At 43.4% G+C, this 72,089-nt stretch overlaps 3 protein-coding genes across 8 annotated transcripts in view; 2 read left to right on the top strand and 1 right to left on the bottom strand.

Annotated features, from left to right (window-relative positions):
* The window catches only part of LOC140716807 (class I histocompatibility antigen, F10 alpha chain-like), a 24,680-nt gene extending 13,185 nt beyond the window's left edge, over window positions 1-11,495 (bottom strand). Inside the window, exons 1-2 of the mRNA XM_073029721.1 lie at window positions 11,312-11,495; window positions 54-317 (exon numbers count right to left, since the gene is read on the bottom strand). Of these exons, the coding sequence (XP_072885822.1) occupies window positions 54-317; window positions 11,312-11,363 (316 nt within the window). The 5' untranslated portion in view covers window positions 11,364-11,495. The remainder of the gene's footprint in view (window positions 1-53; window positions 318-11,311) is intronic.
* Window positions 11,496-13,489: 1,994 nt separating this feature from the next.
* Window positions 13,490-35,271, top strand: LOC140716813 (uncharacterized). Of its 6 annotated transcripts, XM_073029743.1 has the most exons (4): window positions 13,490-14,282; window positions 14,564-15,213; window positions 15,305-15,463; window positions 32,750-35,271. In XM_073029743.1, the coding sequence occupies exon 4, from the start codon at window positions 32,859-32,861 to the stop codon at window positions 33,933-33,935; it is 1,077 nt and encodes a 358-aa protein (XP_072885844.1). In that variant the 5' UTR covers window positions 13,490-14,282; window positions 14,564-15,213; window positions 15,305-15,463; window positions 32,750-32,858; the 3' UTR covers window positions 33,936-35,271. The 6 variants fall into 6 exon arrangements, with proteins under 6 accessions (XP_072885844.1, XP_072885837.1, XP_072885860.1 ...); XM_073029754.1 differs by having other exon boundaries at window positions 13,527-13,560; window positions 14,564-15,463; XM_073029736.1 differs by having other exon boundaries at window positions 13,490-15,463.
* A 25,613-nt stretch (window positions 35,272-60,884) lies between these two features.
* Window positions 60,885-72,089, top strand: part of LOC140716833 (beta-2-microglobulin-like) — an 11,313-nt gene continuing 108 nt past the window's right edge. The window contains exons 1-4 of the mRNA XM_073029791.1: window positions 60,885-61,043; window positions 68,612-68,890; window positions 71,263-71,285; window positions 71,372-72,089. The exon at window positions 71,372-72,089 is cut by the window's right edge and continues 108 nt beyond it. Coding sequence (XP_072885892.1) covers window positions 60,992-61,043; window positions 68,612-68,890; window positions 71,263-71,270 — 339 coding nt within the window. The 5' untranslated portion in view covers window positions 60,885-60,991 and the 3' untranslated portion in view covers window positions 71,271-71,285; window positions 71,372-72,089. The remainder of the gene's footprint in view (window positions 61,044-68,611; window positions 68,891-71,262; window positions 71,286-71,371) is intronic.

The following is a 72,089-nucleotide window of genomic DNA, read 5'->3' on the forward strand; positions in this document are numbered from 1 at the left end:
GTCTGTATACATTGTGAAGCCCGTTCACTTTACAAGCATAATGATGCACATACCTGTCATGTTTCCGTTGGTTCGTTGAATTGCTATCTGGAGGTTGGCCATTGACAGCTTGTGCCGATTGATTAGCCTCTGGGTCTCCTTCTTCCAGTAGTCATCACCTAGTTCTCCGTTCATCCACGGCTGTCTTGAAATGTCCTTCATAATTCTGTTGTCAAAGTAGGTTATCTGGACATCATCCAAAAGTCCAACGTGTACAAACTCAGGAAAATCCACATCTCCGGTCATCGAGGTATAAAAATATTGCAGTGTGTGTGTCTCTGCCAAATACAACACAACCACAACTTCATAATGAGATCACATATCATGGTGACACTCCTTCCCATCTCTCTCCTTCCTCACCTTCTGCCCTGCTAGTCATCAGTGATGTGCAGACAAAGCTCAAAAATGAACATATTCAACTTAGTGTTTGAAGTAAATCACTAAAACAGATAGATGGAAGGGAAACAAGTACAGTTCTAGTTGTCACACTACAGTATACATGTGACCACACTGGAGGGGTGCAAAGAAGAATGGCGTATTCTGTTTATAAGGAAAGACTGGAGAGACTGTGTTTGTTTTCCTTGAGGCAGAGTAGGTTGAGGAGGGACCCAAAAGAGGTGGGTCAAATTATGAGAGGCATACAGTAGATAATGAGAACCTTTTCCCCATAACAAAGTAGACAATGTAGGTTTAAGGAGAGAGGAATTTGAGAGGGTATCGACGAAAATGTTTTCACCCAGAAGGTGAGGTTCAGGAAGGTATTACCCTTCAACCATCAGGCTCCTACCTCAACACTGAACAGGTTCCATAACCTATGGACTAACTGTCAAAGACTCTATATCTAATTTTCTCAGTATTATTTAATTATTATTATTATTTGGTTTTTTTCTTTTGTATTTGTACATTTTGTCTCTTTTACACATTGGTTGTTTATAATTGTATATGTGTAGTTTTCCATTAATTATTGTGTTTCTTTTACTGTGAATACCCTCAAGGAAATGAATCTCAGGATAGTATATGGAGACATAGTCATGCTTTGATAATAATTTTACTTTGAATTTTGAACTTTGATTGCAATTTGTAAAACACACTTTTAGGTGTGGATAGGTAATCTTAAAGACATAAAAGTGTCTAAGTTCAGTAGGCAACATGTTCTCATGGGTGGGTTAGAGTAGAGAGTCATCAGCTTCAAATTCCTGGCTGTCAATATCTTAGAGATGTTTCATGAGCATGGCACATAAATTAAATCATTAAAAAGGTTTTGTTGTCCATGGGAATGGTACCGGAGATTTGGAGGGAGGCGAATGTCGTCCCCTTGTTCAAAAAAGGTAGTAGGGGTAGTCCGGGTAATTATAGACCAGTGAGCCTTACGTCTGTGGTGGGAAAAGATTCTTAGAGATAAGATCTATGGGCATTTAGAGAATCATGGTCCCATCAGGGACAGTCAACATGGCTTTGTGAAGGGGAGATCGTGTCTAACAAGCCTGATAGAGTTCTTTGAGGAGGTGACCTGGCAATTAGATGAGGGCAGTGCAGTGGATGTGATCTACATGGATTTTAGTAAGGCATTTGACAAGGTTCCACATGGTAGACTTATTCAGAAAGTCTGAAGGCATGGGATCCAGGGAAGTTTGGCCAGGTTGATTCAGAATTGGCTTGCCTGCAGAAAGCAGAGGGTCGTGGTGGAGGAAGTACATTCAGATTGGAGGGTTGTGACTAGTGGTGTCCCACAAGGATCTGTTCTGGAACCTCTACTTCTCGTGACTTTTATTAGCGACCTGGATGTGGGGGTAGAAGGGTGGGTTGGCAAGTTTGCAGATGACACAAAGGTTGGAGGTGTTGTAGATAGTGAGGATTGTCAAAGATTGCAGAGAGACATTGATGGGATGCAGAAGTGGGCTGAGAAGTGGCAGATGGAGTTCAACCCAGAGAAGTGTGAGGTGGTACACTCTGGAAGGACAAACTCCAAAGCAGAGTACAAAGTAAATCGCAGGATACTTGGTAGTGTGGAGGAGCAGAGGGATCCCTGAAAGTTGCCTCACAGGTAGATAGATAGGATAGTTAAGAGAGCTTATGGGACGTTAGCTTCCATAAATCGAGGGATAGAGTTTAAGAGTCGCGATGTAATGATACTATAAAACTCTGGTTAGACCAAACTTGGAGGACTGTGTCCAGTTCTGGTCGCCTCACTTTAGGAAGGATGTGGAAGCATTGGAAAGGGTACAGGAGAGATTTACCAGGATGCTGCCTGGTTTAGAGAGTATGGATTATAATCAGAGATTAAGGGAGCTAGGGCTTTACTCTTTGGAGAGAAGGAGGATGAGAGGAGTCATGATAGAGGTGTACAAGATATTAAGAGGAATAGATAGAGTGGATAGCCAGCGCCTCTTCCCCAGGGCACCACTGCTCAGTACAAGAGGACATGGCTTTAAGGTAAGAGGAGGGAAATTCAAGGGGGATATTAGAGGAAGGTTTTTTACTCAGAGAGTGGTTGGTGCGTGGAATGCACTGCCTGAGTCAGTGGTGGAGGCAGATACACTAGCGAAGTTTAAGAGACTACTAGACAGGTATATGGAGGAATTTAAGGTGGGGGGTTATATAGGAGGCAGGGTCTGAGGGTCGGCACAACATTGTGGGCCGAAGGGCCTGTAATGTGCTGTACTATTCTATGTTCTATGTACATCAACATCTCTGCTTTCTGAGAAACTTAACATTTGCCAAAGCACCAAAAATGAAAACAGACTTCTACAGAAATACTATAAAGTATCCTGACTGGAGGCCTCATGATTGGTATGGCAATTCCAATGCAAAAGAACACAAGATATGGCAGGGAGTAGTGAACATAGCTTTGCCAAAAATAGACACAGTCCTCCCCTCCACTGACAGCATCTACAGGAGGTGCTACCCCAAGAAGATAGCATCTATCAGCAGCATCTTTTCAATCTTGGTCATGCCCTCCTCTGGGTGCTGCCATTGGGCAGGAGGTATAGAAAACTGAAGTCCCACATCATCAGGTTCAGGATCAGATACTTTGCTACAACCAAGTGGTTCTTGAACTGACCTGCACGACACCAATCTACCTCAGCAATGGTGGTAGACCACCACTAGGACTACCATGCTTTTATTGTTGATTGTGTTTTTTTTTTGAATAATGTCTCCTTTTTGCACATTTTTTTCATTTCTATCCACTGTCATATAGCTTACATATAAATGATCTGTATGGCTAAGGACTAAATGCCGGCAAATAGAACTACTATAAATGAGGACACAATGGTTAGCATGTTCGTGATGGTCAGAAGGGACTGTTACTATGCTCTGTGAATGTATGACCCTCTCATTTCAAAATTTGCCTACTTTCTTTTTTTTTAATATCCCAGATGAATCAGCTTCCTCTGGGATAGGGAATTCCAGAGATTATCCATTCTCTCTGAGAGTGTCAATTGTGTCAAAATGCTGTTGATTGATGTCAGAACTGTTTTCAATACAAGTATTCCCCAGATATTGGTTGGAAAATTGTCCATGTTCATTCCCAATACTTGCCTCTGTAACTGGACCTTGAACTTCCTGATGAAGCGGCCACACATTGCCCCTATTGGCAGCAACATCTCTGATACCATCACACCAAGCACTAGAACTCCCCAGGGCTGTACTTTCAACCTACTGTTGCTCTTAACACTAACACACAACTGCATTGCCAAATCCATTCTAACTACATCATTAGGTTCACTGACAATGCAACAGTGGTTGTCCTCATAAACAACAATGATGGGACAGCAGGGAGGAGGTAGGGTAGCTTGTCGACAGGTGTAAATACAGCAACATAAATCTCAATGTTGACAATGATGATGTTGGACTTCAAGAAGATGCAGGCTGACAACTTCATACTGCACATAAGGGCTTCTTTGCGGAGAGAGTCAGAAGCACCAAGTTTCTTGGAGTGCACATGACTGGAGTTCTCCTACCTCCCCACCATCCCTACATTGACCCCCACCACCCCCCCCCCCCCAATTTCACCACGTTCTACCGAAACACCAAGAAGAGTGTCCTAATCAGCTGCATTACCATCTGGTATAGTAACATTATAATGTCTTACATAAACATGCACATCAATCTTCACACCATGCCACTCAGGGATTGTGCTAACATTATTTTGCGACTTTATGTGCTGGATCAGATGATCCAGGGACAGCATAGTGGTTAGCACAATGTTTTACAGTACCTGCAACCCAAATTCAATCTCCACTGCTGCCTGTAAGGAATTTGTACGTTCTCCCCCTGACACCTCCAGTGGGGGCGGGGGTGTGTGTGTGTGTATAGAGTTTGCACATTCTTCCTGTAATTGCATGGACAGGAGTGTGGGAAAATGTGGGCTGACCATCAGACACATATCTAGCCTAGTATTGGATCTTGGACTAGTGTAGATGAATGCTTGATGGCCAGCCTGTTTCTGTAATGTGTCTCAATGTGAATAAAGTGGGGTATAGGGAAAGTGGAAAGCACGTTAATGCCTCTGCGTCCACCTTGGCCCTGAGAACATTTTCTTTTACTCATCTACAGGAGAGACATTATTTATTGGCCCTTCATTACTGCCCTGTTGAAGGTGACGATGAACCATCTTCTTCGATCTGCTGGAGTCCTTCTGGTGACGGTTCTACAATAATAAGCCATTGGAGTGGGGTACTGTATGCCAGGACTTACATCCAATGAACATGCAGGAGTGGCAATATATTTCCAACTCTGGATGGTGCGAGGAACCTGCAGGTAGTAGTGTTCCCATGCAAATTAAGCTTTTGACCCTCCTGGTGGTGGTCATAAGTTTTTGGTGAGGGACTGTGATGGATTTCATAGATGGTACAAACTGCAGCTACCATCCACTCATGAATAAGGAGTGAATGTTCAGGGTGGTGGATAGCAGGCTGCTTTGACATCCAGCAAAGAGAAGAGTACACGTTAGCACCCATGGCATGTGTAATCTGACTGGATTCATTGTCCTAGCAGCAGCGAGGCCCAGGGGAGACCTGATACAAAACTGGTACACAAATAATACAGATCGTAGGAAACCAAAGGGCTGAGGTATAAGGAAAAGGTAAGACTGGATTTGGGGAACACAATTTTTATCCAGAGGGTGGTTGGATTCTGGAACAAACAGCCTGAGAGGGTGGTGGACCAGAGACTCTCACAACACTGGAGCATCTGGGTGAGCACTTAAATCACTAATGCACAGAAGCTGTAGATGAAACGCTAGTAAATGGAGTTACAATGGAAAGGTATTCAATAGTCAACATGTATATGGTGAACTGAAGGCAATTTCTGTGCTATGTAATTCTGGAAGCTCTTAAGGGAGATGGTTTAGAGTCATAGAGCACTACAGCACAGAAACAGGCCATTTGGCCCATCCAGTATATGCCAGCCTGGTCTTTTGCCTAGGACCATCTAACAGCATCCTGACCATAACCACCTGTACCTCTCATCGATATACAGTACCAATCCAAACTTCTCTTTAATGTTACAATAAAAATTGCATATACCACTTCTGCCATCAGCTTGTTCCACACCCACAGCACTCTCTAAGTGAAGAAGTTCCTCCACAGATTATTGTCATAGATGATTCTTTCTTGATACAATCAGCCATTTCCCACAGCTTCATACCATGAACACTAGAGCAGCACAATGATTCAGTGCTTGATACTTGCACTGCTCTTCTTGCTGAATCATTGTGCCATTATAAAGTTGCACCATAGCAGGCATCGTATTCAGACACAAACAAGGGAAAATCTGCAGATGCTGTTGGAACTCAGCAGGCCAGGCCGCAGCTACGGAAAAGAGTGCAGTCAAAGTTTCGAGCAGAGATCCTTCAGCAGGACTGGCAAGAAAAAGCTGAGGAGTGTATTTAAAAGGTGGGGGGAGGACAGAGAGAAACACAAGGTGATGGGTGAAACCTGAAAAGGGAGGGATGAAGTTAGGAGCTGGGAAGTTAATTGGTAAAAGAGATAGAAGGCCACAGAGAAACAAAAAAGGGGAGGAGCTCCCGAGTGAGGCAATGGGTGGGCAAGGAGGTAAGGTGAGGGAGGGAAAAGGGGGTGGGGACTGGTGAAGGAGGGGGCAGGCATTACTGGAAGGTCGAGAAATCCTGTATATTGTAACCTGATGTAGATTGGGAGACCACTTCACTGAGCACCTGTGCTCTGTCCTCCACAAAAGCAAGATCTCCCAGGGGCCACCCATTTTAATTCCACTTCCCATTCCCATAATTCATGATAAGGCCACACTTAGGTTGGAAGAACAGCACCTTAAGTTCCATCTGCACGGCCTCCAACCTGATGGCATGAACATCGATTTCTCGAACTTCCATAAAAAAAGATTGAAAATGAAATACTTTCTCGAACTTCCAGTACTGCCCTGCCTTCAATATTCCCCATCCCCTTTCCCTTTTCTGCCTCTCACCTTATCTCCTTGCCCACCCATCACCTCCCTCTGGTGCTCCCCCCCCCCCCACCTTTTCTTTCTTCCGTGGCCTTCTGTCCTTTTTTATCCTACTTCCACCTCCTCCAACCCTTTATCTCTTTTACCTATCACCTTGTGTTTCTCTCTCCTCTCACCCCACCTTTTAAATCTTATCCTCAGCATTTTCACTCCAGTCCTGCTGAAGTGCCTCGGCCCAAAACATTGACTGTATTCTTTTCCGTAGATGCTGCCTGGCCTGCTGAGTTCCTCCAGCATTTTGTGTGTGATCACAGATTGCAACCACTCTGCCAAAGACCACAAGAGTCATTACACTATTAATGGCAAGACTCCTAGCAATGTTGATGTACAGAGGGAGCTTGGGATCCATGGGGGTAACACAGGTTGATATGTTGGTAAAGAAAACGTATTCATGCTTGCCTTCATTAGTGGAATTTCTGAGGTCAAGTGTCAGGAAGTTATGTTGCAGCTTTATAAAACTCTGGTTATTTGGAATATTTCATTCAGTTCTGGCTGCCCCATTACAAGAAGGATGAGAAAGCTTTGGAGCGAGTGCAGTAGAGGTTCACCAAGATGCTGACTGTATCCGCGGGCATCTGTTGTATGGAGAGTTTGGTCAAACTTGTGCTGTTTTATTCTCTGCAGTTGCAGAGGCTGTGGTGTGTCCATAACTATAAAAAAATGTCCAGGTATGACTTATGGAAGACTATTAGAAGGGCAAAAAAAACCCAACTTTCATTGAAGTTAGAGATGGAATTGGATGCACTTCAGCCTGATAGGGCTTGCAGGCCATTACTTGCTAAAAAGTGAAACCTAATATCATGTATGGCTGTGCATTCCACTCCCAGATCAGCTCAATGCCTTTATTCATGCTTTCAATGGGAGAATAAAACTACACCTGTGTGGATCCCTGCAGCATCTGATGACCCTGTCATCTCTGTCTTGGAAACCTTTCAAGAGGGTGAACTCTCACAAGGCATCAGACCCCGGTGGTGTACCTGGTAGAGCTCTGAAAACTTGTGCCAACTAGCTGGTGGGAGTATTCAAAGACATTTTCAATCTCTCATTACTGCAGGCAGAGGTTCACACCGGCTTCAAAAGGGTGACAATCACACCAGTGCTCAAGAACAGCAGGGTAAGCTGCCTCAAAAGCTATCATCCAGTGGCACTCACATCTACTGTGATAAAGTGCTTTGAGGGTTTGGTCATGGCTAGAATCAACTGCTGCCTTTGCAAGTACCTGGACCTGCTGCAATTGGTCTACAGTGATGCAATCTCACCGGCTCTCTGCTCGGACTTGACTACAGTTTAGTATTCAACACAATCATACCCTCAGTTCTAACCAACAAGTTCCAAAACCTGGGCCTCTGTACCTCCTTCTGCATCTGTATCCTTGAGTTCCTATGAGGATCAGAAGTAGCATCTCACCCATGATTGTGTGCTGAGGCACAGCTCAAACCCATCTATAAATCTGCTGACAACACAAATATTGTTGGAAGGGTTTCAGCTGGTGACAAGGAGTGAGACAGATCAGTTGATAGAGTGGAGTCACAGTAACAAACTTGCACTCAAGGTTAATAAGACCAAGGAACTAAATGTGAACTTCCGGAGGGGTAATTGAGGGAACAAACACCAGTCCTCTGTGAGGGATCAGAAGTGGAAAGGGCGAGCAGTGTCAAGTTCCTGTGTGACAACATCTTTGAGGATCTATCCTATGCCTAAAATATTGATGCAATTACAAAGGCACGACAGTGGCTATATTTCATTATTAGTTTGAGGAGAATCAGAATCAGAATCGGTTTAATATCGCTGGCATATGTCATGAAATTGGTTAACTTTGCCACAGAGTACAATACATATTTATATATATATATATATATATATATATATATAAATTACATAAGTAGTGCAAAAAGAAAAGTGGTGAGATAGTGTTCATGGATTCAATATCCATTCAGAAATTGGATGGGAAGAAGCTGTTCCTGAATCACTGAGTGTGTGCCCTCAGGCTTCTGTACAATGAGAAGAGGACATGTCCTGCGTGATGGGGGTCCTGAATGATAGCATTGGTATGTCACCAAAGACACTCACAAATTTCTACAGGTGTATCGCGGAGAACATTCTAACCTGTTGCCTCATCATCTGGTATGGTGGCTCTACTGCGCAGGATCGATAAAAGCTGCAGAAAGTTGCAAACTCAGCCTGCTCCATTGTGGTCAGTAGACTCCCCTACATCCAGAATACCTTCAAAAAGTGATGACTCAAGAAGGCTACATCCATCATTATCCCATCACATGCCTTCTCTCATGGCTGAGGTACAGCAGCCTGAAGGCACACACTGAATGTTTCCAGAACAGCTTCTCCTCTGCCATCAGATTTCTGAATGGACAATGAGTCCACAAACACTACCACAGTCATTTTTCCCTAACTTTTTCCACTACTAATTTTATATTTATACACTTATTATTGTGATTTATAGTTTTATTATTATGTATTGCTGCTGCAAAACTACAAATTTCATGACATATGCCAGTGATATTAAACTTGTTTCTGATAAAATTATGAGGGGCATAGATACAGGAAGCACCCAGTATCTTTATTGTTAAAATGTCTAATACTAGAGGGCATACATTTAAGCTGGGAGTGAGGGTAAATTCAAAGGAGATGTGCAAGGCAAGTTTATTCAGACAGTAGGGATGAATTTAGTAAAGCTCTTAATTGCCAATTTAATTACTTCACACAACATTGTAGGCCAAAGGATCTATTCCCGTAATTTTCTATGTTCTAAATTGCAGGGAGCTGAGGACACAGCACAGTCCATCACTCTGTTTAAATTTCCCCCTACCTCAGGAAAGCAGACAACATACCCCTTGCACCCAGGTCATTTTTGGTTCTCCCCACTCCTACCGGGAGAAGATTCAAAACTTGAAAACAGGAACCAGCTGCTTTAAGGACTGCTTTGGTCCAGCTGTCAGAAAGCTCTCGAATAGACCTGTAGTATAATACATTTGAACCATCGACCTTACAGCCTACATTGTTATGGCACTTGCGCCTTATTCTCTGAAAATATTATACTATAATCTGCATTATTTTATTCCTCTTCTTTTTGTTCTACTTTGATGTACTTATGTTTTGAAATTATCTACAATAACAACACACACACAACAAAGTTTCCCACCGCATCTTCGTACAGCTCCAATATCATATACAAGTTCGCTAAGGATACCACTGTTGTGGGCAGTATCAAAGCTGGTGATGAACCTGCATACAGTGGGGAGATTGAAAATTTGGCTGAGTGGTGTAATAACTGAACCTCTCACTCAATGTCAATAATTCCAAGGCACTGATTGTGGACTTCAGGAGAGGGAAACCAGAGGTCCATGAGCCAGCAATCATGGAGGATAGGAGGTGAAGACGGTCAGTAACTTTAAATTCCTGTGAATCACTATATCAGGGGACCTGTCCTGGACCCATCATTTAAATATTATTGCAAAGAAAGCACTTCCTCATGAATCTGCGGAGATTCAGCATGTCATCAAAAACCTTGGCAAACTTCTATAGATGAGTGGTGGAAAGTGTGCTGACTGGCTGCATTATGATCTGGTGTGGGAACACCAATGCCTTTCAGCTGAAGATCTACAAAAGGTGGATTCAGCATGTAAAACCCACCCAACCATTAAGCACATCTACATGAAACATTGCCATACAAAAGCTGCATCTATCAACATCATCCTCACCACCCAGGCCATGCTCTTTTCTCGCTGCTGCCATCAGGTAGAAGGTATAAGTGCCTGAGGACTCTCACCACCCAGTTCAAGAACAGTTACCACCATTACCTCAATCATCAGGCTCTTGAAAAGGTGATAACTACACCCATTCTATCTCTGGTGTTCCACAACAGACTATCTCACTTTAAAGACTCTTAAACTTGTTATTTCATGCTTGTTATTCATTGCTATCTATTTATGTTTGTACTTGCACAGTTTGTTGTTCATTGATCCCTGTTACAGTTACAGTTTTATAGATTTGCTCAGTATGCCCGCAGGAAAGTAATCTCCCGGTTGTATGTGGTGCTATGTATGTACTCTGATAATAAATTTTACTTTGAACTTTGAACATCTGACAATCATTTTTGGAGGCCTGCAGACGAGAAGGACTTAGAAGGAAGCAGAAAAATTATCAGGGGGTTGAGACATTAGATCTGGGACAGAATCAAGGATTTAAAGTGGATTCGGCTGAACAAACACCGAAGGTCAGCGTTGAACCTGGGCCGATAGCGCAGTGAAACAGCAATGTCACCATTTGCAACACCCCCACGTCCTTCAAGCCACCGCTTTTTTAAAATAATTGTGCCCTGAGGCAAATCGACTGGAGTGATCCAAACACGGAGTTCCATAAAGTTGTGGAGTTGGAGGGGGGATAGCGGGGTTGATTCCACCCTTCCGGGAAAGAGCAGAGACACGGACAATCCTCGACAACAGGGGGCATAAAGCGCACACTGTGTGCTGCATGTTTGATGGGCCATGACACAACGACAATGGAACTCAGCCTTACTGGCGGAGTGCAGATCACACCTATTCCTGTAGTTCCATAATCACTGTAATGTTGTCTGCTCCCCGTTTACGACCTCCCCGGTTCTGTAATTATGCGCCCTATTGTTAGGAAAGTTAAAGAGGAATCCTTCACTGGAGTCTTTTTTCGGGCAAGAATTAAATATCACCCTTTTCAAACCCTAATCATAGTCTAAGATTATCAACGAAGTGTTTCCTGGGACAGCAATGGAGGCAAAGATGATAAAACCGCCACTTACCTGGGCAAACCGAACGAATAGAAAGACACAGGGCGCACAGTATCAGCAACATCCCCCAAACTTAATGCTCGGGCGGGACACAGAATAAAATTGTATACAAAATAAAATGAAAACCGACAAATTTATCCACACAACCCTACTGCTTCATTTCCGGGTTCTCGGTGCAAAGCTTGTTTTAAAAAAACTAAGCGTTTCCTATACAGACAGCCAATTAGAGGCTTAAGGAGATCTGATCACCAGTTACCAGGCAGTCTTGCAGCACACAGTTTGAGAAACAGAAACTAGCAGAGAGGCGCGGCAACATATTGCTGGATTAGAGGGTACTGGCTATAAGAAATTAGAATCCAGTTTTTTTTTTGTCTGGGGCCTCGGATGTTGAGGGGCAGCCTGATAGAAGTGTATGAAATTATGCGAGGGATTATACGATAGACATAGACCTTTTGCCAAGACCTATGATTATTTTTGAACTTTATTAACGTTCAGTAATATGCTGACAACGCTTGGAAGATGGTTCAGGATTAAAGTACAACTGCCCTGGGTTATAATGAGTCTACAATTTTCCTCGATGTTCTGTACTGAACTAATTAGCTGCACCACTAATAAAGGGGCGAGGCTGTTCCGAAAGAAGGGTTTGTGATTAATTTTTTTTACTCGGTTCTCTTCCCCGCTGATATATCACAAATAAATTCAGGGAATCCCAGCTATTTTCTCAACTCATTTTTGTCCTTTAAGACACAAAATGCTGGCAGAACTCAGCAGGCCAGACAGCATATGTGGGAGGAGGTAGTGACGACGTTTCGGGCCGAAACCCTTCATCAGGAGTGAAGTAACATGGGATGGTCGCAGGGGGATAAGAAGTGGGGGAGGGATGAAGTAGAGAGCTGGGAAATGGGCTGGGGGGAAGGTGGAGAATTATGGAAAATAAAAGAGAAAGAAAGGTAGGGCTGGGGGAGATTATAGTGGGGGGGGGAAGAGAGAGAAAGAAAACCAGACTAAAATTATAGATAGGGATGGGTAAGGGGGGCAGGAGTATCAACGGAGGTCTGTGAGGTAGGCTATTTAGAACCAAATTCATGGAGTGGTGAACGTATGGAATTATCTGTCACAGTTGGCAATGATAAGTAATGCTGAATATACTTCAGTCATAGAGAATTAGATTGATCTTTTTCACACTGACTTTCAACCGATTAAGTTTGCGGATGATATCAAATGTAGTGTACAGTGAAGAGGATTATCTAAGATCACAATAGATCCAGATCAATTCACACAGAGAGTGATGGGAGCGTGGAATGCACAGCCAGTGAAGGTGACGATAAAGTAAGGCAGGACTTACACATTAAATGCTGATGCCTGGAGAATGAAGAAGGAAAAGTCCAGGGGTACAGGTATGTTGTTACCTAAAAGTGCAGACATGGGTAGTCAGGTGTTGTAGTTTGCTTTATCAGTCAGGGCACTGAGTACAGGAGCTCGGGTGCCATGTTACAACTGTATAAGTTATCGGTGAGACCTCACTTGGAGTACAGTGTGCATTTCTGGTTGCCTAGCTGGAAACGGTACAGTAAAGATTCACAAGGATGTTGCCAGGAATGGAGGGCTTGCGTTATAAGGAGATGCAGGATAGGCTAAGACGTTTTCCACTGGAGCGTAGGAGGCTGAGGGATGAGCTTATATAAAATCACCAAGTCGGACAAATGCAGCATAACGTCCTATACCCAGTGTGCGGACTGATGAAGACCAATATGTCAAAACGTTATTCGACACTTTTATCTACCAGTGTCGGCACATTCAGAGAAGTATGTACCCGCTCACCTCAGTCCCTTTGTTCTACAAAGCTACGATTCGCTATAAAATTTCTAACTTTGTTTAACTTCACTAGTGCAACATTTCGCACTCGTGTAACTCAAAGTGCTTGGCAACACATTGAAACTCACAGCTGCAATGGAAATGAATAAACAGTCCTAATGAAAGTTTTCGGCTCGAACGGCAACTGCTCATTCAATTCCATTGATGCTGCCTGAACCGCCAAGATTCTCCAGCGTTTCGTGTGTGTTGCTGCTAAATTGAACAAAAGCTGGTCATATCAGCGTTTGATTAGTTGGTTGTTGCGATTACATAATAACCAGTGCCGCTGATTGGTTAAGATATCTGCCAATCAGGTGACCCCCTTCCTGTAGCAAGGTCTCAGCCTGAAACGTCCACTGTTTATTTCCATGGACGCTACTTGACCTGTTGAGTTCCTCCAGCATTTTGTGTGTATTGCTTTCGATTTCCAGCATCTGCTGCAGAATTTATCGTGTTTAAGATTCAGTTCTTTCCTGTGTCTGGAAACAAAGTGAGCGGAAATTTTCTGCTGCTTTTTTTAAAACAGTAAAATACCCAGCAATGTCCATAGGAGAATAGGGAGGCACTGGAAACGCGCTTCGGGTTCTGTGAAAACATCCAGACTGCCTACTTTGAGATTTGTGCTAAGCTCTCAAGCTGATACTGTAAGTTTATTGAAGCTGGGCTGAGTTTTGCGGGCTAACTTGTAAAATTAAGATGCCACGTGATGACCCAAGAAATGCAGATTCCCAGATGATTCTTCTCAGTTTCTTCGCTGTGGTGAAAACTAATTTCTCGTGGGAAATATTTTTCTCTAGGAAGCCTCTCCCTCTGGAAAGGATGCATACAAGTCCCTGGGGGTTTACCCTGCGATTCCTTATGGTGAAACGTTGAAGACAGCTCCACATTCTCAGGCAAAAAAAAACACTACTGGAGGAACGCAGCAGGGTTGAGCAGAGTCCGTGGGGGGAAAGACCCCTTGCGTCAGGATGAAGAGGGGATAAGGATGATAGCGGGCACAAAGGGGAGAAGGGTAAGGGAGAGAAAGAGACCAGGGAGGTATATCGAGGAGGATTGAAGAATCAGAATCAAGTTGAATTATCACCTACGTGTCGTGGATTTTTTTCCCGGCAGCAGAACATTGCAAAACGTAACTATAATTTACAATAAGTATATATAAAATAAAGTAAATAAGTTGGGGATATTAGAGGGGACGACACTAAGCAAATGCCCATGGGTTCATTATCCTTTCAGAAATCTGATGGCGAAGGGCAAAAAGCCATCCTGAAGCTTTGAGTGTCTCTTCAGGCTCTTGTACCTCCTCCCTGATGGTAGCAATGAGAAGAGGGCATGGTCTAGTTGATGGGCGTCCTTAATAATCGATGCCGCCTTTTTGAGACGTCGCCTTTTGCATTTATTAATATTTTTCAGGAATTTGTTACCCGGGCTTTTGTGTTTGGCGCCAGGACGTGTTGTAGCTGAAATATCCCACAATGAACTTTTCGGGATACATTCACCATGGTGATCGAGTGGGACGCAAGTTTTCCTGAACGCAACGCGACAATCCTGTGTGGACAGTGATGCGAGGTAATATGCAGGGTAAGACCTTGTCGCTGTTGAGTACAGGACGTCAGTCTCACGACACACGGGAAAGCTGTTTGAACGAGGCTGGTTTGGTCGCTGTATAACATAAGACAGCGCTGGATTGTGTAGAGTCTGAATTTCTAGCAGGTGCCGCCGGAAGGCAAAATTAATTGTGCAAGGCATTCACCGAAACCACGGATTTGATGGGGAAAGTTTCATGCACCGTTTGAAATCGGGCCGAAGGGCCTGCATTGCGCTGTAGATTTTCTATGTTTCTGTTTGCAGGGTTCATGAATCCGCCTATCGGCTCTCTGGGTGGTGAGGTGTGCTTGTGTTGGTCGAATCGTCCGGAGTTGGTGATCTTTGGAGAAGGCAAAAGCTGTTGCTATAGCAACGTGTCCACCGTTGCTGTAGAAAGAAAATCTACATCCTGACATGCAATAACCCCAGTCTGCAAGACACAGTGAGAGAGAAAACATCTGAAGCTCGCGATTATGGTAATTAAGTTGCAGTTGGACTTGCAAAGTCAGATGTCCATGCCGAGCAAGTTCCCGCCTATAATGAAAAACAAATCGTTCACTTCCCCAGGCAGATTCTGATTGACCTGCTGAGTTGTTGGTAGAAATTCAAGTGGTGACGAGAGGGCGTACAGGAGTGAGATATGCCAACTACTGAAATGGTACCGCAGCAACAACCTGGCACTCAACATCTTTAAGACGAAAGAGCTGATTGTGGACTTCAGGAAGGGTAAGACGAAGGAACACATGCCAATCCTCATAGAGGGATCAGAAGTAGAGAGAGTGAGCAGCTTCAGGTTCCTGGGTGTCAAGATCTCTGAGATCTAACCTGGTCCCAACTTATAGATGTAGTCATAAAGAAGGCAAGACAGCGGCTATACTTCATTAGGAGTTTGAAGAGATTTGGCGTGTCAACAAATATGATGAAAATCTTCTGTAGTTGTACGTGGAGAACATTCTGACAGGCTGCATCACTGTCTGGTATGGAAGGTCTACTGCATCTTGGGTCTACACAGTACCCAGGACATCTTCAGAAAGCAGTGTCTCAGAAAGGCAGCGTCCATTATTAAGGACCTCCAGCACCCAGGCCTGCCCTTTTCTCACTGTTACCATCAGGTAGGAGGTACAGAAGCCTGAAGGCACACACTCAGTGATTCAGGAACAGCTTCTTCCCCTCTGCCATCTGATTCCTAAATGGACTTTGAAGCTTTGGACACTAGCTCACTTTTTTAATATACAGTATTTCTGTTTTTGCACACTTTTAATATCTATTCAATATACATAATTGATTTTCTTGTTTATTTTTATATTTTATTTTATTATTAATTTTTTTCTCTCTGCTAGATTATGTATTGCATCGAACTGCTGTTGCTAAGTTAACACATTTCAAGTCACGTGCCGGTGATAATAAACCAGATTCTTATATTGATTCATTTATCCAGCAGTTTGCTTTTCTCTCCAGATTTCAATCCTCATGTGACAGAGGGATTGAAGGGATGAAACCCTGGTGTGTGTTAAAAGGAGTGCACAAGATATGCCAGCTAGTGGAGTGGTGTCACAGCAACAGCCTAGCACTCAACGTGTCATGGTCCGGTCTGTGAAAAATGCATTCCGATTCACGGTCCGATCCATGTTCCTTATTCCAGGTTTTCCGTTCCCCCCCCCCCCCCCCCCCAGTTTCTGTTGAGGCAGCTGATTCTCGTTTGGGCTGGCTTCATAAATAGCTTCAGGATTCAGCCTCTGGCTGTTGGATTGTTCCTGTCCATACCCCCTGTCTGTATCTCTTCCCTTCACCTTCCTCCTGGAGCCTCACCTTGCCTGGAGCCTTCCCTCCCATTGCCTTTGCCTGGAGCCTTGCCTTCACTGCTGTCAAGTTCTACCACCCGTGCAAGAGAAAGAACTGTCTTTTGTTGTTTTGAACTGTCTCTGTATCCACGCCTTCGCTAGGTAGGTCCGGCTGTTTGCCGTTACCTAGTGCTGGGAACTGTCTCTGTATCCACGCCTTCGCTAGGTAGGTCCGGCTGTTTGCTGTTACCTAGTGCTGGGAACCGTCTCTGTATCCACGCCTTCGCTAGGTAGGTCCGGCTGTTTGCCACTACCTTGTGTTGGGAACTGTCTCGTCGTATTCTGCATGTTGTGTAATGAGTCCCGGTCCTATGTCCTGTTTCCAAGGAGGGGTCCCAGCTCTGTGTTCCATGTTTCTGTCTCACCCTCAACCTAGGCTCTGTGTTCCTGTCTCTTCCTCAACAAAGTCAAGGCTTCAGAGTCTCGTCCAGTCCTAGCCATGTCCAAGAACCTTGTCCTGTCCAAGCCATGGCTTTGTGTTCTCATCTTGTCTGTGTGCCTCGCCCAGCCCAGGAGTACCTTGTCCAGCCCAGTGCTGGGGTTCCCTCGTCCTGTGATGGGGTCTCACGTCCAGCCCTGTTGCCTCTCCTCATCCTGTAGCCTTGTCATGTCCTCGCCTAGTTCTGGAGTCCAAGCCCGAGTCAAGCCCCAGGTTCTGGGTCCTTGTCCAGTCTCTGGCTCAAGAGTCCAAGCCCAGGCTCCTGGTTCCCAGTTCCATGTCCTGCTTCCGCTATCCTCATCAAATCCTAGCCCAAGCCTGGAATCCTTGTCTCGTCCAGGGCCTGTGTCATGTCCAGCGTCCTTTCTTCTCCACTTTCCTTGCTTCCTTCTCATGCCTAGACCTGTTCCTGGTAGTTCAGTGCCTGTGTCTTGCATTTGGGTCCGTTCCCAATGCCCCCATTATGATACAACGTCAGTAAGACAAAAGAGCTGATTGTAGACTTCAAGAAGAGTAAGAAGAAGGAACGCATACCAATCCTCATAGAAGGATTGGAAGTGGAGAGAGTGAGCAATTTCAAGTTCTTGGGTGTCAAGATCTCTGAGGATCTAACCTGGTCCCGACATATCGATGCAGCAACAGAGGAAAAGACAGCAACTATACTTCATTAGGAGTTTAAAGAGATTCGGTATGTCAATAAAAACACTGAAAAACACTGATGTACAGTGGAGAGCATTCTGACAGGCCTCATCATTGTCTGGTATGGGGTGGAGAAGATACTGCACAGGACTGAAAGAAGCTGCAGAGGGTATTAAATTTAGTTGGCTCCATCTTGGGTACTAGCCTACAAAGTACAAAGTGCCCAGGACATATTCAGGGAGCGGTTTCTCAGAAAGGCAGCGTTCATTATTAAGAACCTGCAGCACCCAGGGCATACCCTTTTCTCACTGTTACCTTCAGGTAGGAGCTACAGAAGCCTGAAGGCACAGACTCAGCGATTCAGGAACAGCTTCTTCCCCTCTGCCATCTGATTTCTAAAAGGTCATTGACCCCATGAACGCTACCTCACTTTTTTAATATACAGTATGTTATTTCTGTTTTTGAATCATTTTTAATCTATTAATTTACTATAATTTATTATTATTTTTTCTCTCTCTGCTAGATTATGTATTTCATTGAACTGCTGCTGCTAAGTTACCAAATTTCACGACACATGCCGGTGATAATAAACCCGATTCTGAAACCAGGATTGCGGTGTGATAGAGAGAGGGTGGGGAAACTGGGCTCCAGTATGTTGGAGAGAAGGCGTGATCTGTGGTCCCCAGTATGTGAGAGGGAGTGTGGGAACTGGGAATGAATAGCCAATTCCTGCTTTTTTTCATAACCTTGTAGAATTATACAACACAGAACCAACTCTTCAATGCCCAGCGTAAATCCTATCTAATTAATCTTATTTGGCTGCATTTGGCCGTAAATCTTTCTTATCCATGCTCCTATCTTTTTGAAGTTGCACCTGTACCCAACTCTAGCAGTTTCACTGACAACTCGTTCTGTATCCCCATCACTCTGTGGGGAAAAATGCTCCTAAAGTCCTCTTAAGATTTGTCCTCTTTCTTCTTAAACCCATGTCTTCTAGTTTTAGACTTCCCTATCCCTGGGGTAAAAAAACTGTAACTATTCCCTCTATCTATGTCCTTCATCATTTTATACATCCCTGTAAGGCCACCTCTCAGCCTTCAGTTCCAGGGAAACCGTCTCCGCTTATCTGGTATCTATAATTCAAGTCCTCCAGTACTTCTAACGTTCTTGTTTATGCATGCTCTTTAACTTGATGCAGTACTGCGCACAACACTCTGTGGTCTAGCCAACATTTTGTACAATTCTAATCTGACTTCCCAATTCTTGCACTCAGTGCAGCAGCCAATGAAGTCCAGCGCGCCATCCACCTTTCTCACTGCCTGTGTCAGTGCTTCCTTACTTCACCATGCCAGAACTCGTTGACTATCTGCTACTTGTGGTGGAGAGGAGCAAATGCTCAGTGCAACACATGACCATGTCACTTAGGTTAAAGGGAAAAATATACATTCATTGAATGACTTACTTATCAAAGGATCAAATACAATGACACGCTTTTCAAAATTTGGGAAGCCTTACAGAGCAGATTCACCTGAGATGGAGCATTTCAGTTATGAGGGGAGGCTGGGATTGCTTTTCTTGGGGTGGGGGAAGCTAAGGTACGAACTAATAGACAAAATTATGAGGATTAAATACTGGGAAACTTTGTTCCATGGCAGATGTACCTATGATGGGTTTAGGGTGAGGCTGGAGGTTTAGAGGGAAGCTGAAGACTTTTTTCCTTCAAAGGGTGGTTGGACTCTGGAATGCACTGACTGAGAGGCTGGTGAAAGTTAAAGGTAAATTTATTATCAAAGTATATCTATAGCTATATCTATCCATAGAAAACACAGAACACCCAAGAACCATAATAGAATCAATGAAAGACTGCACCCAACAGGGCGGACAATCAACCAATATGCAAAAGACAATTAACTGCAAATAATATAGATATAGTATAATAAATAAACAATAATTATCAAGAACATGAGATGAAGAGTCCTAGAAAGTGAATCCATAGGGTGCGGAAACTGTTCAGTGATGGAGCAAGTGAAGTTGTACCCTTTGGTTGAGGTACCTGATGATTGAGGGGTAGTAACTGTTCCTAAACCTAGTACTGTGAGTCCTGAGACTCATGTATCTTCTTCCTGATGGCAGCAGTAAGAAGAGAACATGATCGAGATGGTGGGAGTTCCAGATGATGGATGCTGCTTTCCTAAGTCAGTGCTCTGTATAGGTGTGCTCAATGATGGGAAGGGCTTTACCTGTGATGGACTTGGCTGTATCCACTACTTTTTGTAGGACCTTCTGTTCAAGGGCATTGATGTTTCCATAACGGGCTGTGATGCAACCAGTCTATACACTCTCCACCACACATCAATAGACATTTGTCAAAGTATTAAATGTCATGCTGAATCTTTGCAAACTTTCTTCATAATTGCACTTGCATGCTGGGCCCAGGAGAGGTCCTCTAAAGAAGGAAGTTAAAGTTGCTGACCATCTCCATCATTGATTCCCCAATCAGACTGGTTCATTGACCTCCAGTTTCCTCCTCCTGAAGTGAATAATCAGCTTCATAGTCTTGCTGGCATTGAGTGAAAGGTGGTTATTGTGGAACCATTCAGCCAGATTTTCCATCTCCCTCCTATATACTGATTCGTCACCACCTTTGATTTGGCCAGTGACAGTGGTGTCATCAACAAACTTGAATATGGCATTGGAGCTGTGCTTAGCCTCACCATCATTTATATAAAACAAGTAGGGTAGGGGGCTAAGCACACAGCCTTGTGCTGATGGAGACTATGGAGGAGATGTTGTTGCCAATATGAACTGAATGGCATCTGCAACTGAACAAATCGAGGAAACAATTGCACAAGGAGGACTTGATGTCAAGGTTTTGAAGCTTAGAGATTTTTTGTTGGGATGATAGTATTAAATACTGAACTGTAGTTGATAAAGAGCATCTGTGGTGTATGAGTCTTTGCTGTCCAGATGTCCTGGTGTTGAGAGAAGAGCCAATGAAATGGTATATGTTGTGGTCCTGTTGTGCCAGTAGGCAAATTGGAGCAGATCAAAGTCCCTTTTCAGGCAGGAGTTTATGTTTCATCACCAACTTCTTCATAGTAGATGTAAGTGCTACTGGACAATGATCATTGAGGCTGGTTACCATGTCCCTCTTAGGTACTGGTATGATTGAGGCCTGTTTGAAGCAGATGGGTACCTCATTGTCGAAGCAAGAGTTTAAAGATTTTGGTGAACACTCCAGCCAATTGATCAGCGCAAATCTTTACTACTGACTAGGCACTAGGCTGTGGAGGGCCACAGCCCCGTGTGTTCGAGGGGGAGTGGGGGGTCCAGAACCCCGTGTGCTGAAGGGGATGTCATTGGGAGGCAGTGGTAGGTAAATGATAAATAGTGGTAGACAGAAAAAAGTGGCAAATGGAGTGAGGTCAGGGGAGTGGAAGTTGGAGAAAACTGCTGGAGCGAGATAAGTAAAGATGCCACTCAACCTGCAGAGTTCCTCCAACAGATTGTTTGTTGCCCCAGATTCTTGCATCTGTAGCTTCTTGTGTCTCTACCATCAGCACTGATCTTATCCAGGTCTCATCTCTGCTTCTGTGCCATTCCTCAATTCACTATGTCTGTATTCACTAGAGGACTGTGTTTGTTATGGGTTTGTACTCATTAGAAGTCTGAATTTACTACATATCTGTACTGTCATGAAGACTGCCTTCACTAGAGGTCTGTGGCATCAATTTCCCTCTCTTTCAAAACTCTACCGATGTCAATGTTGTAATGTTTGTAATATCCTGTATCCTGTTTGTCTTGTTTGCAGTACGCTGCTAAAGTAAGTAATTTTCATGGCATTTATACCCTGGTATACAGGCATATGGCAATAAACCAACCTCCCCTTTGTTACCCCCTCCTTTCATGATCCAGCCTCTATAAATCCCCGGGATGGAGAATTCACCACCCACTGTGAAAGAGTTAATTACTTTCCCACCTTTCAGACTCCCACTAGGGGAACCATCTCAATATCTACCCTCTCATGCACTCATCATCATACATGTCTCAAAAATACAACCCCTCATCCTTCATTTGGAATGTAATGATTCCAAAATGTGTGCAATTTTCTGGTCTTTGTTTGGAGACTCTATTTGTTTTAGAGGGCACTTCTTAAGTCATAGCTTGGAAACCGGATCCTTCCCGAGCACCAAGCACCCATGAAAATTTAGCTGCAGATCCACCACTGCTGCCCTAAAACCACCAATGCTCCGGTTCCCTGCAGCTGGGACATTCGCCCAGCAATGCAGCAAGCCTCAGTTCAGACTGCAGGCGCCACCGAGATCTGCTGGGTGATTGACAGCTCGGGCGCAGACTGAACAGGATTGGCTGTTTGATCTGCCAATCAGTTAAGAACCGCCCATTTGCAGCGGCAGCGGCCTCTTTTCGTTCCAGAGCCAGCAGCCGAAATGTGCAGAGCGGAGACGGTGAGGCTGAGGCTGAGTTGGGGGAGGGAAGGAATGGTCGGATGCATGGACCGGAGCGGTGTGGGGATATGGTTGGGGCCGCTATTGTTGCTCTTACGCGAAAGGGTCGGAACTGTGAGATATACCGGGCAGAATGAATGTGATATCTGGAAGTCGATGCATTTTCTTTATTTGCAAACTGGTAGATTGATGGAGGTTGTTGATTAGGCAGGAGCAGGTGTGATGTGTTATCTGTTGACAGTGCAGAGCACCTTAGGTAAATACACCTCGATCAAGCCATCTCTCATCCTCCTCTCCAAAGAGAAAATCAATCTAGCTTGCTCAACCTTTCCTCATAAGGCATGTTCTCTAATCCAGGCAGCATCCTGGAAAATCTCCTCTGCACCCTTAAAAGCTTCACATCCTTCCGATAATGAGGGGACCAGAATTGAACACAATATTCCAAATGACGTCATACCAGAGTTTTATAGAGCTGCAACATTCCCTCATGACTTTTCGACTCAATCCCCTGACTACACATGCTTAACTACCCTAGCAACTTGCACAGCAACTTTGAGGGATTTATAGATGTTGTCCCAAGATTTTTTAAAATCAAAATATACTTTATTCAAAAATAAAATTATGTACAATAAACCATTCAATGACTGTCAGTACTTTACAAATGTTTCCATTACAGTCTTTACATTCCCACACATTTGCCACCCAGGTGGCACTCCGTTACTTCATATTTACATACACTTGTTCAGGGGTATACAGTGGGATCTTGGGATGTTGTCCCAAGATCCCACTGTTACTTCACACTGCTGAGAATACTGGCATTAATCTTGTACTCTTTCTTCACTTGGATCTTCCAAAGTGTATCACTTCACACTTGCCCAGATTGAACTCCATCTGCCACTTATCAGCCCAGATCTGTATCTTTTGAGTGTCCCACTGTATCCTATGACAAGCTTCTACACTATCCACAACGCCATCAAACTTCAGTTGGAGAATGAGATACGAGTAATGTAAATGGGTGGCTAATAGTTGTCATGGAATTTAGGGGCTGAAGGGCCTGTTTCATTGCTGTTTTCCGCCCAGTATAAGTGCAATGTTTTCAGTGATTTTCTGATATATTTGTGAAATATTTTGAAGCTAATGTGGGCTGACCTGTGTGTGTGGTTTTTAACTTTACAAGGTTGCAAAGTTAACACATTGTGTTAATCATAGCCCAGAGACAGTGAATGGCATGTGCCAAAGATCAGTAACAGCAAACTAATTCCCAGTTCCCACTAACTTGGAGGGGTTGTCAATTAGACATTACTGCCTTCCCCAACCTAGGGCTGAGCTTTAACTCCTGGTCAGAAGCATGCAGACAAAGGGTGGACATACCTGGGGCCTGAAACTCCCATATGAGATAGGCAGCTATAGGAAGAGTGTCAGGAATCTAAAAAAAAGGTATAGGAGAAATGGGTATGGATCTTACTGGGAGTGGAGGGCTTGAGTTATAAGGAAAGGCTGGGATTGCTTTCCCAGGAGTGTACAGGGCTGAGGGTGAGCTTCTAGAGGTCCATAAAATAATGAACATAGATAAAGTGAATGGCCACAGTCTGTTTTCCTATCGTGAGGGAATCTGAGATGAGAGGTCATGGTGTGGAGAAAGATTTTGAAAGGGTCTGAGGGGACAGCTTTTCACACAGATTGATGAGGATATATGGAACAAACTGCCAGAGGAAGCTGTAGAGGTAGGAACAGTTACTATGTTCAATAGATAGGCACATGGATGGAAAAGATGTGGAAGGACATGGGACTAGCATCTTGGTTAGAATGGATGAGTTGGGCTAAAAGGGCCAATTTCCATGCTGTATAGCTCTGAGGCACTAGAATTATTAGCTGTCTGTGTACAAGCACTGGGTGTTGAATGGAAGATTTTCAAACTGCTGTTAATTAGATTTTTCTTATGGAGGTGGAGTGTGCTTTATGTGTAGGTGATGGACACAGGTCATGGGAGCATCGAAGGACGCCATGTACAGGCCCCAGTAAGCTATGGAAAATTTCAACTCCACAAGCAAACAGATCCTTTGCCTTTCTTTGTGAGGTTCAGTTTCATCCAGAATGGAAACTCGAACCACTTCCTCACAGCATCAGAGAACCAAGTTCAATTCTAACCTCAGGTGTTGTCTATGTGGAGGTTGCACATTTTCTGTATGACTGTGTGAGCTAGTAGGTTATAATTGCCCTGTGACTAGGTGTTAATATGGGGAGAATAAAATTAATTAGAGTAAATAGGTGTTTATATCAGTAAATAGCCAGCGCAGGCTTGGGAGGCAAAAGGCAGTTTCCATGTTGTGGAGACAAACAATACTGCAGCTGCTGGAATCTGGGGAACAATCTGCTGGAAGAACACTGTAGATCAAGCAGCATCTGCGAGGGGAAAGGATTGAGTTCTGATGCAAGGTTTTGACCTGAAAGCTCAACATTTCCTTTCTTTCTGCAGATACCGCTCAACCCACTGAGTTCTTCCAGCAGATCGAGCCATTTCCATGTTGTATCTCTCTGACTTAATCACCGTTGTGAAGGTTTCCGCTTGAAAATGCAACACTGCAAATTTGTAAAGTCTTGTTTGTATATTCAAGACAAGGCTTTTTAGATCTCTGACCAGTTTCATGATCATAGGATAGTATTTCTCAACTTGCAGGCAGGCTGGAGTGAATGTGGATCACACTGGTTTACATTGCTGTTGCCCTTGTAAACAGCCTGCTTTTTCCCCCCCACAGTAGCCAATATTTTTTCAACACCAGTGACTGGAAGATAGAGTTCAATTCGTACTGCTGTCTGAAAGAATTTTGTACCTTGTCCCTGTGACTGCATCTCTTCAGTTTCCTTTCACATTCCCAAAGGCATAATGGGTAGGGTTAATAAGTTGTGAGCATGCTCCGTTACTGCTGGAGGCAATGGTGACACTTGCAGGCTGCACCCGGTATATTTTCAAGTTATGATGGTAGTTGATGCAAATTGTATGTTTTGATGTGTACGTGACAAACAAAGCAAATCTCATAATTCAAATCATTAACTGTAGCCATTGATCTAAAGATAATTAATTCACTTTACTTGGGTAGATGAATTGAGAGCATACTGAATATTGTGAGAGTTCTGGTCACCATGCTATAAAAAAGATGCCATTCAGTTGAAAAGGGTGGAGTTACATGAATTGGGTTATTTCCCCTGGAACACAGAGGCTGATGGATGACCTTTTAGAGGCTGACAATATCATAAGGGGCATAGTCTTTTTCTCAAAGTAGGGGAATCTAAAACCAGAGGGCACAGTTTAAGTGTGAGAGGAGACAAATTTAATGGGGGCCTGAGGGGCAACCCTTTCACGCAGATGTTGGTGGCTATGTGGAATGTCCTGCTAGAGGGAAGGTGAGTGCAGCTGTAATAGTTAAAACTCATTTGGATAGGTACATCGATAAGAAAAGTTTAGAGGATTATGGGCCAAGTGCAGGCAAAGATAGCTCAGGTGGATCAGCATGTATCAGTTGGGCCAAAAGGCCTTTTTCCATGTTGTCTAACTCTCCATGGACAGAATATTAAGTACATATTTGGCACATTTAGTAAGTAGTTGGGTGATTTTACAGCTTAGTGCTGGAGTGCAGAACTAATAGTTATTTCAAACTTAAATGATTTGGAAATTAAACTTTGTGGAAGGTGCCTTCTTGGTTAGTGTAATTATCGTGACTGTAATATCTATGACAATATTAAGTCTTTCTTGAACAATTAAATTTTTCTTGGGTGATGTGATCAGTCTGAGATGAAGAAATACACATACAGTTTGGAAAATGATTCCAGGTGATGGAGCTGGGTAAGATCCAATTATGTAAATCATCCAAAAATCATTCAACATTGCAAAGCAGGTTAATAAAACATCAGTATTACATCATGTGGTTAATTTCTCACGGAGAGGGTGCTAAACATGGTTAATCCACATTTAAGAGTACTGTTACGTTGTTGTAACCATGACAAATGCTCTAAACACTCAAGGAGTCAGAACACTCGAGACTGCAGATGCTGGAATCTGGAGCAATAAACAACCTGCTGGAGGAACTCAGCAGATCAAGCAGCTGTTGGGCTGTATTCCCTGGAGTTTGGGCGAATGAGGGGGGATCTCATAGAACCATTCCAAATGTTAAAATGCCTGAATAGATTAGATATGGCAAAGTTATTTCCCATGGTAGGGGACTCTAGGACAAGAGGGCATGACTTCAGGATTGAAGGATGTCCATTTAGAACAGAGATGCAGAGAAATTACTTTAGTCAGCAGGTGGTAAATCTGTGGAATTTGCTGCCACAAGCAGCGGTGGAGGCCAAGTCATTGGGTGTATTTAAAGCAGAGATAGCGGACGGATGGAGGAGGAACAACTGTTGACATTTTGAGTCAAAAAACTGCTTCAGGACTGGGAGTAGTGGCATTACAGAGGGGAGAGGTGAGACAAAGGACAATGTTCAGAGGTGATTGGAGGAGTGGGTTGGATGATGGACAGTTTGAGCCAAGTTTTGGAGGAGGAGTGAAGTTGGAAGCTTTTGATAAAGTCCCACATAGGAGATTCGTGGGCAAAATTAGGGCACATGGTATTGGGGGCAGAGTACTGACATGGATTGAAAATTGGCTGGCTGACAGGAAACAAAGAGTAGTGATTAACGGGTCCCTTTCGGAATGGCAGGCTGTGACCAGTGGGGTACCGCAAGGTTCAGTGCTGGGACCGCAGCTGTTTACAATATACATTAATGATTTAGATGAAGGGATTAAAAGAAACATTAGCAAATTTGCTGATGACACAAAGCTGGGTGGCAGTGTGAAACGTCAGGAGGATGTTATGAGAACACGGTGACTTGGACAAGTTGGGTGAGTGGGCAAATGTATGGCAGATGCAGTTTAATGTGGATAAATGTGAGGTTATCCACTTTGGTGGCAAGAACAGGAAGGCAGATTACTATCTAAATGGAGTCAAGTTAGGAAAAGGGGAAGTACAACGAGATCTAGGTGTTCTTGTACATCAGTCAATGAAAGCAAGCATGCAGGTACAGCAGGCAGTGAAGAAAGCTAATGACATGCTGGCTTTTATAACAAGAGGAATTGAGTATAGGAGTAAAGACGTCCTTCTGCAGCTGTACAGGGCCCTGGTGAGACCACACCTGGAGTATTGTGTGCAGTTTTGGTCTCCAAATTTGAGGAAGGACATTCTTGCTATTGACGAGTGCAACGTAGGTTCACAAGGTTAATTCCCGGAATGGCGGGACTGTCATATGTTGAAAGATTGGAGGGGCTGGGCTTGTATACACTGGAATTTAGAAGGATGAGAGGGGATCTGATTGAAACATATAAGATTATTAAGGGATTGGATTCACTGGAGGCAGGAAGTATGTTCCCGCTGATGGGTGAGTCCAGAACTAGAGGCCACAGTTTAAGAATAAGGGGTAGGCCATTTAGAACAGACATGCGGAAAAACTTTTTCACCCAGAGAGTGGTGGATATGCGGAATGCTCTGCCCCAGAAGGCAGTGGAGGCCAAGTCTCTGGATGCATTCAAGAGAGAGTTAGATAGAGCTCTTATAGATAGCGGGGTCAAGGGATATGGGGAGAGGGCAGGAACGGGGTACTGATTGTGTATGATCAGCCATGATCACAGTGAATGTCGGTGCTGGCTAGAATGGCCGAATGGCCTACTCCTGCACCTACTGTCTATTGTCTATTGACAGAGGCAAGTGAATGCTAGATGGAGGCAGACACAAAAAGAGGCAGATGCAGCTGTGAGTGGCAAGAGGCAGGTGAAGATGGAAAAAGAGGTTAGAAGGTGATGAGCAGGAACACTAAAGACTACCAGATGAATAACGAAGGCAAGAACGGGGACCATTGGGAGAGCTGAAAGGTGGGTGGAACCAGACCAGATGGGTGAGAGCCAGTGGGTGAAATATATGGTTAACAGGTGCATCAAACTGGGAGGAAATGAACATGGTTGGTAAGGGTGGCAAAGGAAATGAAAATGGGGGGGGCGGCTGGAGGAGATTTTAGAAGGAGGGAGAGCGAAGCAGTGGGAATATAGAAGAAAGGATTACCAGAGATAGGAAAACTCAACATTTGTGCTGTTGGCTTGTTGGCTATTCAAGTGGAAAGTGAGGGAACACCAGTTGAAAAATGAGGGGACTGATCTGAGCATTCTCTGAGCTGCTACATTAGGCCTGCTTCTCTCTCCACAGAGTGCTGCCTGACCTGCAGAGTGTTCCCAGCATTTGCTGCTTTTTCCCAGCATCAGCAAACTTTTTATTACTTTCAACTTCTGTGTCTAATTGTAATCTCTATATTGTGTACAAAGAGTAAGGTTAACATGGATGTGAGATTGTAACTTGACGGAAGATTTTAAACACCGGGGATCTTCAACACAGGAGAGCATGTGTGAGATGACCGAATCAAAATAGAGTTGTACCATAAAGATCCAAGCCCTTCAGCTCATCTTGTCCACAGTGACCATCAGATATCCAACTCTACTGTTCTCATCTACCTGCATTTAATCTTTTAAAATGGTAATGAATGGAATGTATCCACTTGTCTCAAATCCTTTTCACGAGAAGTCAAAAATATTGGTAACTAATATAATCCCAGGTAGGAATAAGGAAAAATGTATGGGCAGAGGATGGAAATCCCCAGTATAAGCTGATACGAGGCAGCTTTCTGTACCACTGTGTGAGCCTGTGTCACTCATCAAACAGGCTGCAGGAAGAACTTTATGATGGTTATCTTGACTGTACATCTTCCCACCCAAAGGAGTTTGCATGTTCTCCCCATGAATGCGTGGGTTTCCTCCCACAGTCCAAGGACGTACCGGATTGCAGGTTAATTGGTCATTGTAAACTGGCCCGTGGTCAGGCGAGGATTAAATTTGTGGATTGCTGGGTGGCATGACTCGAAGGGCATATGCTGCACTGTATTTCAATAAATAAATTAAAAACTGAATGGATAGAAAGATTGCTAGACAGATAAATAAATAAACAAACAAATTGCTTTTCCCTTTTCTCAGTTCATTCATCTCCATCCTGTTCCCAGGATGCGGTTTTGCTTTCCAGGACATCAGAGGTGTCGTCCTCCTTCAAAAAATGGGGTTTCCCTTCCTCTACTATTGATGCTGCCCTCACCTGCAATTCCCCCATTTCCTGAACATCTGTTCTCACCCCATCTTCTGACTGCCTTTACAGTGCTAGTTTCTCCTGTCCTTACCTACTACCCACCTGTAAGCCTCCACATCTAACACATATCTTTACCCCTCCCCACACTTTCTTCACTTTCTGCAGGGATTCCCCTGTCCATTTGTCCCTCCCCACTAATCTTCCTCCCGACACTTACCCCTGCCAGCGGCCAAAGTGCTACACCTGCCCATTCACCTCCTCCCTCACCTCCATTCAGGGCCCCAAACAATCCTTCTAGCTGGGTTGTCTACATTGATGAGACCTGTCGTAAACTGGGGGACAGCTTTGAGCACCACTGCTCCACCCACCAAAGGCAGAACTTCCCAGGAGCCAAACACTTGAATTCGGATACCCATCCCTGTTCTGACACGCTGGTCCACGGCCTCCTCTTGCGGCAATATGCGGCCACCCTCAGGAGAAGCAATACCTGCATTCTGACTGCAATAAATATTGATTTCTCCTTCTGGTAAAAATATTTTTCTCTCTCTCTACCATCTCTTCTATTTCCCACTCAGGTCTCTTACCTCTTCTCAAATGCTTATCACCTCCCCCGGGTCCTCTCCTTCCCTTTCTCCTATGGTCCACTCTCCTCTCCTATCAGAGTCCTTCCTCTTCTGCACTTTACCTTTCCAATGCACCTGGCTTGACATGTCAACTTCTAGCTATCCTCCTTCCCCTCCCCCACTTGTTTATTCTAGTGTTTTCCCACATCCTTTTCAGTCCTGAAGAAGGGTCTCAGCCCAAAACATCAGCTATTCATTCATTTCCATAGAGACTGTCTGATCTCCTGAGTTTCTCCAGCATTTTGTCTGTGTTGCAGGAAGAACTCTCTGGACGAGGCAGCATCTGTGGAGGGAGATAGTCCAGGTAGTTGATGTTTCAGGTCAAAACTATCTGCCCATTTCCCTCCACAGACACCGTCTAACCTGCTGAGTTCTTTCAGTTGTTTTTTGTTGTTCACATACAACCACCTGCAGTCTCTAGTGCAAGGACTCGAGGTCCTGAGTTGTAGGGAACATTCAGCAGTCCAGGACTTTAATCCTTGATGTATAAGAGATTGAGGGGTGACCTTAGGGAGATGTATATAATAGTGAGGAGTACACACACAATCTTCTTTCCAAAGAAAGTAATAAAATAGAGAGAGGTGAGCAATTTTAAAGGGATCTGCAAGGTAACAGAGGGTGGTGTGTTTATGGAATAAGCTGTATGAGGAAGTGTTTGAGGCATGTAAAATAAACTTAAAAAGACACCTGAATGGTTACAGGGATAGGAATGGTTTAGCACAGTGTCTGCGTAAAACAAGATAGCGAATTAAGCTAATTCTCTTCTGATTCCAACTGATCCATATTCCTCTACTCATGGATATTCTTGTTTTTATCTAACAGTTTTTTAAGTGCAGTTATTGAAACTGAATTCACCGCTATCTCTAGCAGCTTGTTCCAAGAACCTACCATGCTCTGTATGAAAAATCATGTCCTTTAAAGTTTCGCACTTTAAATCCATGTCTTCTATGACTTAAGATTTCTTCTCTAAGGAAGTGATTCCTACTTTCTACCTATCATAGTTTTATAAACTACAAGGTCTCCCAGGCTCTGCTGCTCCAGAAAATACAACCCAAGGTTATCAAAATTCAAAGTAAATTTATTATTAAAGTACATATATGTCACCCTATACAACCCTGAGATTCAATTTCTTGTAGGCATACTCAACAACTCTATAGAACCATAACAGAATCAATGAAGTATCTGTGGAAATGAATCAACAGTTGATGTTTCGGGCCGAGCCCCTTCTTCAGGACTGAAAAAGGAGGGGGAAAACACTAGAATAAACGGTGGGGGGGGGTGAGGGAAAGGATAGCTAGAAGGTGATAGGTTAAACCATGTGTGTTGGAAAGGCAAAGTGCAGGAGAGGAAGGAATCTGATAGAGGGTGGACCATAGGAGAAAGGGAAAGAGGAGGGGACCCAGGGGGAGGTGGTAGGAAAATGAGAAGAGGCATTCAACCTATGTGCAAATGACAACAAACTGTGCAAATACAAAAGGATAGAAATAATAATATTTATTAATAAATAAATATCGAGAACATAACATGGAGAATCCATTGGTTGGGAACATTTCAATGATGGAGCGAGTGAAGTTATCCCCTTTGGTTCAAGAGCCTGATGGTTGAGGGGTAGAAACTCTTCCTGAACCTGGTGGTGTGAGTCCTGAGTCTCCTGACCTCCTTCCTGATGGCAGCAGCAAAAAGAGATCATGTCCTGCGTGATGGGAGTCCCCGATGATGGATGCTGGTCTCTTGCGTCAGTGTTTCATGTAGATGTGCTCAACGGTGGGGAAGCCTTTACGGGTAATGAGCTGGTCCATATCCACCACTATCTGCAGCATTTTCCATCCAGCCTCTCCTTATGACTCATCGCTCTAATCCAGGCAGTACCTGGTGGACATCTTCTGCACCCTTCCCAAAGCCCCACGTTCTTCCTGTAATGGAGTGACTAGAATTTCCCCATTAGAAGAAAGATGTGGAGCCTTTGAGTGATTTAGGGGAACATAAGCCAAACACTAGCAAATGGCAACAAAAGAGACTGCAGATGCTGTAATTTAGAACAACAAACAAAACACTGGTGGAACTCAGTGGGTCAGAGAGTATCTGAGGAGGGGAATGGATTGTAAAAGTTTCAGGTTGAGATCCCTCAACTGGTCTGGAAGAGGAGGGGAGGCAATCAGTATTGAAAGGCAGAGGGAAGGGGTGGAGCAAGAGTTGGCAGGTGAGGGGAGGGAAGTGACAGGGAAATGGGAAAAGGAAAAGCAGAAGTAGAGTGGCATTAACGACTAGGAGTCAATGGGTGGAAGTGATGACGAGGTGAAGTTTTGGAACCTGACAGGAGAGGAAAGTGGTGCATGAAATAAAGGGAGGGGATCCAGTTGGAGGCGTGTGTGGGTGATGGGTAGATGGAGAGGATGAGGAAAGGAAAGAGATCGAGTGATGGAGACGGGCATGTGGATCAGGAGGAGCAGTGAAAGAGACAGAGTCCTGCCAAAGGATCTTGGCCCAAAATGTCGACTGTCCTTTTTTCCAAAGGTGCTGCCAGGCCTGCATTTTGTATACATTGAAGGGACAGAGGGGGACCAATTAAGGAAGCTTGAGTATTCAGTATGCAGATGAGGGGGCTTGACCTGAAACACCAACTGTCCATTCCCTCCACAGAGTTATGCTAACAGTGTCTGTTGCTCCAGATTCCAGCATCTGCAATCTTTTGTGTCTCAATGCCTACGCGCTGAGGTGATATCTCTTTGGAGATGCGACTACCTTAGGTGAGTTTCTAGTTCAAGATGAGCCAAGCACATCGAAGCACTCCATTCCATACTGTATTTCGCCAGCAGTAAATGAGTGATTTTTTGTTGTTGTTTACAGACTGCATTGGGGGATGGAGAGTTGCTGGGAGTGGACTGCCATCGATGAACGCCAGGGCTCCCAGTGAGGACGCCGCTCAGTTTCTCAGAGCAGTTGCCCGGTGGCTGCAATGTCACGCCATATGCCGACGGGGAAGAAACCATACGAGTGTGAGCTGTGCGGCTGGACCTTTGGCCAGCCCTCCGACCTGGTTGCCCACCTGCGGATGCACACGGGCGAGAGGCCGTTCCGGTGCGAAGTGTGCGGCAAGAGTTTCAGCCACTCCTCCAGCCTGGTGAAGCACCGTCATGTCCACACTGGCGAGCGGCTCTTCCAGTGCAAGGTGTGTGAGCAGGCGTTCGCGCAGGCCACCGCCCTCCTGCAGCACTGGCGCCTGCACACGGGCGAGAAGCCCTTCCGGTGCAGGACGTGCCGCAGCACCTTCGCCAAGCAGTCCCAGTTAGTGGTGCACCGGCGCAGTCACACCAGCGGCCGGGGCTTCAAGTGCAAGGCGTGTGGCAAGGCATTCACGGCGCCGGCCCGGCTGGCTGAGCACAAGTGCGCCCCCAAGAACGGGCGGCTTTTCCGCTGCGAGACCTGCGGCAAGGACTTCTGCAGCGCTGCCTACCTGGTGGTGCACCAGCGCCTCCATACCGGCGAGAGGCCCTTCCGCTGCGAGGTCTGCAGCAAAGCCTTCGGCAGCCTCTCCTACCTACGCGTTCACCGACGCGGCCACGCCCAGGAGAAGCCCTTCCACTGCGACGCCTGTGGCAAGGTGTTCTGCAACCTCTCCTACCTCCGCATCCACCAGCGCAGCCACACGGGCGAGAGGCCCTTCCGCTGCGAGACCTGTGACCGGGACTTCTGCAGCGCATCATACTTGGTGATCCACCGGCGTATCCACACGGGGGAGAGGCCGTTCCACTGCGATGCCTGTGATAAGGCCTTCCTCAGCTCGTCCTACTTCCTCAAGCACCAGTGTGTCCCGATGGGGGACAAGCCCCTGAAGTGTGAGTTCTGCAACAGGGGCTTCACGCAGCTGGCAGACCTCCTCAAGCACCAGCGCACCCACACTGGGGAGAGGCGATTCCAGTGTGACTTCTGCCAGCACTGCTTCACCTATTCCTCCTCCCTGGAGATACACAGGCACACCCACTCCAGGGAGAAACCTCCCACCCTCCCTTCAGGCAAGCCCAAGAATACCTGAGGGCGGCGATTATGAAAAAAGCTTGGCCCAAAGAGCCAAATCAACGCCACTTTCCAGAGGGTATTGGAAATGCTCTTTGAGAAGGGAAGACCTGTAGATCTCCAGAGAAGGAGAAGGAAAAGAGTTAGTTGATTAACTCAAAAGAGTGGCCACAGGGAAGGTTGAATGCTGAAAAGATTCTGGATGGGTACCTGCCAAACTATACTGAAAATGCTCTGTCATAATACATTAGTAGGTCCACACTCAAAAGGATGGTTCTGAGAAGAATTCTCAGCCACAGTATGGATGTCACCTGTCACCTTAATCATGTATATTCTTGGGGGAATTAGGGTAAAACTGGGGGTACATCTAGAATACGTACCATAAGCAGGTGAAAAATCTCAGAGGTACATTCCCCCCATTTACCTCACTTTAATAAGGATGTTGTATTCCAGGAACTCCACATCCTAACTGATGGAAGATTTTCCCTCAAAATGTCCACTTTTAAAAGTTGGTCCAAAAGCAAATAGTACAGCTGCTGCAAAACTGAAGTTAAAACAGAGACATGGAACAAGTCTGATGGTATCCATTGGATAGAGATACAGGGTTAACACATCTGGCTTTCATCAAAGTCGATGATATCTTGCTTTACATTTATTTGGTCGGTGGAATTGTAGCTACCATATCAGTCCAGCTATTTGAATGACACCATTATATTCTCAGTGGGAAATGATTGCTGATTGGAGAATTAACAAACTTTTTGCTGGAAGGGTTTTTCTTTTGGCGTCTTTGATGGCACACCCATTTTTCCTTCAGTTGTGGCAAACACAAATACGTTGCTATCATTAGACAGGGCCTTTGGTCTCTGTTTGGAAGTTTTCTGCACTGAGATGCATGAGATTAGCAAGTGAAGGTATAAGAGGAGCTCAACCCTTCCCATAATTTTTAAAAACCAAATGAATGGAGTGTTTAGGCACAGCACAGCACACACACACCCCACAGCACTAGGGAAGAGGGCTCATCCCTGTTCAAATCCGTTGTCGAGAGTCATGCAAAAGAGAAGAGTTCAGTACTAAACACAGGTAGGTGTACATACTCTATCATAAGAACATCTATTGAGAAACTTGAGTTTACCTCAGAATACATTTTGCCCAACTAATGTTCAATGTAGTGTAATGTTTCCTAGGAGTCTAAAGACAAGTGTTGTCACCTGGTAGATGTTCCCTGTGAATTTTGCATTGTTTTGGTTTTGGAAAATTCTCTAAATATTAATGTTGGTAATATTGTGTGCTGTTTTCTTGCTTACGTGTTTTCTACATGCATTTATACCGTGCAGTAAATTTGATATTTGGCTTTATCCAGACTGTCTGCCTTGTGAAGATTTCTCTTCCCACCTTTTCACAATGAAGGCATACACAAGCTGCTGCTGTAACGTAGTTGGTTGTTCCCCACCGCGTTCCCAGGATGGGCACTAAATGCCGAACTTTTCAGTGATACCCACGCTCCGAAAGGAAAGTAAGCAGGGTACTTCCCACAGAGCAGCACAGTGACTCAGCTTGTAGAGTTGGGTTCAATCGCAACTCCAGCACCATCTATGCACCTTCTCCCTGTTTCCTCTGGGTGCTTCGATTTCCTTCCACATCCCAAAGACATGCAGACCGATGAGTTAGTTGGCCACTGTAAATTTCTCCCAGAGTGTGGGTCAGTGGTAGGACTTGGGGGTGGGGATTGATGGGAATGTAGGGAGAATATAAGAATGGAATTAGTTTAGCAACCGTGTGGTGGAGGAAATTAGAAGGTCAGGCAGTATCTATGAATGGAAATGAATAGTTGATGCTTTGGGCCTAGATCACTCAGGGGACTGGAAAGGAAGGGGACAGAGCCAGAGAAAGCAAGTGGGAGGAGGAGAAACTGGCAAGTGATAGGTGAGTCCATGTGAGAAGGCGGTGGGGGGGGGGGGGGGGGGCGATGATGAAAGACAATGCCATGAGAAGCTCAGATGATTGCTGAAGAGGTAAAGGGCTGAAAAAGAAGCAGTCCAATAGGAGAGAACATTGCACTAAGACTAAAGGGAAGGGTGGGCAATGGAAGGAGAAGGGGTGAAATGCAATAGAATTGGGTAAAATCGGCTAAAACAGATGGGATTGCTTGTGGTGGATGCTGCCTAACATGCTGAGTTCCTCTAGAATTTCAAGTGTGTTGCTGAAGATTTCCAGGATCTACAGTATCTCCTGTGTCCGTGGGATTAGTGCAACTAGGTGTTCAGTGGTTGGCATGGATTTAAAGAGCCTCTTTCTGTCCTGCATCGCTCTCTGTACAATGGTACGGGTCAGAGTACAGCACAACTGTATGCTTTCTCTGAGTTTTTTCCTCCCCTTTGCAATGTTCCTGCACACCTTACTTGCCCTCTTCCTACACAATCCCTGGGAATGGATGGTGACTTGATTCCACTGCAGTTTTGTGGGATCTGCAGTTAGCGATGTGGAACACGTGGACTCTTCCACTGATAAGATAAGATAAAACTTTACATATCCCAGAGAAAATTATTGTTGCAAGGTTGCTCAGCCAGAAATGTATACTTTGAAATACATTGAGTTATGGAAAAAATACAAAATGTGCATTAAAACATAATAGGGTAAAATACTATTACACTATGAAACCATATACAGTACTTATATACTTGGAAGAAGGAGCTGTGGAGTCTTATAGCTACAGGAAGAAAGGATCCCCTGTGGCGTTCAGTGGGGCACCTTGGTGGACTGATGCCTGTAGTCGTTGGGAGGTGGATTCAGGGATTTGGGAAGTAGTCCATCTTCTTCAGGGTTTGTCTTTATTTTCTTGTACAATGGGGCAGTCTGTACAGTCCTGATGAAGAGTCTCACCCCAAAGTATTGACTATTCATTTCTCTCCACAGATGCTCTCTGACGTGCTGGGTTCACCCAGCACTTTGTGTGTGTTACTGTACATATTGAATGTCAGCCCCTTCTTCTCTTATGCTTTGGTGAGCAAGTTGATAATGGCTTCAAGCTTGGCTTTGTCTGTATAAGTGCAGCCTAATTACTGGGGGTCAGCCAACCAACTTGCTATAGTGTAATCACCACAGTTTGAATGGATTTCCATTGGTTCTGAAGCCTGGCTCTACTCCAGCGTGAAGGCTGTGTGAGGTGAGGAGAATTGGGAAGAGTGTAGGTGCTTGTTTGATACTGTTTCCTGTACTTACATTCTATTCTCTCTGCAATAAATTTGTCACTGTGGTTCAGATATGGCACAACCTCGGAATGAGAGACAGTGAAGCAGGTTGATGGTTCACAGACTTCAATGCAAACAGTGAACAATAAACGCTAGGCCAAACAGGGCCGTTAACTAAAACTCTCAAATGGAAAACAAAGCTGACACTGCAGCTGAAAAGAAAAACTAAGAATAAAATGAATACTGCTAGTCTTCAGAGTCAGTCGGCTCGAGAGTTTAATTTCTCAGGCAAGTCGGAATGCAAGCAGGCAGCGAAGTGTTGCTGTGTCCAAGTCTCGACAAATACTGGACGGAATGAATGGAGTTAAATGCCATCACAATGAAATGATAATTAGCTAACATGCATATTCATGAGCGCAATTGCCAAATCTGCTGTGCTGCCGAATCCATGGTTGTGACAAAATCCCCCTCATCCATTTAACTTTCTAATTACTTACAGAATCTGTAACTGACATTCTCTAAATGAGCAGATTTTCCATTGTGTATAACCCAGGCTGCGAAACATGTCACACAACCTTCCTATTCGCAAAATTTTCATTATAGAACATAGAAATTTACAGTACATTACGAGCCTGTCAGCCCACAGTGTTGTGCCGACCATGTAACCAACTCTGGAAACTACTTAGAATTTTTCTACTGCATAGCCCTCTATTTTTCGAAGCTCCATGTACCTATCTTAAGAGTCTCTTAAAATACCCTATTGTGTCAGCTTCTACCATCTTTGCTGGCAGTGCATTCCAGACACCCACCACTCTCTGAGTGAAAAACTTACCTCTGACATCCTCCCTGTACCTACTTCCAAGCACCTTAAAACTATGCCCCATCGTGTTAGCCATTTCAACCCTGGGAAAAAGCCTCTGGCTATCTACACAATCAATGCCTCTCATCACAACTATTAGGTCACCTCTCATTCTCTGTTGCTCCAAGGAGAAAAGGCCAAATTCACTCAAACTAATCACATAAGGCATGCTCTTCAATCCAGGCAACATCCTTTGCCCTCTCTGTCTTGTATCAACATCCTTCCTGTAGTGAGGTGACCAGAACTGAAAACAGGTGCGGTCTGACCAAGGTCTTGTATAGCTGTAATATTATCTCATGGCTCTTGAACTCAATCCCATGATTGATGAAGCCAACACACTATACGCCTTCTTAACAACACTGTCAACCAGCACAGCAGCTTTGATTGTCCTATGGACATGGACCCCCAGATCTCGCTGATCCTCCACATGCCAAGAGTCTTACCATTAATATATTATGTCTTCAAATTTGTCCTATCGAAATGAACCACTTCACACTTATCTACGTTGAACTCCATTTGCAGCTTCTCAGCCCAGTTCTACATCCTGTCAATGTTGTGCTGTAACCTCTGACAACCTTCCAGACTATTTCCACTATTTACAATTTCTGTAGCCATTTTTACCTCCACAACCTTCTCTGTACCAACAATCCTATGATATCTCTGTTTTCCTCCAGTTCCAGTCTTCATTTAATCCTCCACCAATGACAGAGCAAGATAAGATTCCTGGCTCCCTGCTCTGTCTCATGCTTTAAAACACTTGGTTTTAGCAAATGTCTAAAACCAACCAAAACCATCCCCTTTCATCTGACTTTTTTATCCATATTATTTGATAATAAACTTGCAAAATACCTAAAAAGTTTCAACAAAGCACTAAACGAGTCAATAAATTTCAAGAACTTGGTTGAGTTCATCCTTGTGCAACTGGATGCCGGATTTCCTCGCTTGCAGACCATAGTCAGTTCAGATTGGCAACAACATTTCCTCCACAATCTCAGCACAGCTGCACCACAAGGCTGTGTGCTTAGCCTCCTGCTCTGCTCACTTTATACAGATGACTGTGAGGCTCAGCACAACTCCAGTGCCATATTTAAGTTTGCCAACAACACCAGTATCATTGGCCAAAAAAAGGTGGTGACAAATTAGTGTATAGCAAGGAGATGGAAAGTCTGGCTGAGTTATGGCATAAAAGCAACCTCTCACTCAATGTCAGCAAGACCAAAGAGATGATTATTGGCTTCAGGAGGAGGAAATCGGAGGTCCAAGAGGTGAAGGGGGTTAGCAGCTTTAAATTCCTCCATGTTTTCATTTCAGGATCTGTCCTGGGTACAGCATGTAACTTCCATTACAAAGAAAGTACAGTAGTGTCTCTACTTTCTTAGAAGATTGTGGAGATTCAGCATGTTATCTAAAACTTTGGCCAACTTCTATAGATGAGCAGTGAAGAGTATGTTTACTGATTGTATCATGGCCTGGAATGGAAACACTACTGCCCTTGAATGGAAAAGTCCACAAAGAGTAGTGGCTAAGGTCCAATCTATCACGGGTGAAACCCTTCAGACTAATGAGTACATCTAAACAGAACGGTGTTGCAGGAAAGTAGCATCCATCATTAAGGACCCCTCCAATCCTGTCTGTGCTCTCTTTTCACTGCTGCTGCTGTCAGGAAGAGCATAGGGAACTGCAACACCAGGTTCAAGAACAGTTATTACCCCTCAACCATCGGGCTCTAGGATCAGAAGGGATAACTTCACTCAACTCTCGCCTCATCACTGAACTGTTTCCACTGCATTGGGCTCACTTTCAAGGACTCTTCATATTTATTGTGTTACGAAGGATGAACAACTCATGGGCAGAAGGGTGCAAAGTCACCCATGCCCCACCCCCTTTTGGAGAATCGCAAATCGCTACTATTTCGATGCTGCTAACAAGGAAGTAAGAGAGACAAAAGGAAATCTGCCAGGGCAGTTGTTATTGATAACAGCTCATGAAAGTTAATGAGAGAGAGACACAGCTCAGAGATACACAATGTGGATCGGCTCCTACTAACAAAAGAAGAGCGGAACCATTGATTACTGCTATTGTCTTTTGGAGAAGGATTGTTTACTTGGTACTGTTCTATTCATTGAAACCCCTCAGGGGGAAACCAGAGTGGGCTGGTTTGATGGGTTACATTATCCCAACCTGGTTGACACCTGAGACCCCGTGAGTGGGGATAAAAGTGAAGTCTGGGGTAACACCCCTCAGACGCACCAGGTGAAGCGCTAGTGAGCATCAGAACCCCCATGAGACAGGGTGGGAGACCGGATACTGAATGAAGGGTCGGTAAATTTTAACTCACAGTGTTTTGTAGCGATCCTGGTGGGGGCTTGTGTGTGTGTGTCCACCCTTGCCTGGGTGACGAGTCCACCATAGAAGAACGGTCTAGCTAAAGGACAGAGGGGTCATACCTGAATGGCCATAACAACACGTCGATGGATCAAGATCGTAAAGGAAGGTTTCACTGGCTGTCACTGTTTGATCTCTCTCTCTTTCCAACAATTGCAACACATCGACAAACAACTACCGCAGCCTGCATGAACTGAACTGAACTTTATATTCCCATCTGACAATTCATTATCCCCTGGACAACGATAGAGCTTGTTTCATTAGTGATTATTATTATACCCGCACTTTTAAGTTTAGTATTGCTAACGTATATTCTCTGTATATTTGCATTGATATTATTTTGTATATTTTTGCTAATAAATATTGTTGAAAATAGTATCACCAGACTCCAACGGACACTTCTATCTTTGCTGGTAAGACACCCAGTTATGGGGTTCGTAACAATTGCTTGCTTTATTTATTTATTTATCTATCTATTTATTTCTTGATTTTATTGTGTTTCTTGAATTTTCTGTGATTGCCCACAAGAAAAGGAATCTCAGGTTTGTATATGGTGACATACAGTATATGTACTTTATTATAAATTTACTTTGAACTTTAATGTTTTATGATGGTTGCAAAATTACTTATCTCATGACATGCAGAGATTCAGATACATTCTACACCCGTTGTTAAATTAATTGACTGCTGTGGATTGCTTCCTAGTGTATCAATCATTGGTAGAATCTTGGGGGGGCGGGTTGGAATTGATGGGATTGGATGGGTTACAGAGAAACAGAATTGTTCTGTTAGCTTCCTTATTACAACTTGGAAAGAAACTATACAGCTCATTGTTTTTATGCCAGCTCCCAGTGGAAGAGTCCCAAAGTCCAATTCCTGATCTCCCTATACTTTATCCCACTCAATGTCCAACAATTTGCCTTTCATTCCTTTGGCTCTTCTCGACACTAAGAGGCAATTTGCAGGAACCGTTTTCAAATCTGCATGTTTTCATGAAAAGAAACTGGAGCACTCTGGGGAGTGGACAACTCGGGATCACAGCGATAACATGCAAACTATACATACAGACAGCACATGAAGTCAGTCTCGAACCTGGTCCTTACTGAGTTGTATGATTGCTCCCAGTCTCTCTGTGCACACTATACTCTGGAGGCACTGGACCCCTGAATGGTGATGATCAATAAACCCAAGACATTTTGCAGAAGCAAAAAATCCAGAGAAAAACACTCAAAATGATGAAGGAGAATAAACAGTCAACGTTTCATGCCAACACCCTTCATCAAGACTCATTGTAGATCAATGTCCATTTGGACACCACTCTCATGCATTCTGGGAAATGAAGCTATGTGCACAGCAGAGTAGAAACACGAAGCCTCTTCACTGAGATGTAAAGAGAACTGATCTGGCCAGGCTCCATGTTGTGGAATATATCCACCTCTGTGGAGGGTGAATCCTCACAAAGCAACAGGCCCTGATGGAGTACCAAGTAAGGCTCTAAAAACCTGTGCCAAGCAGCTCGTGGTGGTGATGTTTAAAGACACTTTCAATCTCTACAGTTGGAAGTACCCACCTGCTTTAAAAGGGCAACAGTTACACTAGTGCCCAAGAAGAGCAGTGTGAGCTGCCTTAATGATTATTGAATTGACTTTATTCCTTACATCCTTCATCTACATGAGTAAAAATATTTACATTATGTCTCTGTCTACATGTGCAATGTACAATTTATAGCAATTTACAATAAATAGTATGCACAGCAGGACAGTCAATATAACATAAACATACAATTGTATCAGCATGAATTAATCATTCTGATGGCCTGTTGGAAGAAGCTATCCTGGAGCCTGTTAGACTTGGCTCTTATGCTGTGGTACCGTTTCCCCGATGGAAGCAGCTGGAACAGTTTGTTGTTGGGGTGACCCTAATGTTCCTTCACGCTCTTTTTACACACCTGTCCTTGTAGATGTCCTGAATAGTGGGAAGTTCACATCTATAGATGCACTGGGCTGTCTGCACCACTCTCAGCAGAGTCCTGCGATTGAGGGAAGCACGGTTCCCGTACCAGGCAGTGATGCAGCCAGTCAAGAGGCTCTCAATTGTGCACCTGTAGAAAGTTCTTAGGGTTTGGCAGCCCATACCAAACTTCTTCAACTGTCTGAGGTGAAAGAGGTGCTGTTATGCCTTTTTCACCACACAGCCAGTATGTACAGACCACATGAGATCCTCGGTGATGTGTATGCCAAGGAATTTAAAGCTGTTTACCCTCTCAGCCCAGATCCGTTGATGTCAATAGGGGTTAGCCTGTCTCCATTCCTCCTGTCATCCACAACCAGCTGCTTTGTTTTTGCAGCATTGAGGAAGAGGTTGTTTTCTTGACACCACTATGTCAGGGTGATGTAGTCTTCTCTGTAGGCTGCCTCATTATTATTTGAGATTAGGTCAATCAGTGTAGTCTCATCCAGTAGTACTAACATCCATCGTGATTAAGTGCTTTGAGAGGTTGGTAATGGCAAGAATAAACTCCTGCTTCAGCCAGGAGCTGGGCCCACTGCAATTTCCCTATTGCCACAATGATTCTACGGCAGACACAATCTCACTGGCTCTCCACGTGGCCTTGCATCGCCTGGACAATACAAATACCTATGTCAGGATGTTGTTTATTGATGACAGATCAGATTTTAACCGTCATTCCTACAGTCTTGATGAAAAAGCTCCTGAACCTGGGTGTCTACCTCCCCCTATAACTGGATTCTCAGTTTCCTAACTGGAAGAGCACAATCTTGATATAACATCTCCACCTTGCTGACAATCAACACTGGCACACCTCAGGGATGTGTGCTTAGCCCACTGCTCTGCTCTTTCTACACCCATGACTGTGTGGCTAGGCACAGTTCAAACACCATCTATAAATTTGCTGATGATACAACCCTTATTGGCAGAATCTCAGATGATGATGAGAGAGCACACAGGAGCGTGATATACCAGCTAGCTGAGTGCTGTCACAGCAACAACATGGTGCTCAGTATCAGTTGATTGTGGACTTCAGGAAGGGTAAGACAAGGAAACACACAGCAGTCCTCATTGAGGGATCAGAAGTGAACAATCTCAAGTTCCTGGGCATTGATACCTTTGAGGACCTAACCTGTCCCAACATATCAATGCAGTTATATAGGAGGCAAGACAGCAGCTATATTGCATTAGGAGTTTGAGGAGATTTGGTATGTCACCTAAAACACTCGAAAATTCCTACAGATGTATCATAGAGAGCATTCCAACTGGCTACATCACTGTCTAAATGGAGAGAAAATACAACAAACCGAGGTCCAAAGGGCCATCGGAGTGCTTGTGCAGGATCCCCTAAAGGTTGATTTTCAGGTTGAGTCTGTGATGAGGAAGGCAAATGCGATGTTAGCATTCATTTCAAGATGAATCTGTGGAGTATTTTGTGTTTACTGTCCAGATGGAATACCTGGCCACGTACTAAAGACCTGTGTTGATCAACTGGCTGCAGTGTTCACCGATAATCTTTAACCTCTCACTTCGTAAGTATGAGGTACATTTCTGCATCAAGCAGAATTCAATTATACAGTTGCCTAAGGAGAATGTGATAACCTGCCTCAATGACTAACATCCAGTTACATTTACGTCCAATGAAGAGCTTTGAGAGTTTGGTGATGAAGCATATCAATTCCTGCCTGAGAAATTATTTAGATGTGCTCCAATTTGCCTACAATCACAACAGGTCAACAGCAAATATCATTTCATTGGCTCTTCACTCATCTCTGGAACGTCTGTACAGTGAAGGTGCATACATCAGGATGCTTGTCATTGACTACATCCCCCCCCCCCCCCAGAACTAATCGATAATCAAGACCTTGGCCTCAATAGCTCCTTGTGCAACCGGATGCTCAATTTCTCACTTGCAGATCCCAGTTAGTTTGGTTTGCCAACAATATCTCCTCCACTATCTCCATCAACAAAGGTGCACCTCAGGGCTGTATGCTTAGCCCCCTGCTCTGTCTGCCTCGTTCTTATGACTGTGACAGCTCCAATGCCATACTTAAACTTGGTGACAATACCATTGTCATTGTTTGACTGAAAGGTGGTAAGGAATCAGCATATAGGAAGGTGATTGTTTTGGCTCACCATAACAAACTCTCACTGTAGGTCATTTCTCTTTGGAGGATCAGGTCAGAGGTTGAGAGTGTCACCAACTTTAAATTCCTCAGTATTATCCTTTCAGTCAATCTGTCCTGTGCCAAATACATAAGTGTCATTATGAAGAAAGCATGGTAGTGCCTCTAACTTACTAGAAGTTTGTGAAGTTTTGGTTTGTCATCTAAAACTTTGACAAACTTCTATACATATGTGTTGAAGAGTATATTGTCTGGACAGTGAGGATATATACTTTAGGGTGCATGTCATCACAGCCTGGTATGAAAACAGCAATGCTGTTGAATGGAAAACCCTATAGAAAGTAATGGATATGGTCTGGTCCTTCACATGGGAAGCCCTCTCCACCACTGAGCAACCTACATGGAGTGCTGTTGCAGGAAAGCAGCATCCAACATCAATGACCCCCAACATCCAGGTCAGGCTCTCTTCTTGCTGCTGCCATCGGGTAGAAGATATCGGAGCCCTAGGATCCACGCCACCAGGTTCAGGAACAGTTACACTGCAAACATCAGGCTCTTGAACCAGAGGGGATAACTTCATTCAACCTCACTTGCCCCAACTGAACTGTATTCATTTTCAAGGACTCTTCATCTCATGTTCTCAAGATTTATTGCTTATTTGTTTATTATTATTTTCTTCTCCTTTTATATTTTGTTAATTGCCTTTTGCAGATTGATTGTTTTTCCATTCTGTTGGGGGTGATCTTTCATTGATTCCATTGTGTTTCTTTTACTTACTGTGAATACCACAAGAATACCCCGTAGAATTGTCTCTATTTCCGCATAAATATGACTAAAATGTGATCAGATTTTCATGTAAGTCCTAAAAAGAGCCCAACTAAATAAGTAACACAAGAACATTGTACTTGTTCATTTATTTATTGAGAATAATGATCCAATATTCCATGTATTTTTCGGGAAAAAATATGTGAACCTCTGGGGTAATGCATTCTACAAAAGCTATTTGGAATCGGATGTTCCAATCAATAAGATGAGATTGGAAGTGTGGGTTGTTGAGATGCCCTATGCAATAAAAATTCACACAACATAAGGTTACTGACAGAGCCTGCCCTTCTCAAGCAAGACATGTTTATGTGCACCGTGCCTCAATCAAAACAACTTTCAGATGACCTTAGAAGAAGGATTGTAGAGGTCCATGAGGCTGGAAAAGGCTACAAAAGCATTTCTCAAGACCTGAGTATTCATCAGTCCATAGATAGAGAAATTGTCTACAAATGGAGGAAACTCAGTACTGTTGCAACTTCTGCTAGGAGTGGGCATCCTGCAGAGATCACACCAGGAACACAGCTTGCAATGCTGAAGGAGGTGAAAATGAACCCAAGGGTAATACCAAAAAACCTGCAGAAATCTCTAGAACTTACTTAAGTTTCTGTTAATTTGCCCACTACAAGAAAAACATTGAACAAAAATGATGTTCATGGAAGGACACCATGGTGGAAACCACTGCTCTCAAAAAAAAACATTGCTGCAAGTCTCAAGATTGCAAAAGTCCACCGGGATGTTTCACAATGCTTCTGGGACGACATTCTGTGAACAGATGAGACAAAAGTTGAACTTCTTGCAGAAATACACATTGCTATATTTGGGAGGAAAAGGACATCACACACCAACACCAAAACCTTATCCCAACTGTGACTCATAGTAGAAGGAGCATCATGGTTTAGGGCTATTTTGCTGACTCAGGGCCTCGACAGCTTGCAATTGTTGAGGGAACAATGAATTCAAAATTATATCAAGAAATTTTACAGGAGGATGTCAGGATTTCATTCCATTGCCTGTAGCTTAACTGAAGTTGGATAATGTGACAAGACAATGATCCAAAAGACAAGAGTAAATCAACAACGGAATGGTTTAAAAAGAAGTAAATTTGTGTTTTAGAATGACTGAGACAAAGACTTGATCTTAATCCTATAGAAGTGTAGTGGTAGGGCCCAAAGCAAGCAGTTCATGAAAGGAAGTTCAGCAATATCCCAAATTTAGACTAAGGAGAAATGAGCCTAAAACTTCTCCAAGCAGATGAACAGGGCTGATCAACAATTAACGGAAATGTTTGTTTGAAGTTATTGCTGTAGAAGGGGGTCACACCAGTTATTGAAAGCAAAGGTTCACATACTTTTTACAACAAATACATGTAATGAACAAGTATAATATGTTGTTTTATTTATTTAATTGTTTTCTCTTTATCTAATTTTAGGACTTACTTAAAGATCTGATCACATTTTAGGTCATATTTATGCAGAAATAGAGAAAATTCTACGGGGTTCACAAACTTTCTAGCGCCACTGTATGTTGCATTGATAATACATTTAATCTGAGCTTTGAATTTTGAACATTGAATTTTAATACTGTGAGGAAGGACAGGCAGATGATAGGACAAAATTCTAATCAGTGGGATGAGCTGAAGTGTAACATGGGAGCAAAATTAAAAAGGAGATGAATATGGGACTTCAGGTAGATGATCTTCTAGTGCAATTATAGATTGGTATGTATGATGTTGTGGGCATCACTGACTCATGGATAACATAAGATCATAGTTAGGAGCTTAACATCCAAGGATACACATTGTATCAAAAGGACAGGCAGGTAGGCAAAGGGGCGAGGTATTTATTTATTAAGATACAGTGCAGAGTAGCCCTTTGAGCCACGCTGTCCAACAATTCCCCCAATTAATGCAAGCCTAATCATGGGACAATTTTACAGTGACCAATTAACCTGCCAACCAGTGCATCTTTGGGAGAAAACTGAACACCCAGAGGAAATCCACGTGGCTATGGGGAGAAAGTGCTAAGTCCTTACAGGCAATGGTGGAAATTGAACCCAGATCACCTGTACTTTAAAGTTTTGTGCTAATCACTGCAGTGCCATACCACTCCACTAGGTAGGGTGGCTCTGTTGGTAAAAAATGAAATCAAGTCCTTAGAAACAAGTGAGATAAGTTCAAAAGATGAAGGTTATTTGTGGGTAGAGTTAAGAAACTGCAAGAGTAAAAGGACACTAATAGGAGTTATATAAAGCCCTCAAAACAGTAGCCAGGAAGTGAAATATAAATTACAGTGGGAGATAGAAAAAGCATGTGATAAGGGCTACGTTACAATACTGATGGGGGATTTCAATATGCAAGTAGATTTTAAAAATCTGATTGGTGCTGGAATTTGTAAAGTGCCTACAAGATGACTTTTTAGAGCAACTTCTATTTTAGAACAAAAACCATTGTTGAGAGGTATAGTCCACACCACCCAACCCCTCGCACTCCCATGGGAGAAGAACCCGAAATCGTGGTCCTTCCCCACCGGGCCATTGCGGTGGCTGCACCAAGTCTCAGTGCGTCCCTCAGCACGTACTCCTGCAGCTGAGAACATGAACAACTATCGCGGCTGTGAGGTGCCCCAGTCACATGGAGATTCGAAACAGGACTCTGACGAACGTGGTCAGCAGCAGAAACTCCTTTTTCACTGGTAATATCTTCACTGCACTTTGTTCATGGAAGGTCAGGAAAACTTGGTTGGTGTGCACACAGGTATTGGTTCTGCAAATTCACGTATTCCTCCATTGAGACAATAAATATCGGTAAATACAGATTTGTTTTGTGCTTCACTGATTTTTATTATGAAGAGTGAGTCATGTAACAAGAGATTAGAACAGTGGACTAAGCACACATCCCTGAGGTGTGCCAGTGAGTCATGGAGGCGGAGATGTTATTACCAATCCGCACAGATCGTGGTCTTCCAGTTAGGATGTCGAGTATCCAGTTGTAGAGGGAGCTACAGAGGCCCAGGTTCTGTAGCTGTTCGATCAGGACTGTAGGAATAATGGTGTTAAATGCTGAGCTATAGTTAATAAACAGCAGCCTGACATAGATACCTGTGTTGTCCAGGTGATCCAAGGCTGTGTGGAGAACCAATGAGATTGCGCCTGCTGTAGACCTATTGTGATGATAGGCAAATTACAATGGGTCCAGATCCTTGCAGGCAGGGTTTAATTCTAGCCATGACCAACATCTCAAAGCATTTCATCACCATAGCTGTGAGTGCTACTGGATGATAGTCATTAAGGCAGCTTGTACTGCTCTTCTTGGGCATTGTTATAGTTGTTGCCCTTTTGAATCTGGTGGGAACTTCTGACTGTAGCAGTGAGAGATTGAAAATGTCTTTGACAACTCCCACCAGTTGGTTGGCACAAGTTTTCAGAGCCTTACCAGGTACTCCATCGGGGCCTGATGCCTTGCAAGGGTTCACCCTCCTGAAAGACAGCCTCCGATCAGAGATCACAGGGAAGTCCTGATGCAGGGTATCAGCCCAATACACTGACACTTCCTTTTCCCCACAAGTGCTGCTCAACCCACTGAGTTCCTCCAGCAGATTGTTTGTTGCTTCAGATTCTAGCATCTGCAATCTCTTGTGTAGGTAATCGTGGAAGTTTGCTGTTTAACTTTGACATTGAAACTGTGGCTTGTCTGTGATCCAAACATTTTAAATCCCAGTGTACAATGCTATTGAAGGAAAGGAATATTACTAAAGGAGGCCCAAGGAGGGAAACACTGAGTGGCTCAGTGGGTGGAGCTGCCTCGCAGTCTGAGGAATCTGAGTTTGATCCTTACCTCTGGTGCTCTCTGTGACTCCATGAGTTTCCCCAGGTGCTCTGGTTTCCTCCCACATCATGATTGTATGGTTAACTGCATGCTGTACATTGCTCCATCGATGCAGGTGGATGAGGGAATTAATGGGAATGTGGGGAGACTAAGTTATAGAGAATGTGATTGCTCTGAGAGCTAGAATAGACTCAGTGGGTCAAATGGCCTTAAGGACATACAGAAATAACATGCAATACTGAGATAGGAGTAGGGTGATAGGAGTGAAAAAAGAAGCAGTAAGAACTAGCTGAAGGGTGGGGCAATGCTGTTTATGACCGTTGTGCTGGAAATCCCCTTCTTTTCTTATTGCTCATACTGCATGACACAATCAAAATCCAACTGTTTCACTTTCATTTGGCACAGGTTCAGTGCACAAGGGACTCAACCCAGCACTGTGTTTACCACAAGCACTACACCACCTCCATTTTGTATATGGGCCTGCAGTCTCACCACATATTCAAAGTCCTGGGGTTTTTGCTCCTTCTTTTCGCTTGTCACTATGAGTCTCCCCCGCTCTCCTGGAGGATACCTGGGAGGATCAAGACAGAGCTGGGCCAGACCACTTTTGTTGTCAAGTAATCACAGGATGCCAACTGAAAACATTGATCACATAAAGTCATACAGCATAGAAACAGACCATCCAGCCCATCTGGTCCATTTAAGCTAGTCTGCATTTAACCCATATCTTTCCAGCCTTTTCCTATCTGTGCACCTGCCAAAGTTCCTTTTAAATATTGTTAATGTTTCTACTTCAACCACTTCCTCTGGCATATACCGACCACCCCCTTGGTGAAAATGTTGCCCCTCGGGTTCCTAATCTCACCCCTCTTGCTCTAGACCTGTGTCCTGTAGTTTGTGATTCCCCAGTCTGTGTCCCTAAGGAACCCTCTTTGTGGTATATAAGGAGACAAAGTACAGGTGACCTTGTAAAAAAAATGAGCCTCAAAGATAATGATTGTTCAACTGTCTGAGCCAATATAAAAATTTGTAAAAAGCCCACAGACCAATAGATTACATGCCTTTCTATGATAATGAATGGGATTTACTTTTGAAGTTCAAGTTCAAGTTGAATTATCATTCAATCATACACGAATACCTATGAATACATCCAAATGAAACGTTACTCTGGGACCAAGGTGCAAAACACCGTACCGACATTTGTACACAGAACAAGGCACACTTGGCATACATGGCCCATATTAGATAGAAGTAAAATGCAGCCACTCACAAAAAAAATAGACTAGACCCCTGAGTCCATGAATGTTGCAGCTGTCTACATTCGAACAACATGCAGCTTGTTTTCCACTGAGTGAACACTGGAGAGCAGCACTGACGTTGGCTTGGATGCCACACCACACTGCCTCCGGCATTAACTTTGACACCTATCTCCTGCATGGCTGCCAGCAGGCGACTCCACTGCCTGAGGCCATGTGGCTCCCCTGCTGTGAGTCCCACCAATAAACCAGTGAATTACATTTGCATCATTCCACAATACCAATGTCCAACAGGCCCTGCGATCACAACAAAAGTGACTAAAACATCACTTATTGTCAGACTGCAGACCACCTCCGCACACCAACTCTGATGCCTCTCTGTAACAGGCAGCAATATGGTCTACACCAAATCCAGCTCCTTTGGTTCCTCCACCAACATGCAACTCATTGATGGGGTAGATCCGCAGTATTTAAAGTTCATAATATCAAGCAGGATATGCAATCGTAAAAAAAAAATTTAAAAAAGACAATAACACCTTCGGTCGGCCCTGTAAAAGCCGCTGCATATGGGCATGCTGCCATCTAACCTTACCTCTTACCTTACAAACATTCATGATTTGATTGTGTCACTTAAGTATGAAAAGACGTAGCTCACTCAGGTTCGATGATTATAGAGTCATAGAGAAGTACAGCAGAGAAACAGGCCATTCAGCCCACTTAGTCCATGCTGAAACTGCCAACTCCCATCGGCCTGCAATAGGACCATAGCCCTCCATATCCCTACTATCCATGTACCTAGCCAAACTTCTATTAAACTTTGAAATCGAGCTTACATGCACCACTTATGCTGGAAGCTCATTCCACACTCTCATGGCCCTCTGAGTGAAGAAGTTTTCCCTCATGTTTTCCTTAAACTTCTCACCTTTCACTCTTAACCCATGATGTCTGGTTGTAGTCCCGCCCAACTTCTGTAGGAAACGCCTCTTTGCATCTATCTATACACTTCATAATTATGTACACCTCTATCAAATCTCCTCTCAAAGGTCTGCTTTCTAAAGAATATAATCCTAACCTATTCAATCTTTCCTTATAACTCAGGTCCTCCAGACCTAACAACATCCTCGTAAATTTTCAACCTTGTTTATATCTTTCCTGTAGATAGGTGATCAAAACTATACACAATACTCCAACTTAGGCCTTGCTAACATCTTATACAATTTCAACGTAACATCCCGTCTCCTGTACTCAATACATTGATTTCTAAAGGTCAATGTTCCAAAAGCTTTCTTTTAGGACCCTATCTATCTGTGATGTCACTTTCAATGAATTATGGAGCTGTATTCCCAGATCCCTTTTTCCTGCCGAAGTCCTCAGTGCCCCACTGTTCACTGTGTATGACCTGCCCTGGTTGGTCCTCCGAAGTGCAACACCTTACACTTGCCTGCGTTCAATTCCATTTGCCATTTTTTCAACTATTTTTCCAGCTGATTCGGATCCCTCCGCAAGCTATAATAGCCTTTCACACTGTCCACTACAACCCCTTTCTTGGTGTCATCTGCAAACTTGCTGATCCAGTTATCATTGCTGAGGAATAAGAAAGACATGACCATGTTCATGGGACTATATTACAGACTACCCAACAGTCTGTGGGGTGTAGAGGAACAAATTTGTGGAGAGATCGCAAACTGTCGGAAGAAACATAAGGTTGTTATAGTAGTTCATTTTAACTTTACACATATGGACTAGGCCTCCCATACTGTAAAAGATGGAATACTGTTTGACAAATGTGTTTAGGAAAGTTTCCTGAATCAGTACCTGGAAGTCCGAATGAGAGAGTGTGCGATACTTGAGCTGCTATTAAAGTTCAAAGTTCCAACTAAAATTTATTATCAGAGTACATACATGTCACCACATACAGCCCTGAGATTCTTTTTCCTGCAGGCATACTTAGCAAATCTGTAAAACAGTAACAGTAAGTGGGATCAATGAACAATGAACTGTGCAAGTACAGATATAAATAAATAGCAATAAATAACAAGCATGAAATAACAAGATAAATGAGTCCTTTTATGAGTGTAGTTATCCCCCTTTGTTCTACAGCCTGATGGGTGAGGGGGGATAGTAATTGTTCTTGTACCTGTTGGCATCAATCCTTCGGCACCTCTGCCTTCTACCTGATGGCAGCAGCAAGAAAAGAGCATGGCCTGGGTGGTGAGGATCTTTGCTAATGGATGCTGCTTTCTTACGGCAACTTTCAGGTAGATGAGCTCAATGGTTGGGAGGGCTTTACCCATGATGTAGTGGACCGAATCCACTGCCTTTTGCAGGATTTTCCACTCAAAGGCATTGGTGTTCCAGTACCAAACCATAATGCAGCACACTTTCCACCACACATCTACAGAAGTTTGCTGAAGTTTTTGGGGACATGCCAAATCTCTGCAGACTCCTGAGGAAGTAGAGGCACTGTCATGCTAAGGAATGAGAAAGGGCAGGTAACAGAAGTTTGTGTGGGGAAATACTTTGCATCTAGTAATCGTAATTCCAATAGTTTCAAAGTAAAAATGGAAAAGGGTAGGTCTGGTCTGCGGGTTGAGATTTTAAATTGTAGAAAGGCCAATTTTGATGGTATCAGAAAGGATCTGACTAGTTTTCTGATAAAGGTGTATTTGGCCTTCAAAACAGAAATTCTGTGAGGACAAAGCTTGTATGTGCCTGTCAGAAAAAGTAAAGATAACACAACATGGCAATGGAGAACATCTGGGAAGAGTTTAAAACAACAGTGACAGAAGTTGCGGAAAAGACTTTGGGTTATTGGAAAAAGAGCAAGAGACATAACCGATGAGCTGAGAAAGTTAACTGAAGAAAGAATAAAGGTAAAACATTGGGATAATGAATGATACAAAGCCCTACACTGCTTGATTCAAAGAAAATGCAAGGAAGCAAAAGAGAATTGGATGAATGAACAGTGCAAAGAAATTGAGCAGTATGAACGAAGTCATGATTATAGAGGTAAAGGATATGACAAAATTAAAGAGGACCATGCCATCAACTGGGTGTATCAAAGACGGTAGTGGTAATCCATGCTATGAAAAAGAAGAGATCATGGACAGATGGGTTGAGTACATCTAGGAATTATTTGAAGATAACAGGATTAAGGATTTACCAGAATTTAATGAAATGATTAATCAACCTAAAATATTGACATCAGAGATGGAAAGTGCGATTCGGAGTCTAAAAGTCAGAAAGGTTGCTGGTGAAGATAAGATTACCACGAAATTCTGAAATCACTTGGTCTGAATGGAAAAACAAACCTTTTAGCAATATTAAACAACAGTTATATGACAGGAAATCTTCCGGAGGACTTCCTCAAATTGGTATTTATCACCTTACCAAAAAAGCCGAGGACAATAAAATATAACGAACACAGGATGATGTCTGACTGTGTCAAGCTACTGTTCAAAATAGTGTTTGGCAGAATGAAAGGTACAGTCAGTGATGAAATTGGAGAAACGCAGTTTGGATTTTGTAATGGCTCAGGAACAAGGGAAGGAATATTTGTGATGAGAAACCTCATGGAGAGATGCATTGAGGCACAAAAGACCAGCTACTTATGCTTTATTGACTGTGAAAAGGCTTTTGATAAAGTAAGACACGAGAAAGTAATAGAGGTGCTGAACAAGTATGATCTGGGATGGGAGAATGTGCAGATAATAAGGAACTTGTATTGGAAACAGAAAGGGTAGAAAATGAGCTATCACCATGGGCATGTATTAAACCAGGCGTAAGGCAAGGCTGTGTTGGCTCGCCGGATTTGTTCAACCTCTACGGAGAATGGATTTTTCGGGGATGCGACCATCAGGAGACAGGTATTCCAATCAGAGGCCGGAAGGTGGATAACATCAGGTATGCGGACGACACCGCGTTGTTAGCTGACAGCGAATGTGAACTGTGAATTATGCTGAATAAAGTGAATGAGAAAAGCCCTGACTACAGGACTAAAAATCAACCCTAAGAAAACAAAATCGATGGTGGTAAGCAAAATAAACACTAAAGTCTCATTCATGATGGTTTCGTTACAAGTGAATGGACAAGACATTGAACAGGTGCGAAAGTTTAAATATCTTGGCAGCTGTCTGACAGATGACAGGAGATGTGAAGTTGAGATCAGAAGGAGAATAGGTATGGCTAAGGCCCAGTTCATGAAGCTAAAAGGTCTACTATGCAATCAGAAGGTAGACATCCAAAGTAGGATCCACTTCCTCGAGTGTTACGTATGGTCACTGCTGATGTATGGATCAGAAACATGGACCCTGAAGAAGGATGACATGAAACTAATAAATGCTTTTGAAATGTGGTGCTATTGATGAATCTTGAAGATCAGCTGGGTAGAGAAAGTTTCAAATGAGAGTGTTTTGTCCAAAGCTGATAGACCACAGACATTGCTGGAGAAGATTATGAAGTTAAAAGTTGCTTATTGTGGACATGTTACGCAGAGAGATAACATATTGTCGGGTTTGCTATATGGAAAAGTGGAGGGAAAGAAAGGAAGAGGAAGGCAAAGAACAACGTGGCTGGATAACATCAAGAATTAGACCAAGCTGGACAAGACTAGGGATGTTGTGGACAAGTGTTGGGACAGAGCAGCGGGGAGGGAAATAGTCTGCCAACTGGAAATTCCAGATGCGACCTGATGATGACGAAGATAATGGGTTTAGGGATCCTTAGTTTTCAAGAGATATTGAAGCCCTGGTAATGAAGAATGGGAGATGCGTAGCAGGTATAGGCAGGTAGGAACAAATGAGGTACTTATGGAGTATATGAAATGCAAGAGAACACTTAAGAAAGAAATTAGGAGGTTTAAAAGAAGACATAAAATTGCCCTAGCAGACAAAGTGAAGGAAAGTCCTACGAGGTTCTACAGATATATTAAGTCCAATAGAATTGAAAGGGGAAAAAAGTGGTCCTCTGAAAGATCAGAGTGATAATCCATGCTCAAGCCAAAAGAGATAGGGGAGATTTTAGATAATTTTTTTTGCATCTTTATCTATTCAGGAGATGATCACAGAGTCTATAAAAGTGAGGCAAAACAGCATCAACTTCGTGGACCCTACACAGATGATAGAGGAGGATGTGTTTGCTGTCTTGAGGCAAATTAGGGTGGATAAATACTCAGGGCATGACAAGGCATTCCTTTGGACCTTGCAAGTGCAGAAATTGCAGGGGTCCTAGCAGAGATTTAAATCATACTTAGCGACAGGTGAGGTACCAGAGGACTGGAGAATCGCTAATGTTGTTCCACTATAAAAGGTCCTAAAACTAATCCAGGAAATTATAGGCTGGTGAATCTAACATCATAGTAGGAAAGTTTTTGAAAGGTATTCGGGACTGGATTTATGAGTATTTAGATAGATGGGGACTGATCAGGGATAGTCAGCATGGCTTTGAGAGTGGCAGGTGGTAACAGACTTACAGAGTTTTTCATGGAAGTTACCAGGAAAGTTGATGAAGGCAAGGCAATGGATATTGACTACATTGAATTTAGCAAGGCATTTGACATGTTCTACATGGGAGGTTGGTCAGTAAGTTTCAGTTGATTGGCATTGAAGATGAGACATTGAAGATGGCATTGAGTGGGACTAGGTGAGAGTAAGCGTTCAGCACAGGCTAGAAGGGCCGAGATGGCCTGTTTCCGTGCTGCAATTGTTATATAGTTATATGAGTTAGTAAATTGGATCAGACATTGGTTTTGTGGGTGAAACCAGAGAGTGATAGTGGATGGTTGAATCTTTTACTGGAGGACTCTGACTAGTGGAGTGCCTGTGACTGCTGGGTCTGTTATTGTTTGTCATTGTTAGGGTCCAGACCAGAGCCCACCTTCCGGGTCTTGCTCCGGTCTGCAGACTCCGGACTCCGGGCCTTGCAGCCAGCCCTTCTGTCACCCGGAGCCATTGGATCATCTTGGCTTAAGGAGGTACACCTGTCACCTATTAGGGGCAGGTGTTTATAAGGGGCTTGGGGACTGAGCCTAGTTGGGGGGTTGTTCTGCCCTGCTCACCTGGCCTGGTTTCTGACCTGCTCTGTACCCTGTTTACCTGGCCTGGTTTCTGACCTGCTCTGTACCCTGTTTACCTGGCCTGGTTTCTGACCTGCTCTGTATTGGTTCTGTCCAGGTTTGTCTTGTTTTCCTGCTTCTCTTGTGTGTGCTGGTCCTGCTGTTCCACTGTATTTGCCTTGCCTGTGCTGTTGTGCTATCTGCTTGCTTCTCCCTATTTACTGGTGTATCCTGGTTGTCCTGCTGCTCACCCTGGACCCAGCTCCCTTCTGTTCCCTTGCCTCTGTTGGGTAAGCCAGGCCGTTGCCTGGTGGGGGGACTCGGTCCCCTTCCTACCCCTCACCTCAGATGGGTTGTGCCCCGTACCTGCCCAGGTGTCTGCGCCTTGCCCAGGCCTCTGTGTCTCTATCTGGGAGGCGGTCCTGCCCAGGATGCGGCCTGCCCTGAGGACTACCCTTTTCTCCCCTCGTTTCCCATGGGTTGTGCCCTGCCTTGACTAGGCCTCCGTGTTCCTGCCTGGGAGGTGGCCCTGCCCGGGATCCATGTGGCCTGCCCTGAGGACTCTGACCCTTTCCACCCCTTGCTCCCTACGGGTTGTGCCTGCACCTGCCCAGGTGTTCCACTCTTTGCCCGGGCCTCTGTGTTCCTGCCTGGGAGATGGCCCTGCCCAGGGGTTATGTGCCTGCCCCAGGGGGCTCTTCTGCCTGCCTGAACTCTGGGATCCTCCCGCCTCGCCCGAACTCTGGGATCTTTCTGCCTTGTCTGAACTCTGGGATCCTGCCCTGCCTCGCTGGACCTCTGGGATCCAGCCCCACCTGCAGTACCCCTTGCATTGCCATGGCATCCCCATCCTGTCCTACCCCTAGTACTTCAGTGCCTGCGTCCTGCATTCGGATCCAATCCTGTCCCTGTTCCTGACAGTCGTCTTTATCAATGATCTGGATGATAATGTGGTTAACTGGATTAGCAAATTCGCAGATGACACCAATATTGTGAGGAGGACTATCGGAGCTCGCAGCAGGATCAGGACCATCTGGAACAATGGACTGAAAATGGCAGATGGAATTTAATGCAGACAAGTGTGAGGTGATGCACTTCAGTAGGACCAACCAGGCCAGGTCTTACATGGTGAGCAGTAGGGCACTGAATGAGATAGAACAAAAGGATCTGGGAATATAGGTCCATCGTTCATTTAAAATGTCATAAAGACACATTGGCCTTCATATGCCAAAGTGTAGTGTACAGGAGATGGGATGTTATGTTGAAATTGTATATGACATTAGTGAGGCCTAATTTGGAGTATTGTGTGCAATACCTAGAGGATGTAAATAAGGCTGAGAGAGTACAGAAGAATTACAAGAATTACTGCAGGGACTGAAGGACCTGAGTAATAAGTACAGATTGAATAGGTTAGGGCATTAATCCCTGGAGTGTAGAAGACTGAGAGCAGATTTGATAGAGGTATACAAAAATACGAGGGGTATAGATAGGGTAAATGCAAGCAGCCTTTTCCACTGAGGTTGGGTGGGATTACAATGAAAAATGATGGATTAAGAGTGAAAGGTGAAGTGTTTAAGGGGAACGTGAGAGGAGACTTCTTCACTCTGAATGTTGTGAGAGTGCGGAACAAGCTGCCAGCACAAGTGGTGCATGTAAGCTTGATTTCAACGTTAAAGGAAGTTTGGATAGGTACATGGATAGTAGAGGTATGGATGGCCGTGGTCCTGGTACAGGTCAATAGGACTAGGCAGTTTAAATGGTATGGGACAATCTAGATGAACTAAAGGGCCTGTTTCTGTGCTGTACTTTGCTATAACTCTATAAGTCAGAAAATATGCAAAACTCTCTGGCTATGGTAACTACAACTCCACAATGATGTAAGGAATGGCAGCAAAATATACACAAAGCTAACAAGGAAGAACAATTACTAAAAGTGGAGAGAGGGGGAGGAAATTTATTCTGCTGTTCATCGGAACAAATGTACATCCATAGAGTGATAGGGTACTACAGCACAGAAATAGACCCTTCAGGGTTCATGCTGGAACATACTACTGAACTAGGGTATGAGTCATGATCTGGAACATAAGAAAATAGCAGCAGTATAGGGCCTGTCCTGTCATTCAATATGGGTGATCTGCTCCAGATTTCTGCTGGCCTTAATAAATGGGGAAGCAGGCTGGATTGTCCACTCCTGAAGCAATTTCTCATCTCCTTCAAAAAGAGTAGAAGGAAGTGAGAAATCTTAAACTGTGTAAGTCGTCTTCACAACAGAGAGCACAAAACACATACCAGAAATTGGGGGGGGGGGGAATAAAGTATTACTTAGAGTCATAGTCATACAGTATGGAAGTGGATCCTGTATGGATTGACCCTATCTGTGTACTTCATGCTTTTAAATAAGATCACCCCCAGTCTCATATGCTCCAATGTGAAAGGTCCCTATCTGCTCAACCTAACTCCATAACTCAGTCTCCGGAGTCCCAGCAGCACCCTAGTAATTCTCCTCTGCACTTTTTCCAGCTTAATAGCATATTTTCTATTATGGGGAACCAAAACTGAACACAATATTCCAAGTGCGACCTCACCAGCGTCTAGTACAACTTCAAGTGTACAATTTACCAAAAAAATTGAACGTGATCCAAAACCATAAATTCCCCGACATTTAAAATACTTCGATCTGCAACATTAATTGTGTTTATCTCTCCGAAGACACGGCTTAGGAATTTTAGGAGATTTTGTTTTTAGTTCTGGAAATCCCCTGGATTCAGTTTCCTCCCCTACTTCACAATTTTGAAACTGCTGCTGTAGAAACAATATTGTTCTTGAGTCTCCAATATTCTTTAAATTCTGAGCGTTGAAAATTGAAAATAAAAAGACCGACACATTTGGGCTTCAACTGAAGCAATTAACAATATGTGCAGCTTCAATCACACTGTAAATTGACTTTGGGGCTGCAGATTCTGTCGCAGGTAGATTCAGTTTCACATTTGTTTTGTTGTTTATAACACTAAATGGGTTCAGATTTGACAGGATTTCGTCAATGAAGTACTGTTCCAGGAGTTGCCGAAGTTTCAGGTGCTCCTACAGTAAGACCAGAGTTGACAGCGCAGGTCAATCGAGCTCTTCGTAACGAGAGGGCTATGTCCGGTTCAGGGTGTAGGAGCAAAGTCATCTGGACTGGAGCCCGAATCGGTAATTCCGGGAATCCGCCAGACTTCTCTGTAAGCCACTCGTGAAACTGGTAAAAACCTATTACACACGCGTTTGCGCAGTTGCACAGGAGGGCGGCGACTTGTGTCAGTAACACGCTGCGTGACTCATCGGATACTAACCCCCCCAGGTCTGCAAACCCTGTGTCCCCTGTAAGAAGAAATGCAAAACAAGACATGTTTAGAGCAGTTTTAAAAATTAATATTGGGTAACCAGAGCCACTGCCAAAGGATAAACTCTAGCTGAGATTTTTTTTAGCATAATAATTGGGTAACCCGAGCCATTGCAAAAGGATAATAACTAAGTGAGAGTTTATAACATAAATGTCTAATTTGATGTATAATTCGAGTTTATTTTCATATGCGCAAGTACATATATACACAAGTGCAAGAAAAAGCTTATTTGTAACAGTATTACAGGTAAATAGCATCATGTAAGCAGCATTCGCAACAAAACATAAATTTTACAAGTATACACAATACGACAAAAAGTCCATTTATCCTTACATTGCTGGATAATCTGAATTATATTTCGTTTCTGTATTAATCTTTCTATAATCATCTCCATTTTGCATCAGTGGCTCTTTCTCTCTCTCGACTTGCATTAATATCGTTATGTTTATGATGTTTATTTTATCGTGTAAGTTACATAAAAGCATGTTAGATTAAGTCCATGTCAACTTATGTACTACTGCAAAAATCCAATATTCATGCCATTTGTACATTTACAGTACATTTGTACATTTCAAGTTTATTGTCACAGGAGACTGCAAAATGGTAACTACCTAGTTAAATTCTTAGCATTATTGTGGTATGATCTGAGGCATTTTAAATGGATAAGCTGTAACTGAGCTCTGACGAGAAACGGGTATACTGAATAAGCTCATCGTCCTATGAAAACACTAAAATTGGCCAGCATCCAACTGCCTCAAAATAATTATTCCAAAATCACATGATTTATGAAATTCCAGAAAATCACGCTAATGTTTTGCTTGTGATGTTTCATACTGCATTTGAAGTAGATTTGTCAGTGCTGTGACACAGGCAGTCGGGACTGCCCTCTTTTCCCCCTTAAGTTTTTTTAAGAGATCGCCGATCTGAACGATTCGCCCTGGTTTCCCGATCTGCAAACTCTACCGCGATCTTTCACCCGGAGACTGATGATGCGTATTTTCTAAATACTACCATTGGTTGTGCCGAGGCGAAAGGGCGGAGTGCCGCTTTCTTATTGGTACTGGGCGGCCGGTTGGTAACGCATAGTCTCTCGGTGCAAGCGCGGGTGCTCAGTTGAGGAGACGAAGAGACAAATTTCTTCAAGTGCCTGGTGTGAGCCGTGTGTCCGAAAATGATGCTGCATGTTCTGATCCTGCTCTCGCTTGGGTTGATGTGTGCGGCGAGTAAGTAAACTTATTTTTGCTCCTGCTAGAAATATTGAGGAACATACATTAAGTGTCTGGAAGAACTCAGCAGGTCAGCCAGCCTCTCTGGAAAGGAATAAACAGTCTATCTTTTGGGTCGGGATTGATGAAGAATCTCAGCCCGAAACGTCAACTTATTCCTCTACTTAAATGCTGCCTGACCTACTGACCTACTCCAGCACTGTAAGTAAATTTGTCGTTTTGGGTGTGTAGGGAGTAGGCAGGATTGGGAAAATTCTCCAGTCCTATTTGGCCCTATACTCCAGGGACCGCAGTGACTGAAAGAATACCCTAGGTCCCGATTCCATAAGTCTTTGTATCAAAGGCGAACTGCCCATTTACGCTAATGCCCCAAGACCTGTCTCTGGGCACTATTAACCTTCGCTCAGAGAGTACTCCACCTAACCTGTTACATCCACGTCCCCTCTCTGCTCTCTGAAAGATTTACCCATTTGTCCTATTGCCCCATGACTCTCTCGAAAGGAGACCTTCTATTACACCCAATGCCCCCACCGCCCTCAGGAAAGCAATCCTTCCCACTGGGTGTAATGCTCAATTCCACCTCTAGAGAAACACCTTTCCATATTCTATATATTTAACTATATTGTACTTATTGCTTGTGTATTCTTTTATGTTCATTTTAATTTTGTAAGTTTGTAATCCCATTATCTATGTACTAGTCTTACCATGTTGATATTAATAAAAGGATTGAAAAAGGAAAAAAAGAAACACCTTTCCATAGTACCATTCCCCCTCCCCCTCCCCTCCCCTCCCCTCCCCTCCCCTCCCCCTCCCCTCCCCCTCCCCCCTCTCTCCCCCCTCTCTCCCCCTCCCCTCCCCCTCCCCCTCTCCCCTCTCCCTCCCCCTCTCTGTGCCCCATTTCTATGTGAGACCCACAAAACCCTGGAGTTGGAAACTGTTTCTGGGGCTAGGGGGATTCGGGGGAAAAAGCTGTAGCATAGAACTGAATGTGGATGAATAGTGTTGAGAGGGAAAGTAAATTCAAAGGGCTGAATAGTCTCTTGTTCCTTCTATCGGATGCAGTGTGCTTCCACACTGTCTCTGTAAGTGCCCCAAATTACCCATCAACCTTAGTGCCCTATGTCTGGCGCTGCACTTCTGAAAGAGACAGCCATTAATCCAGAAACCCATGTCTTTAACTCTCAGAATACATGCCCCATTAGCACACCGCGGCTCTGGAAAGACACACCATTACTACCCTCTGCCCCCCCTCTGAATGTGTTCCCATTAATGTCCTATGCCCCCTTCATCTTGAAAAGCCCTTACCCAATCATATTAGACCCTATGCCCATGCTCATTGCATTTGAAAGAGGTGTCGTCCAAAGCACCATGTCCTCCCTCTGAAAGGCCCCATTAACCTTAATGTTCCATGTCCTTCCCCTCACAGAGCGAGCTTCCAATTAATCTAATGTCTGATGGAACTCCTCTCTCCCTGTTGGCTCTGTTGCCCTTGTGAAAAGGATGAAGTTGTGAACTGTAGAGGACTGGGTATGTTTGGGAACCAGTAAGAGAAATCATTTTGGAATCAGTACTGTGCAACAAGAAAGGGTTAATTAAATGCTGGTAAAGGACAAACCTTAACTGCAATACTACATGCAGTTAGAAAGTGGTATGATTCAAACTGAAACCAGGGTTTCTATATGTAAATAAAATCAAATGTAAAATTATGAGGGGCAGGTTGGTCAGAATTAATAGGGAAACTCCGTTAGAGGATATGACTTCAAATGAGCCATGGCTTGTATTTAAAACAAAAGTACATCACTTGTAAAACACAAACACGAGGAAATCTGCAGATGCTGGAAATTCAAGCAACACACACAAAATGCTGGTGGAACTCAGCAGGCCAGGCAGCATCTATAGGAAGAAGTACAGTCGACATTTTGGGCCGAGACCCTTCGTCAGGACTAACTTGTAAAACATTTCTTTAAGGCAGATAGAACCAACCAGAGAAGTGGACCAATCATTGATTATGGGATAAACAGCATAATTATTAGTAATTTATGTAAATATTTTATGTCTTTGCATTGTAGTGCAAATTTCACAATACACAGTATAAGTCAGTGATCATAAACCTGATTCTGAAAGTTCAAAATACATTTATCATCAAAGTATTTATACTATATACAAGCTTGAGATTCATCTCTGTGTTGGCAAACTTGAAGATTGAGAATCTTTTAGAATTCAAAAAAAGTTTATCTAGAAATTGGTAAAGAAAGGCACAGAGTGTAACATCCTGTAAAAGCTTATATGGTTGTGTAAAAAAGAAAACTAGCTTGGGCATGTGTGGGGCACAGTGAGAGCTGGGAGAATGTGTAGCAAAAATTGAGCTGCTGAAGGAACTTAACAGATCAGGCAGATTCTGTGGGGGGAAATAGGCAGCTGGTGTTTTGGTGGAAGACTCTTCATCTGGACTAGGAGCAGAGGAGAGATAGTATGAAGAAGTGGGGTGAGAGCTAACAAGAGATAGGTGGATCCCTCTGAGGAAGGTTTGACTGGGAGTTGAAATTAGTTGGGAGAGGGAAAGTGTAGGTAAGCTGGGAGGTGATAGGTGGAGGTGACAAAGGGCAGTCAGTATATGGTGGAATCTGTTAGCAAAGGAAGATGTAACATAGAATCAAATAAGGGAGATAAGGAGGTCAGTTGCAAGAAAGTAAAAGAAAGAAATATGAGTAAAAGGGATAGAACTGAAAAATAGATCCTGAAAGTAGATAAGTTCCAAAGATCCCATGATCTACATACCGGACCACTGAAGGGATGGTGATGGAGAAAATGGATAGTCTGGATATCATCTTCTGAAAATCTGTAGATGCTGAAATGGACCTTGCAGACTGGAGTATAGCAAGTATGACCCCACTATTTGGCAAACACATAGGGAATAATAGAAATAAATGGAACTTCTGGTGTCTTTCATAAGGAAAGATGTGCTTGCTATGGAGGGACATATTGAGGTATAATAACAATTCACTACACTGGTTACTGTGGTGGCAAGGTCTATAATTTGAGATGTAATTGTGTGCTCAAAGCTTTATAAGTATGAAACATGCTTAAAAGGCTTGAGAGTTTATGTCAGGAGGATGTTTATACTAGCTAAAGAGTCTAGACCTAGAGTCATGTTCTCCAAACTAATGTGTAGTTACATGAGTGCATGAGAATTACCTTCACGTGGATGGTGTGCCTTTGAAATTCTCTGCTCCAGAGCTATAGAGGCTTAGTCATTGGTTACATTCAAAACAGGTTGCTAGATTCTGGTGAACTGAGGGAATGGTGAGATATGGGGTTAGTCTAAGAAGATGGTGTTGAGATAGAAGACCAAATGCAATGTCATTGAATGGAAGAACAGACTGGAGGGGCTGAATGGTGTGCATCACATTTAGTTCCTCTTATTAACTTCAAAGCCACTTCTCCCTCTTACTAAAAGCTCTGCAGTCTCTGTATTGTCTTTTTCTCTTTTTGAAGGCTCTCAAGTAGTTCCAGTGTCCCACTGCCCTTTCTCTGAAAGAGTTCCGTCATAGGTTAAGTCCTTATCAAAGTGCCAGTTGACTGAACCTTGGACTGTATCAGGCAGCAGTGTATCACAATCACTCTCCACTGTTTGGCTGTGGGTGTTTGTGCAATACTCAGCAAGCATTTTTATTGCATTTCCGCACTTAAGTGTCATGAAGAAACCATCCCTAAAACAGATTCCTTTTGCAAACTGACTTTAACTATGTATGTATTTGTGTGTGTGTGTGTATGTCTCTATACACACACACACACACACACACACACACACACTGTATGTACATTATTGTGTCTTTAATGCAGTGTGAACAGATTCCATTGCCATGATCTGACACTGATAAACAGGGGGTTCATATAATATCTGTATTTCCCTATTTCCTTCTAACATATCAGTTGGCTATTCTGCCTGTCAAGTCTGTCCTAGCTCATAGAGCAATCCCATTCCTCTACTGATTTTTATGGTAATCAATTCTGGATGCCCATCAGTTCCACCACACATTTGCACGTTAGGGGCAGATTACAGTGTGTAATCTTGTGTGCCTTTGTGATGCTCATTCATCACAACTTCAAATGTGGCTGCCTTGTTTAGATCTCAGTTTAAGATTTTAAATTCATCTTTCTTTACATAGCGACTACTTTTTTTTTGTATCTCCTGATCTGCTGTTCTTACATGACTTTACAATATTTTTTGATTTTTGTGTGGCTCTTCCATGGCTGACAGACCCTGACTAATATACAAACAACTCCATTAAGTAGGGGAGTGAGAATCTTGGCACAGTGAATAAATATTCTGATAAAACTCTGAATATTACTCATGTTGGACCAGCAGACTTTCTGGACTTTTGAATATTCTTTTAATTAATACCTCAATGTACATTTAATTTACATTTTAAAAAAAGAGATTACATAGTATTATACTAGGTTTCCCAGTTAAGCTTAAAGAGAGTGCAGGAACTCGGGCTGCAATAGTTGAAAAAAAAAGATCACAGGAACTGGGTGCCGGAGAGTGGAAAGGAAATGTGTTACTAAGCGAACCAGATTTTGAAGTGTTTGATTTTCTAAACAGCAAATTATTTATGCTTTACTGTAGTTGTAAAGTTTTGATTTGTTGATTCTTGGAATTGAGTATGTATGTGGGGGAAGGGGTGGTTGCTCTATAAATCAGATTTTTGTTACCCTCCCCCCCCCCCCCCCACCATCTTGAGAAGGCAGTCATGAGCAACATTAAACTACCACCTTCTGTTTAGCGAGTGCACCTGCAGTATGTAAGGATAGTAAGTCAGGTGAGTGCATGATAAAGTAATCTCTCATCACCCAGTGTTCTGGCCTAAATAGTTCCCTTTCAGTGATTTAAATCAAAACCAGAAAACATTAGAAACAGTTAGTGGGTCAGGTGGCATCTGTAAAGAGAGAAACAGGGTTAAGTTTCAGGTTGATAAGTTGAATTGGGGAAAATTAGTTAACAGTGGGGCGGATGGAAGATCACCACCCCAAACACTGTATAAGGGTCCATTGTAATTGGGTGCTACAGGTTGGAGTAGACTGGCAGACGATAGAAGGATGTTGATTTGACAGGAGGAGGTGAAAATGGAGAAGGTGTTGAGAAAAGAAATAAAGACAAACTCTTCATTGTGAAATGTGCAATACCAAACGGAGCATCTACTGGAAATCCAAAATAAGAGAATCTATTTGGAGAGCCCAAAGAGAAGAATACTGTCAGGGAACGAAAAGTGAAAAAATGCAGATACTGGAAATCTGAAATATAAACAGAAACAGTCAGGAACATCCAGATCAGGCCTCATTTACAAAGGGAAGGAAACATATTGGTTCACATCAACATCATGAGGAGTCCTAGACCTGAAACACCAACCATACCTCCTTCCTCACAGATACAGCCCAATCTACCAAGCAGTCCCTGCTTCCATTGAAATTGATCATGTCTAATACAACTGGAAAAGCTGTCTGTCTGAGATTGTTGAATTTGACATTGAATAACCTATTCAGATGAAAACTGATATGAAAGTAAAGACATAGAGTCAGAGTGAGAATGCTGTGGAGATTTACAGGATGCAGGAAGTTGCAGGTTATTGTTGTGAACTGAACAGAGGGGTTCTGCAAAATGGCCACTCAATCTGCAGTGGTTGTTGTTGAGGAAACCATTTTGTTCAAGTTTCAAAGTAAATTTATCATCAAAGCACATACATGTCACCATATACAACCCTAAGATTTGTTTTCTTGTAGGCATATTCAGTAGGTACAAGAACCATAATAGAATCAGTGTAATAGAATCTACCCAACCAATGTGTAAAAAACAAACTCTGCAAATTGGAAGGATAAAAAATAAGCAATAAACATCAAGAATGTGAGATGAAGTGCCCTTGAAAGTGAGTGCATAGGTTGTGGGAACAGTTCAGTGATGGGATGAGTGAAGTTATTCCCACTGGTTCAAAAGCCTAGTGGTTGAGGGGTAATAACTGATCCTGAACCTGCTGGTGTGAGTCCTGAGGCCCCTGTACCTACTTCCTGGTGGCAGCAGCAAGAAGAGAGCATGACCTGCGTGGCATGGTTCCCTGATGATGGACGCTACTTTACTGCTACAGCACTCCATGTAGATGTGCTCAGTGGAGGAGAGGGCTTTATCCATGATGGACTGATCAATTTAGCATGGTCAATACCATGTTAAAGGGTGCAGCTTCACTTGGAAGGAGACTTTGGTACACAAGTTGGTGAGAAGGAAAGGGGTGAGAGGGTGAGTGCTGCATTTCATGTAGTTCGTGGTTCATGGTGGAACGATGTAGTGTGAAGGGCAGTTGGAAGAGTTTGGGCCATGGGATTCATCGAGGAGACAGGAATCCGCAAAAGGGGGTGAAATACGTGTGGTGGTAGATGATGTATTAAATTTGGACACTGGTCAGTTAGATGGAGGAGGGGTTGGGGGATGTTTTAATTTCTCTGACTAGGGTGTGAAGAGGTTGGAAGCATAATGGCTGCAATGATTACCAGTGATATCTGTTAACAAGGAAGGACAACAGTGACAGGGGAAAAGCATTACCAATAGATTCCTGACTTGTCATACATCAGCCAAACTAAGAAATATATCGGCTAGCTTTCATTATGAGTCTAAATCCTGAAATGTCTGCTCCAGCAGCACTGTGGGAGTGCCTTTTATAAAAAAAGACTAAAATGATTCTAAAAGAATATCATTTTATCTGGGGGAAAAAGTGGGTGTTGCCAGTGATACCTGTTCTTCTTCTTCATCATCATCATTATCGTCAGGTGCTGTGCCCAGTTTGAGCTTTGGACTGCCGTGGCCCACATGCTCCTGTTTCGGGTCATGTGGATCAGTTTGTTGGTATCCATTTCCAGTTCTCTGGCTGCTGTCTCCATCATCATTTGTCTTTGTCTTCTTTCTTTCATCCCTTCAATCTTTCCTATAATTACCGTGCATTCTAACTCCTCTTTGCTAATCACACGTCCAATGAAATTATGTTGCCATTGGACACGTGATTAGGAAAGAGGAGTTAGAATGCACGGTGATTATGGGAAATGTTTTTCATACATAAATGAGATATAGGGGAAGCACCCAGATGGATTGCCTCGTGAGCAGAAACACAGGACAGGTAGAATCATTTTCCTAGGGGAATTGTCAAGTACCAGAGGGCACAGGTTCAAGGTGAGGTGGGGGAAGTTTAATGGAGACATTCAATGCAAGTTTTCTTAAAGCAGAGAGTGGTGCGTGCCTGGAACTCAATACTGGAATAGGTTCAGCAATGTTTAAAAGAAATTTAGTCAGACACATGAACAGGCAGAGAATGGAGGTGTACAGAGCTTATGCAGACAGATGCATTAGTTAAACTGGCATAATAGTTGGCCAGACATAGCTGAAAAGCCTGTTCTGTGCTACACTAGTCTATGTTCTAGGGGCAAGCTTGTGATGGGATTCTCAGTGTAGGAGACTCATAATGATACCTGAATTTGAACTGACTTTATGATATGCACTCACTGTGACTCCTGTGTATCTGCAGATGTAAGCTCACCGCAGGTCAACGTCTACACCTACAAACCCATCTCGAAAGGTGAAAGCAATGTTCTTCTTTGTCATGCTAGAGAATTCAGCCCACCCAACATCAAGCTGGATTTGCTGCAGGATGGTATTGAGATATCAAACGCAAAGCAGTCTGACATCAGCTTTGAACCAAACTGGAAATTCAAGTTGACCAAATATGTTGAGTTCACCCCCAAGGATGGAGTGGTTTATACCTGCAGGGTGATGCACAATGGTGATTCCAAAGTTTACCATCTGGGTGAGTAAAACATGCGATCCTCATCAATCATATACAATGGATCCCCGTCACTTGGGAGACTTTAGGACCAGTACGTTCTGGCCCTATTAAGCTGTTGCCCCAATTAGCTGAAGTTTCATGGAAATAGTTAATAAGATGCTTAAAAAAAGCCAAATTACCATTTAACTGAGTAACAAATTTTGTATTTAAATGAAATACAGAACAAATTAGAACACTTCCAAAACTACTATAAAACTCTGTATTAGTTCCTAATAGTTATTGTGAATCTAGTGTATGGCACATATTGTTTTGATTGTACATGAACAAAATCGGTGCAGACAGTTGGTGTAGATAATGGATGCCTTCAGACAATGCTTTCGAGGATGGCATCCTCCAAATCTTCATTGTCATTGTAACATTCAAGATGATTGTCAATACCTTCAACTTCTTAGTTGTTTCGAACTTGTTAAAATAGTGAAACCGATTGATTTTCACTCCCAGTGATTTCTGGTGTTTTCAAGCCTGAATGCTTGAAACTGCAGTGAGCAAAACGGTTCTGAATTGTCTTACTGCTTATTACTCACCAGCTATCAGTGACAAAAATCACTGCATTTTGAACACAAACTCATGCAACTGATGCTATTTAAAAACTACAGTGTGGTGTCTAAAGGCCACATGACATGCATGCCACTGATGTTAGTTAGAAACTGTTCTGTAACAGTTTCCTGTCCCAATTAAGTGACAGGGGACTACCAGCAATTTTCTTGATCTGATTTTGTTCTAAGAGTTGTCCCAAATAAGCTGCAGTCCCGAATAACTGATGGCCCCAATTAACTGGAATCCGTTATAAGTCTCTAATTATCTGACACACTCAGGACTTTGGTGGTGCTGGACTGCCAGATTTTCTTGACAATTGAAAGTTGGCGTATTCGCAAAGCAGTTTAAGTTCACTTTTTTTTTGTATGTTACATGGTATTGCAATATGTTTTCAGTGAACGTAGTAAGTGCAACAGGAACATGAGGCCCAGGGCACCAGTGAATTCTAAAGGATCCCAAGGAACTGGGATCCTAGTAAGTTTTAAGGGAGTGCAGGTAGTATAATTGATGAGATCGATAATAAACCTACTGCCTAATCTAATGAAAATAGCAGATTATTGCAGCTGAACTGTATGTAAGTATACATTCTTTACTCCAATATGCACAATTAAGCTCTAATCAAGTTCTTCTCCACCTAATATCAAACGTTAATTAGATTCTACTCTGGAAACTTCCAAGGTATCGTTTAATCTTTATATAATCACCTGAATTCCTGCTTAGACCTCATTTCCAGGTACCATGTAATTACATACCTTTGTACGTGTCTGGCGTAAAGTTCAGTCATGTAAAGTACCTATAATTAACATATACTGACCATTTTTCTCCCCTAAAATAAAGCAAATTCAAATGAGATGTTAACAAGGCAATGTAGAGGGTGGCCAAGATGCCCTGAGGAAACATTTTTTTTAATGAAGCTACGAAAATTTTTATGATGGGAAGTGGATTTAAGGCCCCGTCCACAATCCAAACCTGTGACTCAGCTTGACTGTATGAAATGTCAGTGTAGTTTCTGTGATCATGTGTCTGAAATGAGCCTCAACCCTTAACCTGTGACTTGGCTGAGTGTCTTACAAAGGAGCTATGTTAGACCCTGAAATCAGGCTGTAGGATTCTGTATCAGTGCAACAATTTTCTCGATACAAGCCCTGAGCATGTTTTCCAAAACCTCTCTGACTTAGCCAATTGTCAGCAATCAGCAAATAGAACACTTCAACACTGGAGCTAGCTCTTCGTCCCACCATGTCCATGCCAACAATCTCAGGAATCTTAACTAATTTCACCTCAAAGTTCAAAGTAAATTTATTATTAAAGTACAGGTATGTCACTATATACAACCCTCAGATTCATTTTCTTGCAGACCTACTCAATAAATTCAATAGCCATGATCAATGAAAGACCACACAAGCAGAGAGGACAAGCAGTATATTTGACATTTCCAGATAGGGAAGAGGATTCTATCTGCCTAGTAGATGCCTCTCATAGTTTTATATTCCAAAAATTGTACTTTGAAGTGTACTGTGTGAATAATTTAAGACATAACTTGATGATGGTGAGAGGAAGAGGTGACTTTAGATCCATTGTTCCCAGATCATCCCTCCACTGTGAACATACTCAAGTTGTGGATTCACGTATGATTTGGTTGATTGTGGCTCCATTAGCAGTGGATCTTGCAGTTGACATGATGGTGCATGGAAACTTCAACAGACTTTGGTCACTTGTCCACTAATATCTATGTGTGGGTCTCATCTCTTCTGTTCACTAATCATGTTTTTTTTTCCCCCTGTTTTCACTTACAGACTCCTAGGCTGTTGCACCACAGGTAAGCAAACTCTGACACTTTTTGTTTTTACTGATGATAGTATTCTGGCCTAATGTTCAACTTCCTCACTCTCTTTTGTTTTGCAGCCATGAACACCAGCCCGACAAGAGCGAATTGACAATACCAAAATTCCATCTTTTCAACATGATTGCATGTTTTGATCGGGTTGCTGAAGCTCAAAAAATAATAGCTTAATCTCATTTTTGAAATTATATGTCAATGATTTGCTTTAGAACCATATATCCTTGGAATTAAGATTTGCTCTTTTTCTTTCTGACTACTCTTCAGTGAAATTAATGGTTGTTTTAATAGTTAATTGGAAATTAAATTTCCCTTCCATTTGCTGCAGAGAACTGGCCTGTAAGTCATGGCTTATAGAAGCACCTAGAAATATTCTTCATCCTCCTCCTCCTCCCCCCACCCAACCTCCTTCAGTAGTACTTGACGCATTGATCCCCATCCTATAGACTGTTGTACTCATTCGCGCACAGCACAATTTACAGCAACTCTAACCTGTGCCAGCCCACCCAGACCTTTTCAGCTTGGAATCCAGGTATGATGCTGCTTTTGGAACACCTTTGGCCAACCCTACTTGTGCATCTTTCTTACCATTCCCATTCCACCTTGGTGACTTGCAGGACTGAATTCCATTTCTAGCTGTTGGGTGTTGTTATTGATTTAAGCAAGGGGAATGCAGAAATGTCACAAAATGCTTTTTTTAAAATCATTGCATAAAATGCTCAGATTTGTGGGGGGGGGATTTTTTTAATCATTGCATAAAATGCTAGGGTTTGTGGGGGGGGG

Source organism: Hemitrygon akajei, chromosome 2 (genome assembly GCF_048418815.1).
Source record: "Hemitrygon akajei chromosome 2, sHemAka1.3, whole genome shotgun sequence".
NCBI classification, from domain to species: Eukaryota; Metazoa; Chordata; class Chondrichthyes; order Myliobatiformes; family Dasyatidae; genus Hemitrygon; species Hemitrygon akajei.

Excerpts from the sequence above, each read along its gene's own strand:
- LOC140716813 (XM_073029736.1), top strand. The coding sequence starts at position 32,859 with ATGTCACGCCATATGCCGACGGGGAAGAAACCATACGAGTGTGAGCTG.